At 31.3% G+C, this 61681-nt stretch overlaps 3 protein-coding genes and 1 non-coding gene across 4 annotated transcripts; 2 read left to right on the top strand and 2 right to left on the bottom strand.

The window, feature by feature from the left end:
* The first annotated feature begins 1134 nt into the window (after positions 1-1134).
* LOC127251208 (protein RNA-directed DNA methylation 3) lies at positions 1135-11749 on the top strand. The gene is made up of 19 exons (XM_051274803.1): positions 1135-1486; positions 3676-3890; positions 3984-4139; positions 4338-4496; positions 4587-4670; positions 5124-5191; positions 5275-5616; positions 5693-5744; positions 5840-5998; positions 6101-6244; positions 6420-6516; positions 6619-6762; positions 6838-6892; positions 6994-7043; positions 7159-7225; positions 7839-7875; positions 7959-8010; positions 8774-11361; positions 11491-11749. Exons 1-18 carry the CDS (start codon positions 1282-1284, stop codon positions 11341-11343), a joined length of 4656 nt encoding a protein of 1551 aa, XP_051130760.1. The 5' UTR covers positions 1135-1281; the 3' UTR covers positions 11344-11361; positions 11491-11749.
* Positions 11750-13822: 2073 nt separating this feature from the next.
* LOC127251275 (serine/threonine protein phosphatase 2A 57 kDa regulatory subunit B' beta isoform-like) lies at positions 13823-19678 on the bottom strand. The gene is made up of 3 exons (XM_051274912.1): positions 19408-19678; positions 17894-19192; positions 13823-14445 (listed from the first exon to the last, which is right to left on the bottom strand). The coding sequence occupies exons 2-3, from the start codon at positions 19022-19024 to the stop codon at positions 14119-14121; spliced, it is 1458 nt and encodes a 485-aa protein (XP_051130869.1). The 5' UTR covers positions 19025-19192; positions 19408-19678; the 3' UTR covers positions 13823-14118.
* Positions 19679-26418: 6740 nt separating this feature from the next.
* On the top strand, positions 26419-26507 carry TRNAS-GCU (transfer RNA serine (anticodon GCU)). Its single transcript has one exon. It is a non-coding gene; the product is annotated as a tRNA-Ser (tRNA).
* Positions 26508-40889: 14382 nt separating this feature from the next.
* LOC127251313 (probable pectate lyase 5) lies at positions 40890-47514 on the bottom strand. The gene is made up of 5 exons (XM_051274975.1): positions 47141-47514; positions 44585-45296; positions 44302-44493; positions 43460-43665; positions 40890-41288 (listed from the first exon to the last, which is right to left on the bottom strand). The coding sequence occupies exons 1-5, from the start codon at positions 47251-47253 to the stop codon at positions 41063-41065; spliced, it is 1449 nt and encodes a 482-aa protein (XP_051130932.1). The 5' UTR covers positions 47254-47514; the 3' UTR covers positions 40890-41062.
* Between the last annotated feature and the right edge of the window lie 14167 nt (positions 47515-61681).

Raw genomic sequence — 61681 nt, 5'->3', positions numbered from 1 at the left:
ACTAAATCTCTTCTTCTTAGCCGCTTCCAATTACTCTTAGACAAACTCAAGTTGGTTTTGACTGTCCTATCTTAAGTTTGAAGGGGGTCTTAACTATAGATATATTTTTGTATATTTTTATCTTATATTTTAGTTTAAGTTCAAGCCCATTTGTATATATATTTTGTATACCCTCTATATGCAACCTTCTTTGGATTTCTTATTTTTTAATGGCCTTAAAGGTAACTGTGTCACAACCGCATTGTGATAACCTATCAACATTGCACATAGTTTGTAATCCAATTTTTTATAAAATACGTTACATAAAGTGAATTTCATGCTCTCAAGATTACGAGTTCACCCATAGCCGAACCAAATAGCCAATGCATACAGTGAATTAAGTGTAGCAGGTAAGACTGACAAGACAAGTCATATGTATGGCAGTCAAAATCTGAAGACATCAGAGATTTAAACTCATGACATCACGGTCATAAGTCTACCCTTAGATCACCAGGTTATCCTTTATCGGACCACCATACTTTTATTTATTTTTTGATAATGTGGAAATTTGCAGCAGCAGCTCGTCGAGTGCGTTCTGGATAAACTTTCGATCAAACTTAATAACTTGCAATTAGGTCTGAAAAGACAAATTATATTAAATGAATCATGTATAGCAGATAAAACCTAAAGGCTAGACCGAACTAGTTTATAAATAACTTGGTCCACTTGAAAACTAATCTTAATTGTTTCAATTTTAGCTAGGCTAAAATTAAAACAAATATAGACCAATGGTGTGTTTGTTTGGCGTTTTGAATTTTGAGTTGAGATTTGAATAGTAAAAATTTTGAATTTGAATAGTTGTATGATGTGATATAAATAGGTGTTGATGTGATGTTTTGAATGTAAAATTGATTTTTAGTATAATATAAAAAATAAAAAATAGATGTTTGATTTAATATTTTTGGAAGAAAAAAATTGGATGAATAGTCCAATCCCCCGAACAAACACACCACAAATAAGTTTGGGCCAATCTAGTCCGGGCCAGACCATTTGGGTAAAATTGGCTCGACCGGATCGGACCGACCCGTCCGGGAAACTTGTTTGGCCCATTCAAATGAAAAGGCTCATACTAAAAAATCACCGTCTGCTTTTCTCTCGGTTTTCTCGCTTTCACTTCAAATTCATTTCTCACCAGTTCACTCCTCTCCCTCGTTTGTCTCGAGAATTGAATTCGGTGGGCTTGAGAAAAGACGGGTAGTGTGAGAGAATCAGCACTGAGTTTGGAATTTCGGAGGGTTTACAATGGTTTCTAGGAAGGGTAAAGAGAAGGTCACTGACGACGGGGGGAAAGGGAAGAGGAAATGGAGCGGCGGCGGAGGCGATCCTGATAAGACGGGTGGGAAGCGAAAGAACCGTGGCGGTGGCGGGATTAGGTTTATCGATGACGCGGCGTACACGGCGGAGGATGATGAAGAGTCCAGCGAATATTCCTCGTTTGATTTCGATGGTAATGGGCTGGCTTCATCATTGGGTTTTGTGCCCGGTGCTGCTTTTGCTTGTTTTCGTCGGTTTATGTGTTTTTGTTTGGTTGATTTTAGGAAATGAGTTGAGTACATTTTGTGTGTGTGTTCGTTTTCGTAATGGGTTTATATTTGGATTGAGTTTTTGGGTTAGGGTTTCTAACGTAACATGCGTTTTTTGGGTGTTATGTTTTGGATTTGGGGGCCTTTGGCTGGTGGGTTATTGTTAAATGCTTGTTCTTTTTGGCTCTTTGTGGGAAGTATTGTGGGTTTTAAAAACAAGGTTTGTGCGTGGTGAGATGAAATGTGAGTTGTTTTGTTTGTTTACTTAATGTGCCTCATGTTTGATGCTTCTTGTATTGTCTATTTTAAGGTTTAACATGGCCAGTTAGATGGGCGAACTTTGTGAGATGGATATGCTCAATAGTGATTTTATCCTACTGAATTGTGTGTTTCTGTGTGAGAAATTATATTTCAGCAGTAACCAGAATGTTCGATAGAGGTGATTTCATTGCCCATATCGGTGACATATGGTTATTTTATGTGTCTTGCAGTGTTGGGATTAATTTTGTTTTTGAGCCTACACCTTACATGTGTGAGTGAGATTTTTTTAGATATTTGAAGCTAAATTGTTTTGTTGGCTAGCTCACTAATACTTACTTGTTTGGAAATTTATCTGAGTGTTCATGTTTCTACCAAGATGTTTGTCTTATGTTGGGTTAGATATATATATTTACTTGAAATATGTAGATTGGAATCTGATTTAGCAATGGCTTATGAGAAACTAAACCGATGAAGGTTGATTTGCTTTCTAAATGGAACAAGCAACTGAGTTTCAAGGCATCTGTTCTGACTTTCATGAAGATTTGAAGTTTTCATGTCACTGTGCTAGTGTGGTGTTTTTGGACAATTATTTGAAATTGATGTGGTGGTTGAATTCGTGAAGAGTTAAATTTATTCTTGCATTCCTAATTCCCTCGTGATGTTCTATGGGAAACTACTTTATGGAATAGTTTACATTCAGTAGGTTTGTTTCATTGTTTTTCTTGGAATAGTTTCATTTTTTTTTTTTTCTCGTAATCATCTTCTATGTATTTATTTGGAATACAAAATATTAAAAATCACAAATTCTGCTGTTTAGATGTTAATGTTTCATGAATGTTCTCTAAATGAGTTGTTCAGCATTTGGACTGTTGTCTAATACTCTCATTACCAGAGTATTTGTGTGAAAAGTAATAGTTTAGGAAAGCCTTTAAGCAGAACAAATCACAAATATGGCACTTCATAGAGGAAGGGAAGTGGTGTGAAGATGGAAGTCGGTATTGTAACTTTGATATTTGTTTTTGATCTGTGTGCATTTGTTAACTTAATGCTGAAGTTCTTTTTGTTATACCATTCTTCTCTGCTGTTTGATTAACAATTTCATATGATTGACAAAATGAAGATCTTTTGCCATCCTCTCAATCTAATATATTTTTTTACCTTACTGAATCAACATTTTTCTTTGCACCAATAAACAAATAGAAAACTAATTCTTCAATTAAATACTTTCTGACTGAACTGTCAAACATAACTTACCCCTTCGAGGCACAATTTTTTCTGGTATTATTCTACTCTCAAATTGACTTTGCACCTGGAACATTCCAATGTTCTTTTGTATATCTTTCCACCATCGCCGGCACTAGTATTAAATATAGTGTGTGATCTTGGGAGCAATATAAGCCCGTCTCTTGATATACTGGAGATGTGAATCTTGGTGTTCATTCAATTGCTCTGAATATTCTGACTTTTGAGCTGTATATCTATCTTTACAATTTATATACTCTTGCTTCTAGTTGATTACATTTGATATTGTTTCATACCTTATCTATTCCTTAAAGTTTTGGTTGCTCCCAACTGTGGTGGTTATAAGTCTGTTTATCCTTTGTAGCTACCATATGTTGTCTATTAAAGTTAAAAAGGACATTCCTAGAATAAAAGAGTATGTTGTAGTCCTTAACTGAACTGCATAACTCATATATTATCCTCAAATGTTGATGTGTATTGTGACTTGGTATTTTACTTCCTGCTTTAAGTCGAAGTTTTTGTTATATTTTTCTATGGTTGAATGAGTATTACTCTTTCTTACTTCTCTAACTAAATTCATAAACCTTAATATATATGTACATTTTGGAAGAGGAACCTGAGAATGAGCTTATGGAAGTTCGTGACCCTTCTATACGTATCAAGGCGGAGGAGATGACGGAAGAAGAGCTTGAACAAATGTTGAAAGAACGATACAAACCAGGAGCTGGCTTTGTTCATTATGGAGCAGATGCTTATGACTTCAAGAACACTGTTGACGTGTTGCCCACTGACAAGGATCCCAAAATATGGAGGGTCAAATGCATGGTAAATGATTCTGAGTTTAGGTGTTATGTATTTGATTGGTTTTATATTAAATTCTTCATCAATGCTTCTGTTTCATGGTTAATTTTCTCCTAGGTTGGACGTGAGAGGCATTCAGCCTTCTGTCTTATGCAAAAATTTGTAGACTTGAAGGAAAAAGGAACTAAGCTGCAGATTGTATCTGCATGTGCTGTTGATCACTTGAAGGGCTTTATTTTTATTGAAGCTGATAGACAGCATGACATCTATGAGGTGATTTTCTTGCCCTTGTTCGAGTATCTGATTATTATATTTAGTTAAAGTAATTGTGTTTGAATATAATCCATCTACATTTGAGGCTTCTTGTTAGATGCATGCATGAACAGTTTCATGCGGGTGTATTGATATATATCATATATGTACTTGAACTCTTAGTAATGTTCAGAGCTATCTGAAATTTTGAAAATGCAGGCATGTAAAGGGATTGGGACTGTATATTCCAGTAAAGTGATGGAGGTTCCAACTAATGAAATTTCCCGTTTGCTATCGGTAAGAAACAAAGCAGTTGGAATCTCTAAGGGTATGTGGGCCCGAGTGAAGAGTGGAAGGTATAAACGTGATCTTGCACAGGTGGGAAACTATCTGCTAACATTGATATATTTCATTGGTATTTCTGGGAAACAATTTGTTAACTCTGTGAATTTCACCAATATATGTCAGGTTGTACATGTCAATGAAGTTCGGAAGAAAGTAACTGTGAAATTGATTCCAAGGATTGATTTAAAAGCAATGGCTGAAAAATTTGTAAGAATATTCATTTCTTACTGTTTTCAGGTGTTGTGAGATGTCTGCCATTCCATTTTGAATCAAATGCCTATAGATGTATAAGTGTAAACACGCTCATGCGCCTGCACAAACACACATGCTAATGTAGAGAAACTTTTTACTCTGTTCAATAACTTTCATGAGTTCTTTTTATTCTTTTGTTTTTAATTTTAATTTGATTATTTTTTATTTATGATTATTTTTTTTTTGCTGGGAACCAATTGTGAATAAATCTGGGAAGTGATGAATTGTTGTTGACTTCTCCTATGGCTAAAACTATCATTTCACTTATTGTGTATTTTTTTCTTTTGATTGTTTATGCTCCCCAACAACTATTTGCATTTGTGTATTTTCCTATTTCTTGAGAACATAACTATTGCATGTGAATCTGATAGAAGGTGGCTGATGCCATATATTTTAATGCTTCTATAGGGTGGAGGCGTTGCTGCTAAGAGGACTGCTGTTCCACCACAACGACTGATCAGCTCCAGAGAGCTTGAGTAATTTTCTATACTTCTACTCTGTAGTATTCTCTTTTGTTGTTATGCTGATGCAATGGATTTGATTTATCCTGCACATTCAGGGAGTTCCGTCCTCTTATCCGAGTTAGGCAAGACCGTGATACTAAGGACACGTATGAGGTTTTTAATGAGATGATGCTGAAGGATGGTTATTTGTACAAAAAGATGCCCATTGACTCATTGAATTTTTGGGGTGTAATGCCTACTGAAGATGAGCTCTTGAAGTTTGAGCCTGCAAAGAAGGATGAATCTATTGATGTTCAGTGGCTTTCTGATCTATTTGGTGAAAATAAGAAACAAGAAGTTAAGAAAATTAAGCCGGATAAAGGTGGTGGGAAATGTGAGGGATCGTCTAGTACTAGTCTGGAAAGTAATTTTGAACTGCATGATCTAGTATTTATTGGGTACGTCTAAAATTAATTTTCTTTTTGGATTTAACAACCGCCCTTGTTAACAACTTTACATGCTAAAAATTTTCAGTCGGAAGGATTTTGGTGTTGTCATTGGCTTTGATAAGGATGGTACAATCAAGGTGCTAACTCTCTTGCGTTGACAAGCTACTTTTATTATAAACTCTGGCAGTTATCAATATCTTACGATGTATACCTGATCAATTTTTCATTTTAGGTCTTAAGACAAGGCTCAGAAGGACCATTAGTGGTTAACAGTAAACCAACAGAGTTGAAAAGTGCATCATTTGATAAGAAACTGTTCTCCGTGTCGGATAAGAACTCAAATACCTTGAAAATTAATGACACTGTTCGAATATTGGATGGTCCACTAAAGGTTTTGCAGCATTTTAGATTACAGAACTTCCCAATTGTTAATATTTTATTGGATTTATGAAGCTTAGTGAACATTTTTGTTTTATTATTTTGAACATTTCAGGACAAGCAAGGAATTGTTAAAAAAATTTACAAAGGGGTTCTCTTTTTGTATGATGAAAGTGAGCAGGAGAATGATGGCTATACATGTGTCAAAGCACAAGATTGTGAGAAAGTAAACGTTTCTGGTGATCCCTCAAATACAAAGGTTTGCATGTGTAATAGAGTTGATTTTCTACTTCCTGGTACTTTTACATATACATATCTTGATGAATTTTTAAGTCATTTTTTCTGGTGATTTTGAGAAATTATTTGTAGCAGTACAAGAATAGAATGGTACCCTCGTTTATTTAACAACTTTACATTTTACATTTCTTTTTCAGGGTGGTGACCCAGGTTCCTCAGGTTTTACAGATTCAATGCCATCTCCGAAATCGCCTTTGTCACCTAAGCAAACTTGGCAAGAGGACAATAATAAGAGTAATTGCTTACTGTTACATGGCCTCTTCTTGTTGCTTAATGTGCACACTTAGATGTTTAACATCAAATTGCTTAGTGACATCTGTGATGTCTTCAATACAGATAATGATGACACTGAAGAGTTCTCTGTTGGCCAATTACTGAGAATCCGTGTGGGCCCTTTGAAGGGATATCTATGTCGAGTTTTGGCTGTTCGTCGAGGTGATATCACTGTGAAGCTAGATTCCAAGCAGAGAATTCTTACAGGTATGGTGGTAGAAATTGGATCTGGTGTGATGTTATACAAGTCCTTATCTAAAATTATTTGTTATGCCGTTGCAGTAAAATCTGATCATCTGTCCCAAGTTCTTAAAAAGGATCCTGCACCAGCCCCCGGGTACTCTTGCATTTAATATATTTTTTTTGTTTTGCTGTTTGCTTATGGATTTTCATGGATGCTTTCAATAATCCTGCCTTTTTATTTTTTGTACTTTACAGAGAGGAATCCAAGACGTTTGATTTTCTTGGAGGACAAGATGAAGCAAATGGTAGAATATTTTGAATGTCGTAAATTCGTAATGGTTACCCTTCTATTTACTTGTAATTTTTGTTATTCTTAACCATTTTTATCTTGTCTTTTGATATATAATTACTGTCTCAAAGACTGGATTGGTGGGGCATCAGTGTCAACAGATGATAATAAATGGAATACAGGATCATCTACTGAAAGGTTGAACATTAATGCATATTCGAATCCCTTTTACTTGTTATACATGTATACTTTTTTTTGGTGTGCCTGTAAAATTTCTCAAAAAATTTAGTTTCAAACCTAAGACACTTTAGTTCAGGAGGATGTACAATCTTACCTTCATAGTTTTAGTTAAGTCGCACTTATGATGTCTCAATATCTGAAGTAATTGCAATGAAAGAATAGTACTATTGGTCTTGCTTGGAACTGAGCACAATCTGTGGTATGTGTTGGCGATGCATTGAATTTTGGACCTTTAAATTGACAAAATAAGTTGTTTACAAGTACCTGTTATTGTAGAGAGTGTGTTATGTGCATTTTGTTCTCAATTTTGTCTAAAAAAGGTGGATAAAATTTACTTTCTAAAGTGTTCAGGGAAAGTATGTGAATGTCTTGTCTCCTGAGAATACCCAGTAATAAGTTTATTTAGTTTCTAGGCATAAAGCCTAGATAAGCTATTGCTGAGTGAAATACTTATTTTTTGAGCATTTTGTCAAACAGATTCACTTTGCTTATTTGTGTTCTGGATGACCTATTTTGTCAGTCTATATACTACATTCTGTATCAAGCTAACAGGGACAATATGCATATGCAGGAGTACTTGGTCATCTTTTCCTTCATCAAACCTCTCGGTTAGTTATAGAGCAGTTATGATTTAGGTTTATAAATATTATTTCATTCAAAGAGCATATTGATTAGCTGTTAAAATTTTCAGCTTTCAAAGGAACCTGGTTCTGGTAATCCCATGGATGTTGATGCCAAGAAAGGTAATTTGGTTTAGTGCCTCAATCTATCTATCTAATAATTCTATCTATATCAAGGTATGAATCTATCTAGAATATATTAATCTAACAATTTGTAATAAGATTTGCTTCGAAAATGGTTAAATCTAGTGGTTTTGAAGCACCTCATACGTTATATGGGTCTAAGTTGGGTAAAAACATGGAATTTTTTGTTCCATGTGAACATTGTTGATTTATTTTTCATTTGTCTGTTTGTTTGATGGACATATGCAGTATGCACTACTTAATGCTTTCATGTTGTGTGTTATCTTTTGAGCATGCATGACTGCCTTCTATAGCTTCATTTGGTTAACATTTTTTTATTGTGCCATCGCAGTGTAATATATTTTGTCTGATCCTGATATGTTGACTTGTCTGTTATTGCAAATTCAACATTTATGTGTGGACAGATCAGTAGTAGAAAGTTTGTCTTGATAAGATGGTTTGATAGTATCTGATTGGTATTAGTCTTTTGTTTTTATTTTTTGTGGTGTATAGATTTTACCATTTAAGGCGAATATCTGTATAGCATTTTGAAGTTGCATAGGGTACATAATTGGTTAGAGTGATATTTGATTATTTATTTATTTTGAAGTCAAAGAGTTTTATTCTGAAGTATTGTATTTGAGCTTGTGTGTGTGTATCCTTTGATGGGGACACAAGCCCCTTTGTTTTGGCAAAAGCAGGAGTGCAAATGTTCTTTTCATGTGATACTGCTTTCAGCCAACATTCTTTGACTATAATGCAGATGCTGAAGATTCTCCCTGGAATATTAAAACAACTACGGATCAAAATTCATCATGGGGTGCATCTGCTGCCAACTCAAGGCAACCTGATGAAGCTGGTGGGACACTCAAAGATGATTCTTGGGGCAAAGCTGCAGTGAAGTCCAGTGATGAGGGCACTTGGGGTGCGGCTTCTGAAAAGTGGAACAGCAGTGGTGGTACTTCTGGAAGCCAAGTATCTTGGGGCAAGGCCTCTGCTGACCCTCAGCCGGACAAATCTGATGAGAAACTCAAAGATGATTCCTGGGGTAAAGCTGCAGATAAGTGGAGTGGTGGAGGTGATGCTTCAGGAAGTAAAGCAGCCTGGGGCAAGGGCACAACTGCTGAGGCTCCACGGGACCAGTCTGGCGAGACACTCAAAGATGAGTCTTGGGGGAGAGCTGCGGATAAGTGGAGCAGTGGAGGTGAAGGTGTCGCGGAAAAGGGAGATAATACACACCAAGCCGGCTGGGGTAGCACCAATACTTCTGGAAAGGATGCGATATCAGCATGGAACCAAGGATCTGCTAATAAAGATGGTGATAAAGCTTCTGGATGTGAGGGTGGTGCAAATTCTAACTGGGGGTCCAGCACTAAATCCTCCAGCCTTGGTGGCTCATCTGGTTGGGGCAAACCCTCTAATGATGGTGGTGGCAGCTGGGGCAAACCCTCTGATGGTGGTGGTGATGGTGGTTGGGGCAAATCCTCTAATGATGGGGGTGGTGGTTGGGGCAAATCCTCTAATGATGGTGGCAAATCATCTGATGATGGCGGTGGGGGTGGTGGTTGGGGCAAATCCTCTAATGATGGTGGCAAATCCTCTGATGATGGCGGGGGGGATGGTGGTTGGGGCAAACCCTCTAATGCTGGCGGTGGTGACGGTGGTTGGGGTAAACCCTCTAATGCTGGTGGCAAACCCTCTAATGATGGTGGTGGTGATGGTGGTTGGGGCAAACCCTCTAATGTTGGTGGTGGTGACAGTGGTTGGGGCAAATCCTCTGGGGGCGGTGATGGGGGCAAACCCTCTAATGCTGGTGGTGGTGACAGTGGTTGGGGCAAATCCTCTGGGGGTGGTGATGGGGGCAAACCCTCTAATGATGGTGGTGGTGGCTGGGCAAAGCCCTCTAGTGGTGGTAGTGATGGTGGTTGGGGCAAATCCTCTAATGATGGTGGCAGCGGTGGTGGATGGGGCAAATCTTCTAATGATGGTGGTGGGGGTGGTGGATGGGGCAAATCCTCTAATGATGGTGGCGGCGGTGGTGGATGGGCAAAATCCTCTAATGATGGTGGCGGGGGTGGTGGATGGGGCAAATCCTCTAATGATGGTGGCGGCGGCGGTGGTTGGGGCAAATCCTCTAATGATGGTGGTGGGGGTGGTGGTGGATGGGGAAAATCCTCTGATGGTGGTGGTGGATGGGGAAAATCCTCTGATGGTGGTGGTGGTGGGGGTGGATGGGGCAAATCCTCCGATGATGGTGGTGGTGGTGGCGGTTGGAGCAGCAAAACCAATTGGAGTTCTGGAAGTGGATTTGGAGATGGTAACAATCTAGATAACCCTTCCGATGATGGTGGGAGAAGGGGAGGTTGGAGAGGTGGTCGGGGTGGAAGAGGCGATCGTGGTGGCTTCCGAGGTAGAGGCAGATCTGATCGTGGTGGTTTTGGAGGTAGAGGTGGATCTGACCGTGGTGATTTCAACGGTGGCAGGGGTGGTTTTCGAGGTAGAGGACGATCCGACAGAGGAGGAGGCTTTGGAGATAGAGAGGGATTCCGCGGCAGAGGTGGTTTTAGAGGCAGGGGCCGCGGAGATTGGAATAACAGAGGTGATGATTCAAACGAGGATAAATCCTACAGCTGGAATAAAGGCTCAAACAATGATGGCGAGGGATGGAAAAACTCCGACAATGGCGGCAGTTGGAGCCAAAGAAACAGTTCAAGTTGGGGTCAGTCGAAAGGCGATACAACACCCCAGGGGGGCAGCAGTTGGAGCCAGGGGGGTGAAGACAACAATAAAAGTCAGGGGTGGGGTTCGGGATCAGGTTCAAGCTGGGGTAAAACTAAAGACGAAACATCTCAGAAGGGTAGTTGGAACCAGGGAGGAGGAGGAGGTGAAGACAATAATAAAAGCCAGGGCTGGGGTTCAGGTTCAGGTCCAGGTTCAAGCTGGGGTAAATCTAAAGACGAAACGATGAGCCAGAAGAGCAGTTGGAACGGGGGAAGCAATGACAGCAATAATACGAATTCCAGCTGGGGTCAGGCGAAAGGAGAATCATCCCAGAAGGGTGGTTGGGGCCAGGGAGGCAACAATAACAACAATACCGGTCAAGGATGGGGTCAATCACAAGGTGAAGAAGCCTCCCAGAAGGGCGGATGGGGTCAACCACAAGGTGAAGAAGCCTCCCAGAAGGGCGGATGGGGTCAACCTAAACCCGAAGCAGACAAGAAGGAAGCTAGTGACGGATGGGGAAGCAAGAATTCTGGCAAGGATGAGGGACAGTCTGATGATCCGTGGAGTAAACCGGCAAATAGCTCCTGGGGTTCCAAGGGTGGATGGTAATATTACTTGTAGAGTGAGGTCAGTAATCGAATCCCCATATAATTAATTGATTGTTGAAGCTAATGCATTACTAAAGGAGGATGGATGTCTGTGGTAGTATCTATGTGGCCATGACATTGTTGAATTGATCTGTTTTCTTCGATGCAGGAAGGGTGTTGATATTGCCGTAGCCGTTTATGTTGGTTATATGTTGATGGCTAGCACAAGCAAACAAACAACTCAGTTAGTATCTCTCTCTCTCTATTATGTATGCATATGATGCCTGTTTTCTATTTCTAGATTTGGAACAAGTGTGATGATGAACACAAGTAGAATTGCATTTGCATTTGCATGTCCTCCTTAGTTAGTTCCCTTCCCTGAGTGTTTGTTTGTTTGTTTGTGGTGTTATGTTATGTTTTCTGGGACAGATTTTCTTTTGCTTTGGGTTATATATATATATATATATATATATGTATAACATCTGTTGTTTAAGTTGTCCAGTGAGTTGGGCTTAACCTGACCAGGATTGGGATCGGTTAAAAATTAGTGGTCTTGTGTTTTTAAGTGAGTTTCTTTTGGGCCTAGGCTAATCTTTTAGAACCGGACCAGGCTTGTTTCAGCCTGCCTGTCCGGACCTGTTTGGCCGCAAAGTGTACACTGGGTAAACCTCCGGTCGAACTTAATATTCTGCAAAGTGTGAGGTTTGAACTAATATTTCACAAGTTCAATCTCCCACACCACTAGACCTAGAGCTATCAACAAGCTGAGCTGAGTCGAATTTTAAGTGTTTGTGACGTTCGCGAACAAGGCTCGTGTTTGTTTCTTAAGCTTTCGAGCTTGTTCGTAGTGTTCGGACTCGTTTGTCTTATTTTTTTTTTTATTTATATATAATTTAAAATTATTTTATTTATTTATTTTAAATTGATATTTTATTTATTTATAAATTATAATTTTATATGTATATATAATATTTATAATAAATATATTATTTTAACGAACGTTTGCGTTAACCAAACGAGTATATTTATGTTGTTCGATTTGACTCGATTCGTTAACATTCGCGAACGAGCTTTAATTGAGCCGAACCAAACCGAGCTACGAACGGCTTGGTTTGTGTAACGGCTCTAACTAGACCAAGGGTGTGTTTCACTGTTTCTTCTGATTGATTTGAAAAGAAGAAAGTAAATCTTTTCCAAATAGTATAACACTGAGGGTTTGGTGCAAAAGAACATAAGATAATGGTGTTTGATTGGGGTTTGGATTTTTTGTTTGGATTTAAGTGGTAAAAGTTTTAAATTATAATAGTTGTATTATATGACATAAATAGATATTTATGTGATATTTTGAATGTAAATTAATTTTTAGTATAATATTTGTAGGAATTTTTTTTTATAAATAGTATAAATTTTAAAAAAATTGATAAAAGAACTCATATAAATACACATCGTATATGGATTATAATAATATAACACAAACATATAATATAGAGATAGATATAGTGAGTATCTTTATATTATGTGTTGTCAGTTTCTCCATTGTATTTTATATTATGTTAATATTCTTTTCCTTCTAGGTCGGATGACCTTTTCCGTTATCTTTCAATAAAGTACACTTTTAAAGTTATATTTATCTTTTGTATTATTGTACAAAATATTTGTATAATTTTTTATTCAAATATTTTTCTATTAAACATAGAAGTATTTTTGTAATATATTTTTTTTTTAAATTTGTAATACGTTTTTGATATAATAATTCATATTGAAATATCAATACGCAAAAAATAAATAAGACCCTTAAAGTCAGAGCTGGACGGAGATAATATATAATATGATAAAAAATTTTTTATATAATACAAATAAATAAAAAAAATTATTTATTTATATATAATTAAAACTTTGAGAAATTTTAAATATAAATAATATTATTTGTTTATTTGTCAACATAGTTAAGATAACAAATTTGCTAAAAATAGAAATAGAGAGGGCGAACGTATAATGTATGATTGTTCACTTGTGGCTTTACTCTTTGGTGATGTTCCTCTTGATTGTATTTAACCATTTTCGCAAGTTCTAATGTTCTTGAGCCTTGCACTTTTATTCTAGATGCTTTCCCAAATATGATAAATGCACAATCATTTTTTAGCCAAAAACGATTGGTTATGATCAGTGACAAGAAATGAGTCCAAAAATGATCTCAATCAACAATCCATTCATAATCACAAACTCATTAACAGAAAAGGAAAAAAAAAAAAAAAAAAAAAAATCCACAAATTTCATCAAAATCTGCATTGTAGAAATCACTAGGCTTCAAGAGCTTCAAATTCAAACTTGTTACATACAAAATAATTCAAAGATTTTAAAAAAAGAATCGAAGAGATTATAAAACTTCACACATTCAGTACAAACAAGAATGAATCGAATCAATATTTACAAAGCCAAGAATTATTCTTCAGTTCCATCAAAAGAAAATTCCGACTGGAATTTTTGGAACAGGGTCGGGATGATCTGAACCATGTAAAATATAATCTCACCTTACGAAAGCTACTAATGTCAATTTATCATCACAATAAACATATATCGCGACATCAGAAGAGTAAAAAGAAAAAAAATACAAATGAAAGAAAACACAGTGCGAAACGAACAATATGTAACAGTTCCATTACCAACTTTTTTCTGCTACTCCATATGTTGCTCCGGCTCATTATCCATATATCTTTTAAGCCTCACTCATACCCGAAGTCATGTTACGATTTTCAAATCCACAAAAAGAAAATAAAATAAAAAATTTGATAAATCTTTAAACAAGAACCATGGGGTCTTCGCCAGTTACCTCATTGGCAAATTCCTCAAGTTTCATCCAAGTCAGCTGACGCCGCTCCTCTAATTCGCCGGTCCTTGCTTCTCTCTCCTCATGCTGTCTCTGACACTCTTCGAATAGATCGAGGTCCATCTCTAGAAACATTCTTCGGACATTGGAGCTAAGTCCGATGATTGCCTGGTTCCAGTGGCTACGGATATTCTTCTCTAATGCATCAAATATAAGTGGTAGAATAATGTGCCGATTCTCAGCAATTAAACCTACTATGTGCTCGTTGTTCCACCAGAAAAGAGCCCGTTCAGCTACCTGCCATGTTGAGAGAGGAAATTTCTATAAATTCAGGAAACAGATAATAAAATTAAATCAGATTTTGCAACTAATTTGGAGCCAGGATACCAGCCAACCACTTTCCATTGTTATCGGGATGAGCTTTTCATTTTACAGGAATTACATTCAGAAATTGACCTTAGGGGAACTTATATTGTATTGCAATTTTGACCAATGAATTGAATTTGTGAGCGACGTGCATACAAAAAATATTTCTGATTCTCAAATTATAGCGAAATTTTTTAAAATTAAATAGGGACACTCCATCAACAACGATCTAAGGCTTGTCTGCACAATGGCGATCTCCTATCATATTCACAATAAACTCTTTGTAGCCATGATTATTGTTCTAAATAACGTTATAAAAGTACTTATTCTAAAGTTGGTAAGCTTTAACACAACCAAATCGAAGTTTCTTAAATATTCATATTTTTAGGTTAAACGTCATCTAAAACACAATGTAGATTAAACCTAAATGCATACAAGAGTTGGTCAGGAGTATATGAACGATCATAAATAGACTCAAACACAGCCTTCGGGGTTGTTCTTGAAGGGATTGCTCGAGTTCAGTTTGTTTATATATACAGACAAGTTTAGACATTTGTTATTGGAATCGTGTTTGTTCAATTAAAACTTAGTTTGTTTGTAAACACTAAACAAACACAGTTAGTTCACTAATAAGGTAAGGTAAATAAACATAAATTTATATTCATGAACATAACATTAAATTTTTGTAATATAATTCTCTTAAACAATAAATACATATATATTAAAAAAACTCTTTTTTGTGTGTAAATATATGCTCGTAACATAAGCATATTAGAAATATAATTTAACATCTATGGCAATGATAAACAAATTGATATCTACAGGCTCTTTTCTGGTGGAACAACATTTCAATCCATAAGAGTGAGCATTGTTCGGGCTAGATTCACTTACTTGATCTGATGTGTTATATTCCTATAAAAAAATGCAGTAGGAAGTGGATTGGGTTGGATCACAATTACAAATGGTGCTAGGTTGAGCATCAATGTGGAGGAGGCTTGGGATTTTGTAAATTATATAGTTTAAGTGTTAGAAGGCCACTATTTCCATTTCAATAAAAAGGCGTTTGGTATAGAAATTGGAACTACAGATAAATGAGAATAGAAAACAGAATTGCAGATAAAATGAATTCGATAGAGAACGATAATTAATTCTTTTGTTTGGAAAAAAAGAGAATTCAGTTGACAAATGAAAAAAAAATTGCAGCTACCTGGATGGATCGATCAAAAGTTAATGATTAATTGGGCAAGAGAGAGTTTTAACTAGCGAAAATCCATAAATAAATATTTTTGGTGACTTTTTTTTATTTAAATAATAAATTAGATACAACATTTTGAGAAATTACATTTTACTTTTATTTTTTAAAAAAATTATAAAAATTAAATACTTTGTAACATTGAAATAATATAATTTTAAAATTAAAAATTAAAAATTAAATAATACAATTTTTTTTTAAAAAAAAACAATATGGAATATAAATGAAAATTATTTATTTCTCAAGTTTGATTTCTCTACTCAAACAAACAAAAATATATATATATATTTTTTCATTTCTCTACTCAAACAAACAAAAAAAATATATATATATATTTTCATTTCTCTACTCTCAAGTCTCTCTACCAATCACACCCTAAGTACCATTCATTTTTAGAATTAGAATGTCCTGTATTTTGACTATGTCTTATATTATGAGAATTTTATTACAACTATGGCTTAAGCTTTTAGTCAACCTCTGTTGTGAGGTTCTGTGCTTTCGAGTTTCATGCCAAAGATTTTGCAGCAGGATGTGATTGTTTAAGCCCATGTGTTATGAATGGATAGCTACTATCAATTTACTTAGAATCAAGAGTTCCAGTTGAAAACTGTAACTAAATTCTAGTGTTCAATAACTGTTGGAATTATTGAGAATTTCGTGTCCATAATATGATTGAACACAAGATTAATTAATTTGTTACTATGGTCCTTCCACTCATGATTTCACTATGGGTGTGTTTGTTTGAGGGATTTTGTGGGATTTCTATTATTCCCAAAAAATTTTCCCTCAAAAAAATCAAATCAAACATTTATTTTTTATTTTTTATATTATACTAAAAATCAATTTTACATTCAAAACATCATATCAATTCTTATTATATCACATCATACAGCTATTCAAATTCAAAATTTTTACTATTCAAATCCCAACCCAAAATCCAGAACCCTCGAGCAAACACACCCATATGGAAAAAGCAAATCCTATATGCACAAATGAATTAGAGTTTGTTTGTTGTGTTTTCAATCCTATCTTAGAAGTATTGTCACCGAAAAATTAAAAATAAAAAATCCCCTATAAAACATTGTATTGAACACCTAGTTTCAAATTAAATATTACATTTCTACACATCAAATCAAATACCTACTAATATCACATTAAAAACCTACTTCAATTCAATCTTTTTCTAACAAAAGACATCTCCATCAACAACAAACTAAGGCTTGTCTGCACAATAGCGATCTCATATCATATTTACAATAAACTCTGTGTAGCCATGATTATTGTCCTAAATAACGTTATAAAAGTACTTATTCTAAAGTTGGTAAGCTTTAACACAACCAAATTGAAGTTTCTCAAATATTCATATTTTTTAGGTTAAACGTCATCTAAAGACATCTCCATCAACAACGATCTAAACAAGTCCTACACAAATTGTTAAGACTGTTAAAAGCCTTACACCTTTTGTAAAGCATACAAATAAACGTACAAAACTTGTGGCAAATAAGTACACAACTAGATAGAAAAAGGTGCGTTAAATTTAATTCCTACAGTCAAAGTTATAATATTTTCATTCATGATTTTATCAGTCAACAAGATTGATCACATGCTACCAAATCTATACGTGTTTCCAACAACCAATTAATAACTATTTACTATTTTCTAATACCCCATCATCAACCAGCATAAATTGGAAGCTAGGACTTAATGATTGTAACGTCATTCTTATTCATGAAAAATAAAAGCAGCCTAGAAAAAGGTAGAGTTATTGAAAGGTTGAGTAATCATATTATGCGGAAAAAAGTCTCATATCAGCTTAACATCGACAGGGGCAATAATAATAATACTATTAGTAATATGATCGAGCAAGTTCTAGGGATAAGCAATGTCTCTAATCTGATTTTATTTTAAGAAGCAATAGTTGATCACTATCAACATCATTGTTCCGCACATTCTTGAAATATGATTATTTCAGTATATTACGTCATGCATAATAAGGATTATACTTTAACTGAACTAACTGAAGCAAAAAAAAATGATAACGAACATCAAGAAAAAAAAAAAATCGAAAACGGAGCTCAAAAGCATTAGTCCCAAATGAAATGAAAACACATCGATAAAGTTTCAAACCTGAAAATGGAAACTATTGAGGCTTCTTCCAATTTGCCGAAATAGAGGAACCATGCAACGCTGGAACTCTGCAGATTGTGTGACCTCCAAAACCTCTTCCAATTCCCCAAGGAAGAGAACTTCCTTCCCACAATTCGTTACAGGCCAATACTTTAATATCCCTCGAATGACCGTATCAGCTAATCTGCAATCTTTCTCAACAAACTGGGTTATGCAATACGATAACTGCATATGGTATGACGCAATGGATTTAGGCTTATGCAGTGGAATGAGCGCTCGCACAAGAAACAATTTGTGCTCTTCTTTCATCGGCATTACAAATCCATTTATTATGCTTCCAAGAATCTCCAATAACTCACCAACGCCGTTGTACCTTTCTGTCTCGAATATGAATCTAAAAAAGATGTTGTTTATTGCATTCCTTATAAAGGGTCGATGAACCATAAATCTCCCATATATCCGGTGAAGTATTGTCTTTAGATACTCACGCTCCCTCATGTCCTCAGAATCGAATAAATTAAGCAACTTCAGGACAAATGAATGATCAAGATATCTCTTGGCAATCTTAGTGTCGGTGTCAGTTGAAACCACGTATTTTAGGAGCAAATCATATACGAGCTGGAGGTGCGGCCATGAAGGATCCATGTACATCTCGTCCTCCTCGGGATCACCCGCCTCCAATCCCGTATTCTCATGAGATGCAGGCGGCAAGCACCGGAAAATGTTCGCGGATATCATCTTTATCAACTCCTCCTGCATAATCTCGTTCATTTTACTCGACCCCGACTGAACCAAATCCACAAGCTCAGCAAGGGTTTGTCTCTTGATCTCTTTCTCACGTATGGATTTCATTGTGTCGGCAAAGTCAAAGATGACGCAACAGATTTGCACTTTGCGAATGAACATATTATGCCGGTCTGACATCGGGACATCCCTTAACAGCGGCAGGACCTCGACTGTCCCTTTGTTTTGTGGAATGTTTGCGAAAGACATCGGTTGCGGCGCCGAAGCAGATAGTCGGGATGCGTGATTAACAGTCACTGCAGATGTAGACGACATGGGTATTGGAGGCTCGATTGCTTCCGATTTCATGGATCTTCGATGCCCTCTTTTCATGAACTTATTCAACATTTCTATTTGCAAGAAAGTCAATTCTTGAAACACACACACACAAAACTGCTCTCTACACTCTACTGCCCAGCTTATCCCCAACTGTTAATCACATCTGATTCAGTTCCTCCATTAACTATTCAAAGGAATTACACAACCTAAAACCAGTTGGCAGATCAATTTTCACCGCTGAAACGCAGAAAAAGTAACAAAATTAAGCACAATCAATAAGCAAGCAACAATGGAGATCCATCCGAGTCCAAAATAACCTAACAATTAAGTTCACAAAAAAAAAAAAAAAAAGGATAAATACGCCTTGAAACTAACAAAACCTTATTCAGAAACGCACAAAAAGTAAATCCACAAATCAGGCATTCATTCGAAGCAAGAAAAGAAAAGGATACCTTTAAATTTAACATCGACTCTCGAAATTCGAAAGCAGTTATAGAATGATATCCGATCGCGAAATTGGTCGGCGCTCCGGCGAAGTCCTGGCAGCAGAAGTGCTGAATCGCGGGGCAGTGAGTCAAACTGAAGTTGCGATGAATGGAAAATAGGGAGCGGTTATGGCAAGGAAATGGGAGTTTGAAGGAAGTGGGAATGGCGAATGAATGAATAATAGTCCACAGCACAGCCGACCAGAAAAAGTGTGGACGAGGAAGAGAGAGAAGAAGAGTTAGGGCATCTTATTCAAATTTATTATTTTGCTTTTATCTATTTATTAATTTATTTATATTTATTTTAGTAAATGGTTTTTCCAAAGAATGGAAGTAGACATTTTTGGACTTGTGGACTTGTTAATTCAATATTTCTAGGTTTTATTTAACTCCGGGTTTTCAGATTTTTATAGTTTCAAAAATAAAATAAAATAAATAATTAAGTATTTAATTACATATTACCAAAATTTTGTTTTAGAAAAACAAAAAAAAATTTAATTCCTGTGATGATTGAAATTAATAACACTTAAGTGATTAATCCTAATTAATAAACTGAGTCCAACTTTAATGTATTTAGTCTATTTGGGCTCGGGCTCATAAATTTTTAGAGCCCTTTGTCAAGTGTAGGCCTAATAAGCTTAAGAGGAGTTTGACTCAATTGTGATTAACTCTAAACTTAGTTTATAAATACGTTTATGGCTTAGGAGTTTGGGTCCAATTGTTATTAACCCTAAACAGTGTTTAAATATTCATCTTGTACTTGTAAAATCTGTTTCGCCTTATATTGAAGTAATAAGAAAAAATTCTTGGTTGCCCCCGTGGACGTAGGTTGATAATTCGTATCGGCTGAACAACGTAAATATTTGTGTTATGTTTTCTTATTTGTGTATGTGTGAGAGTTAATCCTAACAAGTGATATTATAGTGAGGTTGCTTGCACGAGTCACACTTGTTCAAGAACAGCAGCGTCAGAACTCGTCAAACCTGTCAGATCCGTCAATGTGTTAGACCTGTCAGCGCGTCAAATCCATCAGCACGTCAGATCCCACAGCAGCGTCGTCCAATCTACTCAGCAGCCCTGATCGCTAACAGCACGCTATAGATCCGATCTGACGCATCTCGCAAATTGCAGAATTCATATTTGCATGATTAAATCATGTCTGGGGACGAAAAGTCCAAGATTGATAAGTTCGACGGAAAAGATTTCGGTTGGTGGAAGGTGCAAGTCGAGGATTTGCTTTGCCAGAAGGATCTGGATTTGCCTTTGACAGGAAGACGACCTGAGAAGATAAGCTACGATGAATGGACAATCCTTAACAAGAAAGCCCTGTCAGTTATCAGATCTACGCTAGCCAAAAACGTTGGACTCAACATTCTGAAGGAGACTACCGCATATGGGTTGATGAAGACGTTGACAAACATGTACGCGAAGCCATCTGCTTCCAACAAGGTATTTCTGATAAGACAGTTGGTGAATACGAGAATGAAAGAATATGTGTCTGTTACTTCGCATATAGACAAATTCAATACTATAATATCCCAGTTGTTGTCGGTGAATATTAAGTTTGACGATGAAGTTCAGGCTTTGCTCTTGTTATCCTCATTACTAGAAAGTTGGTCAGGAACAGTCACAATTGTTAGTAGTTCATCAGGAAATTCTAAACTCACTTTTGAAGGCATTCATGACTTAATCATTGGAGAGGATATACGAAAACGAAACTCTGGTGAAACTTCAAACGCCATGTTGAGCACGGAAAAAATGGGAAGAAAGAAAAAAAATGGGAATGGCAGAGAACGATCAAATTCCAGAATGAGGGGTCAGTTAAAGCCAAAGAAGGTCATTCAATGCTGGAATTGCAAAGAGTATGGGCACTTTAGAAATCAGTTCTCAAAACTGTCATAGCAAAATGAGGTGAATGCCACTACAGACAGCTCAGACGATGCACTCATTTGTTGTGTTGAGAATTCAACTGAGTCGTGGATTATAGATTCTGATGCATCATTCCATGCTACTTTTAGCACGAAGACAATGAAGAATCTATGGACATGTAACTTTGTTAAAGTTTGTTTGGCTAATAACGACTCCTTTGGCATCACAAAGATTGGTGAGATAGATCTGAATACTCCTTCGGACACTATTTGGACGTTGAAGGACGTTAGGGTAATCCCTAGTCTTAAGAAAATGCTCATCTCCATTGGGCAGCTGAATGATCAAAGATATAACGTCACGTTTGGAGGAGGGCAACGAAAAGTCGTCAAAGGCAATCTCGTAATTGCTAGAGGCAAGAAGAGAGTCACTCTATACATGGTCGATGTCTCTGAAAATGAAGCGAATGCAGTAACCAGTAAGCAAAGTCCGTCTATTTTATGGCACCAACGACTTGGCCACATGAGCATAAAAGGAATGAAAATGCTTGTCACAAGAGGAAAGCTTCCGGATCTAAAGATAGTGGATTCCGAGTTTTGTGAGCCTTATGTGCTTGGCAAGAAAAAAAAAGTTTCTTTTACAAAGACGGGGCATACATTGAAAGTTCAAAAGTTGGAACTGGTTCACTCTGATGTCTATGGACCAACATCATTCTCTTCCTTTGGCGGATCAAACTACCATATAATGTTCATCTATGATTCAACATGAAAGGTATGGGTCTATTTCCTTAAAAACAAGTCTGAAGTTTTCAATACTTTTAGGGGTTGTTTGATTCAATGACTTTTTTTTTATGAGATTGAGATTTTATAGTAGGATATATTGTATTTAGGATTTGGAATCATATCATGTGTTTGGTGAGTAATATTATTCGGGACTTATATTTCTCAAATTCAGTTTGTTTTACAAATTAATTGAAGGATTTGGATTTTTTATATTTAAAATAACATAATTGTCCCCCAAAAAGTTGTATTTGTTTTGATAAAATAAACCCATATATCAATTTTCTAAATAGCATATGCAATTTAATTATAAAATAACAAAAAAAAAACCAATCAAATCAAATAATTAATATTCACAAAAATAAATCTTCCTGCATAATTAGCATTGAAAGCATCAAATAATATTAAAAAAAATCAAATAAAATAATTAATATTCACAAAAACAAATCATTCTGCATAATTAGCATTGAGAGCATCAAATAACATTCAAATAAACAAATCAAATCAAATAATTAACATTAAAAAATGGGCAGCTGCAAAATTATGAATTGAGAGCATCTTATTTCATAGTGTTTAAAATTTGTTAGATGACCACTTCATCTAAAACACTTCAATTTAATACAACTAAACTAAGCAAATGCAACAAGCCGACGTAAAAAACAATAACATCACAATACCATCATTCAAATGCCACAATAATGTAATATTTCAAGACATTCGAGTCTATATAGATTCCCAAATCAACTGAACAAGTATTAAAACATAGTTCATTATAATTCATAAACTAGTTAACCAACACAATAGTCTTATGGCAACCCAATCAAAACAATAACCCAAAAAAGATTCATATTCAAATGATACCTAACATTCATTGCTCCAAAATATACTTGACATAAGCCTCTTTGTCAGCCTCATCCATATCCCAAAACAATTTGACCTTCTCAATATCAGCTTGTATTTTTTACATGCTTTGAATTTTTCAACTGTAATCAAATTTTGCATCTTTGAGATTTCTGATGTGATCATAGAACGCTTATTATCAAAGTCTTCCTCTCATTCAACTCCCTTACTAAGTGTATCAAACATTTTTTCAATTCCACCGTCAAGAAGCATAATTGTATCTTGAAATACTTCGATCATACGATCAACTAGGCTTTTTCTTTTCTTACTTTGACTTGGTTTTACAACTTCAAAAGAATCTCCATCAGACTCTTGTGTTTCTTCTTCCTTTTCAGCCTCCTTTTCCATCTCAACAAAATCTCGAACATCATTTCCTTGAGCCCTGTCTTTTCCAAATACAATGCACAACTCTTCATAATAAGGAATCACTTTGCTTTGCCATTTTTTTAGCTCTTTTATTCACATGTTTCATACCACATGATTATATAGTAATTCTCCATAGCTAACAATAATTATTTAACTTTTTTACCTTAAGATATGCATACCAAACCTCAAGTTCAACAACCAGACAATGGGTAACTGGATCGTAGCCAAATCCACTAATATTCGATCCATTGAGCATGTCATATACAATTTGCCAATCTCTATCATTACTTTTAGTTTTGATTCAATATGAGGTTTACCCAACAAACCTGAATTTGGTAGTTCTTGCTTTGTACTTGTTCCAAATATGCTAGATATCCCGTTTTAAAGCCATTGTCAGCTTTATATTGACCACCATTGACCATGTTCACCAAAGCCTCCACAAGTTTTATTTCCTCAATATTTTTCGATAGCTTCGTCCTTCACTCGTCATACCTACAATATACATGAGTATATTTAAAATAATCCTACTAGCAACATATATAGCAAACTGTAACAATTATTAAGTAATTCAAAGAAATACATAAAAACAATAGCATGCAGTATTATCCGAAATAAGATAAAAATAAACACTTACTTGAATAGCAAAACTTGTAATGTTAAGAAACATGTATGGACTGCAATCTTACTAAAGTAGTACTTGAAGTAGTATTATTGCAACGAATATAAGTCCAGAAATATGAACTTAAATAGTTTTTTTAAAAAAAAAAAAAAAAACAAAACAAAAACAAACAATATAGGAAGACAATAATTCAAAATTAGTGGGAAGCTCTTCAAGTTTGAAACATAGACTCAACTAAATTATCTCTAAATGCAGTCCACTCGTTTGAAGCATCAATAAAAATTATATTATCCTCCTCTTCATCCCCATCATGTCATGTTCCTTCATCCAATGTGAACATAACTTCCAATTGATCAATGATTATTTCTTGTCTTATAAAATTATGGAAAAGACAACATGCCATAATGATCCTATTTTTTAACTGAATGGGATAAAATGATCTGTCACTTAAAATCTTCCATCTTTCTTTCAAAATCCCAAAACATCGTTCTATAATATTTCTTGCAAATGAATGCTTCAAATTAAAAAACTCCTTTGTTGTTGTAGGTTGGTATCCATCATGTCAATCATTCAAATGATATCTTTGATCCCTATAAGGAGCTAGAAAACCCTTCCCATTTGTATAGCCAACACCAACCAAATAATAATAATATTAATTAATTAATTAATTATTATTACACTGACTAAACTTGTATTATGAAAATTATATTTAATACATACTTTGGTTTGGAACTTTCAATCCGTGAGGTCTAATAAGAGCATCCCGAAGTACTCTACTATTAGCTTCTGATCCTTCTCATCCAGATAATACATAAATAAACAACATATCTTGAGAACACACCCCTAACACATTTGCTGCGATGTCATTCTTTCGTATTCTATATCTAGATTTGTCTTCAAGAGGTACTAAGCACTTTATATATGTCACATCTAACACCCCAAGACAATTCTAATACAAAAAAGTGTTATTAATTATTTTTACAAAAATTAAATTATGGTTAAAAAAATGTATAAAGAAGTACATATCTACCTTAAACCATTTCCATCTCGAATCATTTGAGTTTTCAGGAACCGGTTCCGGTTTTTTAAGCAAATGTGAATGTAATTGTAATACCGCATTGCAAACACGAGTAAAATACCTACTAATGGTTTCACCAGAACGATAGAAACAACTAATTATTGTTCGATTCTTTACATTATGTGCAATAATATGAAGAAAGATAGCTACTTGTTCTCCAATACTGACAGTTTGAAAAACACCTCCGGTTCATTCTAATTTCTGATATGGCTAGCGTATCACTCTCATAAACAAGCCTATGCAATATCGGGTACCGATCAATCTTCGGAGAAAGGTTTGAAATTCTAGGTTTATATTTTTTCCTTCAGATGATTAATATCCAACTCAATAAAATGAAGAATACTACAACCATGGAAACTGCATAACAAGATTCCATGTAATCTTCCATTCTTCTTTCTTTACGATTGCGTGTGCTTAAACTTAATCGAGGCATATCTTGCAATAAAAATAAAATATATACAATGAGATACCATAAAAATATACCAATAAAACTAGAAAAGAAAAGAATATTTTTTAACACAAACAAACAATAAAATAAAATAAAAATACAATACATGGAATAATACAAAATTGAAATTAAAAAAAAATTGGAATAAAAAAATTTGGAATAAAAAAAAATCATTCATACCTATTGCAGCGTCGATTAATCGAAAAAGAAAATACTAGATAAGAAAAAATATAGAAGAAGTATTATTAGCGATTTACTGAAAAAAAAATTAAAAATTAAAATTAAAAAAGAAGTACGGCGCATAACGTAAAAAAAAAGAAAAAAAGAGAAAAAAAAACGATAATAAGTTTATACTTGTACTCGGAATCCGGTGAAAGTAAGATGGCGGTGGGATGAAAGATGGAAAAGAAACAGCGAACAAGAAGAAAAAGGAGACGAAAATGCAATTGCGACAAGAAACAAGAAGAACGGTCCCCAGGAGCAATTCCAGAAATGCGAAAGAAAGGAAAAAAGTATACCTGTAATTGGAATCCGGTGAAGTGAAATCGCAGTGGGAGAAAAATGATGATAAGAAGCGAGAAGAAGAAGAAGACGCATTTGCACAAAAAGTCAGAAGAAACTTCTGCCAGAAGAAGAAACACGTCGTCAAATGAGAAAAAAAATAGGGTTTTTTTTAAGGGTATAAAGGTAAAATCAAAATACAACAAGAATGTGATTTAAAAGTAATAGGGGTACTGTTCATAGAAAAGAAGTCGTCGCCCAAGGAAGGAGTGGGAGATTGGATAGAGTCTCGCTCATAGAAGAAGAGTACGCGCGCTATCGCGCTACGGCTTAGGCGGCCGTTGATCGGATCAGATAGCCTTTCTACATCAAATCTACATCAAAGGCAACCAACCGCACATCAAATTCCGATCAAGAACTTGGAGGGATGGCTGAGTGGTTTAAGGCATTGGTTTGCTAAATCGACATACAATAAAGATTGTATCATGGGTTCGAATCCCATTTCCTCCGGCATCCGAAGTAAAGTAAGGCGGGCGTGAGAGAAAGAACCTCTTGGTGGAGTCCCCCGGAGGACAGAATAGCACTACTTAGTGACTAGGAGCGGAGAGCCCGTTGCGCCTTGTTTTTCTTTGACCGACCTATCTTCTTTCTAGTTGCAAGCTCCCCTATTATTAAAAAATCCCTCATTTGCAGGATTTTAAACAATTTTAAAAATTCCAGTATTTTAAATTCCATTATTTATTTTGTAACCAAACAAGGATTTGGTAGGATTTTAAAATCCAAATCCCACGGAATCCTGCCAAATCCTTGAACCAAACAACCCCTTAAGAAATGGAAGTCTGCTATTGAATTAGAAACAAACTTGAAGGTGAAGTGCTTGAAATCCGATAATGGAGGTGAATACATCAGCACAGAGTTCTTCGAATATTGTGCTGAACACGGGATCTGGATGATCAAGACTGTCCTAGGCACTTCTCAGCAGAACGGAGTGGCAGAAATGATGAACAAAACACTGAATGAGATGGCCAGAAGCATGAGACTGAATGTTGGACTTCCAAAGGTGTTCTGGGCCGATGCAGTTAACACTGCTGCCTATCTTATCAACCGAGGACCATAAGTGTCATTGGGTTTCAAGATGCCCGAAGAAGAGTGTAAAGGGGAAGCAGTAAAGTATGAACAGTTAAGGGGCTATTTGGTTCATGAACTTTTTTTGTGGAATTAGGAGGATTTATATGTGATGGGATTTATTATATTTAGAATTTGGAATCCCAGATTATGTTTGGCTGGTAAAATGTGGTGGGATTTATATTTCGTGGATTTGGATTTTTTACTAAATGACATAATTGCCCTCTTATGAATTTTATTTATTTTGACAAATTAAACATCTAATTTATTATTAATATAAATTGAAAAGATATCAATAATTTTATAGGATGACAATAGATTCGCATAAACTCGAGACCCGACCGAGCCCGACCTATTTATTTGAAGTTGAGTCCAATTATTTAAGTATTAAGCTTGGATCCGGATCATGATCAGGGTAATATAATAATAATATATCAACCATACATATCAAAAAATAATTTCGAATAATAGAATTATATTAAAAATATTTTTTGAGTTTAACGTATTCATTATTTTATTATAATATTTTTCTAATAAAATACATTAATTTTAATATACATTGGATCCGGTAATATGTAATTTTAAATTAAAATTTAAGAATTGTAAAAAAAAAAAAGATTTTTCGGATCCATCAAGTCTTACCGGGTATAGTCTCGGTCGGATCTAGTGTAATCGGATCCAATTTGAATCTCGCATTTAACAATATATATTTGGGATGAATATCAGTTCCGACTGAACCCGACTTATGGTCGTCCCTGTAATTTTATAATTCAAATAAAATTTATAATAAATAATAATTTAAACAATGAATTTATTAATTTATTTAAAAAATATTATTAAAAAAAATAATATAAATTTAATTAACTATATAATTTAAATAATAATTAATGTTAAAATTATTTAATTTTTTATATAAATATAATACTATTATATTTTTTATAAGAGGATATAAATGTAAAAATTAAAATTTCAAGAATGGGATTTAAAAGTAACAGGTGTATCCCATTACAAAAAAAATCCCTTATTTGTAGGATTTTAGACCCCTTTTTCAAATTCCATCATTTTAAATTCCACCTTTTTATTAACCAAACATGGATTTGATAGGATTTTAAAATCCAAATCCCATGGAATCTCATCAAATCCTTGAACCAAACAGCCTCTAAGAGTGTTCAGATGCAGTGGTTATGATCCGACAAGAGATGGTGATATGTTAGATGCCAAAGCCAGAAAATACACCTTCGTTGGGTACGGAGGAGACAAGATGGACCATCGGCTATGGGACTTTGAAAGTAAAAAGGTTGTCAGAAGCAAGCATGCCACGTTCAACGAGGCTGAACCTTTCAAAGACAGAAGCACAGAAAGTCCGAAGGTTGCGAAAGAACATGTTGAGTTTGATAATGATGTTATCAGAACCAAAAATTCATTGGGTCCTCAAGACAGTGGGAGCCAGGAGAATGAATATAGTACTGACGAGTTTGAAGGCAATCAAGGGGACTTTGTTGACCGTGAAAGTTCAGAAGATGAAGGACTCCCTCTTCACCGGTGCAGCACAACCAACCGAGTCACAATGGGTCAAGGATTTTGAGTGGACTGCGTGTAAAAGTTAGAAATATAATTAAATTGATTTATATTTGTTAAAGTATGTTTGAGGGGAATAAATTTACTAAAAATAGAAATGTGTCATCTTTTATGAAATACCAAAAAAGAAAAAGAAATCATTTGTGGGCGGGACGGAAAGGGTATTTTAGAATTATTTAGGCATATTATAGTTTTTTTTTACAGTTTTTGACAATGGGTCAGTGGGTTTAATAGGTTTACTGTTTTAACGAGTGAGTTAGTGGGTTTACAGTTTTATTGATTTTTATCGATTTTTTATGATAAATGATATTTAGGGCCTGTTTGTTTCAAAGATTTAATAGGATTTTGTAGATTTAGATTTAAAAGTTTATGAAATTCATATTTAGTTTTAAAAAAAAATAATGAAATTTAAAATGATGGAATTTTAAAAAAGAGTTCAAAACCCTACAAATGGGAGACTTTTTAGTAATAAAATTTAAAATTCCATGCAATGGAATTTTAATATAATTATTTTTATTAAAAAGTTTAAAAATTAAGAAAATAGATTTGGTCACGCACCAAAATCAAATATTATTACATTAATTAGCTATTAGAAGAGAAAATTAAAATAGAATTTTTGTATTAATAATAATTTTGATCATGATATGTTCCTATTTGACTAGGGATATAATCATTTTATTGGATAAAATTGCCAATTATATGTTTATTTTTGTAGTGAATTTATTATAATGAATTAGAAAGTATAAAGAAAACCAAATAACTCAAGATTAATCAAACGAGAGATTCAATTTGGAGACGAAGATGATTGATGATGATTGCGATTACTTTCAATGTGTTAGGAAGGCCGAGACTCCGTATCAAAATCAATTGGTATTAAATAGAAGGGTAAACTATTTTTTTAATCCCGTAACTGGACCCCGTTATCATTTTAGTCCCGTAAGTGGAGCCTGTCGCAAATTAGTCCCATAAGTGAAGAATTTTCGTTGTTTTAGTCGGCACCGGAGACGCCCGCGTGGCTCGCCGGAGGTGACGTGTCCGCCAGGTATCCTGCCAGGTCTGCGATAGCGGACACGTGCATTTTTTATTTTTTTATTTTATTTTTTAAAATTTTTTTAAAACTTATTTTTAATTTATTTTTTAATTTTATTTGTATTTTTTTTATTTGGTCCAATTAAAAAAAAATTAAAAAATTAAAAAAATGAAAAAAATAAATAAATCCACGTGTCCGCCAGGTGTCGCTGACCTGACGGGACACCTGACAGACACGTCACCTCCGGCGAGCCACGCGGGCATCTCCAGCGCCGGAGGACTAATTAAAACAATGAAAATTTTTCACTTATGGAACTAATTTGCGACAGACTCCACTTACGGGACTAAAATGATAAGCGGTCCAGTTACGGGACTAAAAAAACAGTTTACAGAATAGTCATTTACTCTTATAAATTAGAAAGTTTTTAAATATTTTCCAATGCGGGATACCCTAAACACAATAGCTACGGACGGCAATTCCATTTTCGACAAACAACCGCCGCAGGCATCTCGTCGTTCCATGCCAGCATCGCCACCGGCAGCAGTAGTAACAGATCTGGCGGCTCTTGTTCCGGCAGCAACACGGCGGCAACATTTCCTCAGACGACTCCGGTCATCTTCTCCGGCAACATGCCCCAACAGCGATGGACGAGCAGTCCTCTTCACTTATTTTATGTTTGCTAATTATGTTTCCGTAACTTTTTGTTGTTCCTTTTTAATTATATTTAATTTTTAGCAACAAATTGTCACAAATTGGGAATAGTTTTGTTTTCACCAAAATGAATTTTATAGGATAGCGATATTATAATATTACAAAGGATGTTAAAATTTCAGTTATTTCAACTATTTTTATTCATATTTTTGGTTTTGATGGATACAATGTTCTTTATTTTATTTTAGATTTTTTTCAATTATAAAAGTTTTATATTCTCTAAAAAGGATTTGTTCGTATGTTATTGAGTGGAAATATACAAAATATATTGCAGTAATAATTGATGTTGTGTGTAAGAGACAATCACTATTTATTGAAATTATAAAGAATACTTATTCAATAATATCAATAAGCTATGGATTGTTACAATAATAAGAATTTCATTAGACAACAAATAAAAGACAAGACCGATCTTTGACATTCAAATTAACAATATTCTATATTTTATAAAGACAATAACACCCTTAAAGCAAACTAATAAGTCAGTCTCTCGACACAAATCTCTCCAACAACGAGTCAACCCTCCTGTTACATCGGGTATCCCAATCTCCACTAAGTATTGTATAACATAATTTCTGATCTATCCAATTAAATATCCATTAAATTAGTAAATTTAAATAATACATATATATATAGGGAGAGAAACATACTCATATTCATCTTCATTTAATGGGAGTGCTTGTCTTGCTACCGTAGAAGTGAGAAATTTCCACGAAGAGAAATCACCAATAACATCGACATAAAAAATTATTTTTGGAATAAAGGAGCATCCATATTTATCGGTACAAATATTGACTGAATTCTTCCCCAAAGCCTCAATAAATATATGTAAATTAAATTAAATGTATCATATAATTATTAATATCATCATCCTTAACTAAATTAAACTAATTCATTTATTAATACAATTGAAAATCAAATGAGTATTAAATGGTCATTTATACAAACACATTCACTCTACAAATAATATTCAACAACTTATACACATTTGTATTAAGCATATAAAAAACTATAATTGACAAATAAACACAAAAAGATATAGTATTTCTACTTTTTTTAATATAGTAATTAATTTGAACTAAAACAATTAATAAATGATTAAAAATATGTAACAGAAACCTTATATTCTTGGAAGTAAAAGTACTCCAGCAAGTGCATAATAACAGTATGACCGTAAGGATTTTTTGTGAGATGGACAATAATTTGGCTGAAAACAAATGTCACCGTCAATACTTGTTTCCAGTTTTTCAGATTACGCAGCAATGTTGGCACAACTTGTACTCCGCAATAAACATATATATAAAAAAGTTATTGAACGAAACTAAAGAATTGAATTAAGAATGAAATTGAATTGAATATATATATATATAATGAGTTACCCACCCCAATGAATCTAAGCAGACATATACGAGTTTGGAGTCGAAACTTAGCAATTTAACAAGCAACTCCAACATTTGTTCTTCAGTGCAAACCTCAAAAAATTTGCGCATAACAAAATTGGCGACTTGATGTACTATTAAGTTGTGGATATCATGCTTGAGCGCATCAATGATGACTCCAATGAATTTATGATCTCCCGCCTCCAACTTCTTCTATAGGATTCGTCACCGTAAGAACTCATGGCCTCCACATTCATACGTGATCTTAGATGCTCCCTCCATAGCTGCAGATGAATTAAGGACCACGGCGAGTCAAAAGAGGATGAGTTCTTGCGAAGATAATAATTGTCAGGATGGTTTGTGGAACTGCATCCAGCTGCTGATGTTGATGATGAATTCAGATATTTTGTAGGAAGCGCGTCAAAATTGAAACTGTTATGGCCTCGAAAATTCCAGTTTCGAACAGGGTACCTGAAATCGTAGCCACTGGAAGACATAAAATCACCAGCGCCTTTCATCATCGAGAGGGAATTAGATATACGAAGGCCGTCGGTAGGCTTGAGGCGAGATCCAATTCCTCCATGGACTAATTACTTTGAAGATCGATCGATTGATGGGAGCTGAGCTGATGGACATTAAAGCTGATCAGGTATTTACTTCTGCATGCGGTTTTTTTTTTTTTTTTTTTTTTCAAATAAGGGATGTCTCACCGCTTGATCTACAAGGGTTGACGCATGCGGCTTAAAGATTAATAGGAATGAATAAATAGATACTCTAACCTCTCATATATATATATATATATATATATATGAAAAGAACTCCCACATCATATCTGTCTATTCAAAATTCTATTTAACGACAAAATAGTATCTTTTGTACAAAAAAAATTATAATACCCTCAGTCATTAATAATCATAATTGTTGAAATAAAAAACAGAAATAAAATTATTTTTGGATGCCAATCCAACAAAATACCATAAATTTGGAATATAATTTTAGATATATATTAGATTATATCAATTTTTTATTAGAAATTTTACCAAAATTATCATTCTTATTATTATTTTAACAGATTAAATAATTATAAAATAATATAAAATATATATTAATAAAATTATTATATTAAATTATTAAATTTTATCTAAAATGCTGCTGAAATTAGCTATTAATTCAAAAATAAAATATAATTTTTGTATAAATAATCATTATAAATAATTTAATACACTCCACTTAATAAAGATTGATCATGGCATCTTGTTCCACCATGGACACCAACAGCCATGGGCCGTTTCAAACGACACGTGTCGACGATGTGGTAGTAGTTTTATTTCATCAAAAGAATATTTTTATAATTTAATAATTTTTTATAATTAAAAAATATATTGTAATATCCTTATTTAAAATTTGAAATTGCATAATTATTTTTTAAAAAAAATAGATATACTATTTAAAATTTTAAATATAATCAATACCGAAATAATTAAAATTAATCAAATAAAAAATAATTATTTATATTTAAAAAATATAAACATAAAAAATAATACTCCCCCTGTTCCGTAACAATTAGCAATATGGATAACAATGATGTTTAATTAGTTAATAACAATAATGAATTATTGTATTAGTTTATTATTTTTAAATAATTCATAATATTTGTAATTTTAAAATAAGTTTAATATATATTCTATTAAAAAAGTTTAGAATATGTATTTAAATATTTTAAAATTTATATGGCAATAATATAATTTATAGAATATAAATATCATTTTTTAAATAATAAAATTTTATTTATATTAATTAAACATGTTTTGATTTTGTAAATTTTATACCATAGAAATGCGTCAATTATTATAGAATAAATAAAAATAAAAAATATGTCAATTAAAAGGGGACGAAATTGGTATTATATTATTATATTTTTAATAAACTGAATTTTTTAATTTAGTTTATTTTCAAATTTATGTATTATGATCATTAAAAAAAATATGTAGACCTGCTGCCTGCAGTAGTAGTAAGCTTGATCAGTAGACATCGGCCCTCTCTCGACTCAGTCGCTCTCCAAACAGCAATGTAATAGATGCAACAACACGGTGGTGACGTATTCTCGGATGTCTTCTTCGGCAGCCTCTTCAGAAAATATCAATTTTGTAACAAAGTTTTTTTGTTCTTAAATCCACCATTTTTGTTACTAAGAACACTAGAGGCGGAATTAGAGATGAAATTACGTTAGCTACGTGAACTTTAGGGATATAATTTCGTTACAAATATACTATTTTTTTTTTTGTAGTACCAACAACTACGAACAGAGGCGGATGTATGTGGGGGCAAAGGGGGCTCCAGCCCCCCTCCCCCCACCTCTTTTTAATTTTTAACTTTTTATTTTTATTTTATAATATATAATATAAAAAATAATAAACAAATTTAAAAATTGATAAAAAAATTGATAAAGTATTTATGTGAAAATTTAATTTTGAATAATAAAAATTTTATATCATAATAATTTTTTGATGCTATAAAAATAGATATAAACAAAAAAGTAAGAAATAATAATTAAAAAAAAAAAGAAATTCTTCAAAAAATTCTCAACTAAATGCATAAGAGATGATATTTTTAAAAGCTATTCTTTTTAATAATTTTTTTTTTTACTATTTATCAATTTCATATAATACAAATTATCTTGTAATATGTAGTTGTTACTGGATATTTCAAAATATGATAACTTCATTGATAAAATTATTTGATAACAAATAGATTTTAATCGCTTCGAAATTTGAAAAATTAGCCCCCCCTCCCTCTCATCCCGGTCTGGTTCCGCCTCTGACTAGGGATGAGCATGTGGATTCGATCATTAATGGCCTGGACTCTTTGATTTCTTCCAATTGCATTCTATGCCTCAACCGCCATCGGAAACAACTAAAGAACTCACGAAGAAATTCTCACAGAAAACACTTTGGGTGTGTTTGTTTGGGGGATTGGATTAGATTTCTACTATTCATTCCATTTTTTCCCCCAAAAACATCAAATCAAACACCTATTTTTTATTTTTTATGTTATACTAAAAATCAATTTTGCATTTAAAACATCACATCATACAACTATTCAAATTCAAAATTCTTACTATTCAAAATCCAAACCCCCAAACAAACACACCCTAACTGAAGACTGACAAAGAACTCTCTATTCTTCGGTAGGAGATTCATCTAAAAAACTCTCTCACTAAATTATTATGTTTAATCTAAAATAATATTGAATTATATTATTATTATTATAATAATTAGCTATTAATAAAAAAAAATAAAATAGAATTTTTGTATAAATAATAATTTTAAATAATTTAATGCACTGGAATTGATGGTAACAATACTCTTATTGTCATTCTTTATATCGAGACTTGATTTTCATATATATGTTTGAAAGCAAAGAAATGATCAAAGAATTCGAACATGACATAGTATCATAGTTACTCATTTTTCGGATCTTCCTTTTTTATTTCAAATAATTATTGAACGATTAATTAAAGTTATTATTGTTATTAAGAGGTAGCTAGCAACATGGAAATTGTTTGAACAACTAAGCACAATCTTACTACAATCGAACCTTAAATTTTCGATATATATATATATTGGGAATTGTGTATTTGATCGATCTTAATTACGAGGAATTATAAAGTTCTAGTCATAATCTATAATTATATTTAAATAATTATAAAACATTTAATTTCTATTTTGCAATCAAGTTGGATGAACATCCATTGTGGCCTCTTTTCAATTGAAAATTTCATGTATTTTCTATCTATCATATTATTATCATCTCAAATTTTTAAAAACAATTTATTTATTTAGAGAAAATAATAGATAAATAAATCGTTAGAATATGTGTGAAAAGATAATAGTTAAATAAAGATGTTCATTTTTTGTCTAATTATATTATGTCTTCATGATCATCATGAATGCAAACTAGATCGGTCGATAAATTTTCAATGGTGAATAACATGCATTACAAGGAAAAATCATTTTTGTAACAAAACTTTTTTGTCTCTAAATCTACTTTTTCCGTTACTAATGACATTAAAGACGGAATTAGGAATGGAATTACGTTAGCTACATGAACTTTAGGGACGGAATTCCGTTACAAATATATTATTTTTTTGTAGTGATGGTGTGAAGTTCAAGCTCGAGTTAGATTTCATTTGTTAATCCCTTTGATATTTTGTACGGGTGTCAGGGTTTCGCCTACACTTCTATATATATATATATATATATCACTACAAAAAAAAAATAGTATATTTGTAACGGAATTTCGTTTCTAAAGTTCACGTAGCTAACGTAATTCCATCCTTAATTCCGTCTCTAATATCATTAGTAACGGAAAAAATTGATTTAAGAACGAAAAAATCTCGTTACAAAATTGATATTTTTTTGTAGTGTATATATATTTATTTATTTATTTAATTTATTCTCTTCTGTAACTCCTATTCTGATATTACTAATGCAAATATCTACTAGGCTATGTAGACCATTCTGATAGAACTTGGTCACCATATTCATTATTTTTGTATGCATTTTTTTATTTTTTGATTTCGTGAACTGAGTGTTGGTGGATAATTAATAACAAGTGTTTTTGTGCTTGACGTTGCTAATTTTTTCTAATTTTTGTACATAAATAATTTATTGAGGGAAATATATGTATGCATAACCGAATTATTATTACTATTATTATTATTATTATTATTATTATTATTATTATTATTGCTTGCACTAAAACATTTGATAAAATTTTATTTTTCCCGAGCAAAATCACATTATTTATTATTATTGCTTGATAAAGATGTTCTGATTAACTTATGTTTGTTTTTTTTTAAATTACAAAATAATTTTCTTGGTAATAGTATATATTATACCTCTCCAACCCATTCATTCATTTTTGCAGTAGCTACAGTAAAAATGCAGTTGATCTAAAGTAATTTTACTCCAACCATAAACTTCAATTTTTCACTCTAAAAAGTATATTCCATATATATTCCTCTTTTATATTATTTTACATAACTTTTTATATTTATAAATTACACCCCAACTTTAATTTATTTTTACAATATAACCCAAATACATATAATTACACATTATTTTTAAAAAACTAAATAATTATATATCACTTTTCGAAAGGTAAAATTATATATCACTTTTTAGAAAATAAAATTATACATTATTTTTTAAAAATAAAATTATATCACTTTTTTAAAAAAAAATTATATATAATTTTTCAAAAAAATAAAATTACACAATATATCGAAAAAAAATAATAAAAATATACAAATACCACAAAACACAACATAAACTCCACTCCAAAAATGGAGTGAAGCGTGCCCCAAAAATGGGGGGGGGGGGGGGGAGGGATTTGGGGGTGGGTTGGAGCCCCAATAGGTTGGAGTTGCCCTTAGAAATACAAATTTATACTACCTATTAGAGTTGACTCATTTTTATTGTATGATAATGTAATTTAATTAATTAATAATAGTGAATTAAAATATTGTTTTATTATTTTTTATGTGAATAAAATTATTGTAATTTTAAAATAAAAAATAATATATATAATTAAAATAAATTTAAAATATGTGTTTAAATATTTGAACTATTATATCTTAATAAATATATGTAATATGAATATCAATTTGTAAAGAATAAAATTTTAAATAATACAAACAAATAAAAAAAAATTATTTATATATTTATAATTAAAATAATAAATTTTATAAAAAATGAGGACTTTTAAATATAAATATTTATATTGATTTATTGATAAGAGAGATAAAAATAAAGACGTTTTGAAAATCTACATAATTTGATATTATATATTATAAAGTTAATTAAATTGATTTATATTTGTTAAATATGTTTAAATTTAATGATTTTTACCAAAAATAGAAACATGTCAATTGAAGTGAAATAAAAAAAAAAAAAAAAAAAAAAAGACAATTAAAAAGGAACTGAATAATATAAAAAAAGATATAATGATATTAGTGCAGTTGCCGCCAAATATATCTATTAGTAATTGAAAATATAAACAGTAATACTTATTTGATGTCAAGGCCAAATATATCATTAGTAATTGGAAATATAAGCAGTAACACTTATTTTATATCAATCAATTACGAATTGTCGCAATAATAAGAATTTTATTAGACAACATATAGAGACAAGAACGCTAATTCTACGTCATTAAAAAAAAAAAAAAAGCCCAATTCTATTTTCAAGTTAGCAATACACTGCATTGAATAGATACAATAACACAATTACAGTCGATTAATGACTTAGGAAACCTCTTAACAGTAAATCAATGTTATTAATCATCTAATTAATTTTCGACATATCCACACAAGAAGTTTTACAAATACTTCCTGCGATCACGTTCAAATTTCTTGATCTCTTGTAGCACTTTCAACCCATGGATATGACTTTTTTGCATCGTGTAATGACTCTTCACGCATCTTATAAGTAATTTATTTGTTCTACCCTGCATGCATATTATTATAAAATTATGTCATCGTTTATGAAAAAATTAATTAAAAAATAAAACTGAACAAATATTAAATAGTGATGGTGCATACGTGTGATACTTGAAGCGCAGTTCGAGCCACATAGTTGACATACACATTTTTTGCAAAAGATAAGAATTGTAGAAGTTCGCTTATCTCTTTGATTATAACTTCAGTTAAAGACTAAGTTGTGCACTGCAAGCATCTCTCCACCATACCGCTGCTGAACTTATTTTCTGAAAGGAATACAAATCTCCCGAACATAGATAAAAATAATAAATTGCATATTTTTTTTAATTATAAATAAATACTTATTTTTTTTATCTATCTATATTATAGAAAAATTTATTCTCTATAAAATTATATCAATACTATATATATTGTATTAAAATTCAATCATTATATTAATTAATTAACTGTACAATTTAAATGTTTTTAATCTTGTAGTATATATTGAATCATAAATCAAATATTAATTCAACCGCTAACCGAAAGCACTATAAATTATTTTTTTACCGAGAATCATGAAATTGTATACAAATGAAGGAAAAAAAGAAAAAGGTAAAGTTTCATAATACATCATACAAAATTATGATTGGTAAGTAAAAATGATCGAACTTAAATAGAAAAAAGATATCTCTAGATTGCCAAAATCAAGTGATTATACAAAATATTCTATCTAATTATAAATTTTCTAGAAAACTTCAGAAAAATTTCAAAACTTTAAAAGCAAAGAACTTATGAAGAAATATAGAGAGAGAGACTTTGATTATTTTCATTATTATTTTTGGAATGTAAAAACGAAAACGAGTGGAACTTCCAAAAAGAATATTTTTATTTTTTATATATAACCAATCAAATAATTTTGTTTGATTTGATATTCGTATTTGAAACTTTTTTTATTTGAATTTAAATAAAGATATTTAAATTCGATATGAATATGAATTAAATACAAATATAAAATTTTAATATTCAAATAGATATTCATAAATATTTCATTCGGTAATAATATATATATATATGTACATTGTATAAAATATTGTAGACTTATAAATGTCTTTCCCAAAATAAATAGATCAAACTAACTTTATTTATAATATTACTTTTATAATTTTATATAAATAAAAATATATAATATAATTAAAACTACAACTATACTATAATCGTGAATTTATTTTATAAAGTTGTCTTAATATTGTTGAAAGTTTTAATTATAAAATTTCGAATCAAATAGTTTTGAATCGAATCAGATAAGACATAAAACTAAATCAAATCTTTTATCAAATATTTGAATAATATTGTTAAAATTGCATTTTAAAAAAATCAAATTGAAAAATTTAAAAATAATGTCGAATCAAATAAAATATCATTGTAAGATAACGAATCGATTGAATAGCTGAGTATTTTCACGAATCAAATCAAATATTGCGGTATTCACTTCAATTCGATGTATATACAATTCTGTTATAGTGCTATTTGAGTATTTACTAGCATGATGCCAATTATCCAATAAAAAAGACTATAAATATGGTATAAAAATATAATAAATAATACATATTCGATAAACTATTAGTACATAATGTTAATTTTATTTTATATGAATGTAGTAAATTTATATCTAATGTACTATCGTATATATACTATTGTGCTATCAGCACGATACTGATAACTACCACTATATATATTTGAATCGTTGTTCACAACCTAAGATTCTATTTTATCATCAATCCAGCCGATTATAAAACGTCTCGAAGCACTGGTAGTAATCCTTTTTTATGGAGAATTTTTTTTTTTAAAAAAAATATCTTATACATATGTCTAATTATAACTATTGTCTTTTTATTGTCGCCCTAGTAAAAGATATCTTGCACGTGAGTTTTACAACTCGCCAAATCCACGGCCGGTGGCCACTAAATGACATGTGGTAACAATATTGGATAATATAAATATATACAGAATAATTTTAGCGTAATTATGACATTTACATTACAAAATATATTTTGTTAGTGTTCATAAAGTGACTAAAAAAATAAATTTACGCACGATCAATATACTGAAATAGTAAAATTGTAATACCGTGCAAAATTAAATTTTATAAAATAATAGTTAAAAAACAAATAATAATTTAATATATTTAAAATATATTTTTATAAATTTTTTCTATTTTTGTTATAAACGGCGTTAAAAACAACAGTAATAGTTAGGTCATCTCCAACCCAGCGTCTTGGGTTGCCAGATTTGGCGTCTTGGAGAAACCGATACCAAATCATGCATCATTTTTTGGCGTTGCTACAGTACAACGCCAATTTTGGTGTTTAATTTTAAATTTTTAAATTTTAAATTTTATTTTTTATTTTTCTAAATTAAAAAAATATATATATATTTTAAATTATAAAAGTAAAAAATTGTTTAAAATAATAAAAAAATTGAATATTTGAAAAATAATAGTGAAAAATAAAATTATGATTAAAATAAAATTAATATAACAACTGCATATTTAATGTTAAAACTGAATAAATAAAATTGATTGGTTGAAAATAACAATAACGAACTATTCCGGTGAAATGTCTCCATAATATTCCATTAAATACATTTCCTGTGACTCAGAACAAATTCATTCAATTTTTTTTTTTTCAAAAATTGAAGACCATCTACGAAAAATTTAAAATAATAATAATAAAAAAAAAAATTAGCGGCAAGCAGTCAGAATTCATTGCAAACCACCATAGTTGTTACTGAAGTACAAAATTAGAATAATTATTAAACCCAGAACCACCGCGCCGGCCGGCGCCTCCGCCGACCTTACGGCGGCGCTGCCGCTCCCAAATATCATTCCAAAGTAGTCGCCGCCACCACCACTGCCGCCGCCGCCGCCGCCATGAGAGCCGCCGCCGTATGAGGCCCCTCCGCCGTAAGACAGGCTAATGCTATTGTCCCTGCAATCGGAAGGGTAATAATGTCATTTACAGGAAGAATATAAAATAAAAGGAAATGGGGTCCACACGGCCATTGGGAAAAGAGCAAAAAGGCTGTAATATTCTTGGTTGGTGGGCCCACATTTATTAGCGTAGCTGTATGCCACTGAAACAATTATTCCTATATACCTGGTGTTGTGCACCTTCCTTATTTTCAACCAATTAGAAATTTTATAAGACATTAAATAATACTCATGCGTTCGGCTACAAAATATACATATTTTTATTTTGAGACGTCCAATTACAAAGTAATCATTTTATTAAATACCCTACTTTTTTCACAAATACCCTTACTTTACATCACATCGTTACTATTATATCAAAAAGTAAGGACAAAAATATCATTACACTACTTTTACCTACCCAATATAATTAAAATACTATTATTTCTTAAACTCTGCGCCAAAAATAAATGTATACTTATTGTGTGGACGGAGAGAATACTTTTATCTAATTCAAAATAATACTCCTTTCGTCCGGGTATATTTACCACTTTAACATACACAAGAATTTAAAAGGAATATAATTAATAAATAACTAAAAATATATTAGTAAAATAATTATCGTATGATAAAAATAATAATAGATTAAGATAACTTACTAGTATAATTAAAATTAAAAAAAAATTATAAATTAAATTTTTTAAAATAAAATTAAAGTGTATAATTCTTTTTCAAAAACAAAAAATGAAAAAATAAATTAGACGAACGAAAATAGAAAAATGGACATGAGAAGTTGAACGAAAGGAATAATTTTATTTTTATTTTAAATGTTCATCACTTTTAAAATAATAATAATATTATTTTTATAAATAATCGTATTACTGCATTATTATTATATCAATGTTATTAGTTTTTACACTACTACACAAAAAAATAATAATAATAATCTTTTATTATTAATTTCATACTTTAATATAATACTAATATTTATATAAAATGTAAATATTAAGGTATCATAATATTTTGATAAAAATATAAAGATAAATTGATAAATAGATAATGACATATCTATAATAACAAAAATATTATTCTTTCTGTTCTAAGTTAAAGTGCCATTTTTTTGTTATTTAAAAATATTTTTTTTATATTATTAAAAGTAATTATTAACTATTACTAAAATACTTTTCAATTTTTACTTAAATTACAAACAATATACAATTAATTTACATAAAATTAAAAAGCAAAAATATCACAATATCTTATATTTTTCTACTAATTAATAAAATATTATTTTTTAATTTATTATAAAAAAATCTAGAATAATATTTTCAAATAGACCGGGAAGAATGTATTTAAATAAAATACTTTATACACCAAATCCATATTTGCTTTTTGTTTGAACATATAAAATGTTCATTCTACAATCAACTAATATCGTAATATATTCATTAAAATTCATACTCCCACTATATGGTCATTTGATCGGACACGAGTTTTAATAAAAATAAGTTATAATTATTACTTTTTTCTTTTATAGTAAAAAAAAGTACAAAATGTAATAATTTTTTACTTAAAAAAAACGAAAATATTTTTCAATGACAACCCAAAAAGAAAAATGAACATAGATTTGAATGACGAGAGAGAATATTAAGCTCAAATAAACATAGATTTTGTGGACAAAGTACTAATTCGGAAATATGTAACACAACAATTATTCCAATTTTTACTTGTAACTTCTAAACAATTTTTATTTATTTGTGATTTTTATACTATTACTATTATTTATTTTTAATTTACATTTTTTTCTAAAAAATTACATTTCATATATATTTTCATTTAAACATTAAAATCAATCCCAATAAAATAATTATTACTAAAAGGAATTGCCCACAACCAAAAACATGCAAAAAAGATGACAAAGCATTTCCTTGGTAAGATTCTTATGACAAAAGTTCGGGCCTACACTTTACTACACACATGCATGTAAAATATCTCCAAAAAATTTTGAGAAAACAAGAAAGTTAGGCAATGTTTTATGAAAAAAAATAAGTATTTAATATGATATTTTTTTAAAAAAAAAAATTACTGTCGATGAACTGTGTCAAAACTTGTAAAAGTATGTTGTAATAAGATTTTGCGATTAAGATGAAAATTTTCAATCAAAATTCAAATGCGAAATAAATTGGGTACCTCGGGCCACCGATAACTCCGGCATTCATCGTTAGTTGGTCAATGAGAGTCGCCGACTTGGCCTGAAGGCTAGAGGCCTTGGAGTATTGCATATTGACCCCTTCGCCCGACGGCACAAAAAATGCGCCGTTGGCCATTATGTCGCCTTCCGTTCTCCAATTCCAATTCGACCACTCCCCTTCATTTGTGTCCTCTCGCCTCGTTATCTATTGGATACTCACGCCATCAAACAATATTGTACGCATTAGTGAAGAGTCGATAAAGCGAGATTTAGTCGTTAAAATTTGAGCTGAATAAGTATTAATGTAATATTTTGAATGAAAACTGAGTCTTTACAGGCATTGTCTTGAATTTAAAAAAGAAAAAGAAAAGACCTCGATTAGATAGAAATTTTATAAGTTTTGTCGTTTTTAAAAATTTTATAAACAATAAATAATTAGATATTTGATACTCTCTCTATACCATAAAAAGAATTCAATTTTCTATTTTTGTTCGTTCCAAAATAAAAAATATTATTTCATAATATAGTAATTGTATTACATACCTAACATAATAAATACCCTTATAACTTGCAATATATTGTACAAATGCTATTACTTTTATATTACACCACATTAATAGGAGCATTTATGTGCAAAAAGTAAATAGTGCTCTTGTTGTGGGACGAAGGTAGTATTATGTTTTATGAGAAAAATATATATTTGATGTGATATTTTTTTAAAAAACTACTTCTAGTAAGTAATGTCAAATATTCAAAAGATATCTGTGTAAACAGAGTCTAAATATTATACGTGATTTTACAAAAAAAAAAAATGATGAATAATACGGGAAATTACGAGTACCTCCTTTGCACTAGGATCGATCGGCGCCGTGTAACGATTGCCCTCGCTATTGATAGTCGGACTAGCACTACCCCCGATCGCATACATTTTCCATTCGAAAAAATCGTTGTTCACGACATGAATATAACCCCTCCGACACCTCGGCATTCGTTGCACGAGCCCCTCCCCGAATCGATTGAAAGCTATCGTCACCTACATTCGATTATAACAATGAGAAAGTTTCAAAACCTAGTAAATGTTCGAAATATGCCTTTCTAAAAATAGAAAAGATCGAAAAGCAAACCTGCATTCCTGAGTCCGGCAAGTACTTATCGTCATGTCCCAATAGCATAACCTCGTTGTGGTGCGAAAAATAGTTGTTCGAGATAGTAATAGCCGTCGAGCCCATAATGGCATCGATCAATCCGTCCGTGCAATGCGACAAAGTGCAATGATCGATCCATATATTCCTCGAGCCAAAAATCGAAATCCCGTCGCCGTCCGACTTCCCCCGCCACCCGACGTGCGTAGGGCTCGCCCGGATGTTGGTATTCCCCGACGGCAAGCAATCGTAGACACGGATATTGTGAATGATGACGTTGCTAACGTATTGCAAAGTGATGCAACCGTTCCCGGTGATTTGGACGTCGGCGCCGCGGCCGTCGATGGTCTTGTAGTTATTGACGATTAGCTCGTGCTTGAGCTTGATGACCATGTTCGACGCGAAGACAATCCACAACGGCTCGTCTTGGATGACGGCATGGCGAAGGGTCCCGGGGGTCGGGTTCACCGTGTCGTGATCGGACGAATCGGTCACGGCGTAAAATCGCCCCCCTTTGCCCCCCATCACATCTTTACCGAACCCGATTGCGCATTCGGCCAGACGCTGGCGATTGGCGGCCCAATTGGCGTCGCATCGCCAGCAATCGTCGATGGGGTTTCCGGTGAGGCATTGAGATTGTGCATCGACTACCGGAGTCGGGAGGAGCCTCCTCGACACCGATGCATTCACTCTCCTATTAAGAATAAATCGAACAACAATCGTATTACATTTTGCAGAATTTCAGAGTTGCATGTTATCGACGATACAATTAGCCTAAATGTGTACAGATTCAAATAATAATAACTTAATATAATAGATATAACTGAACAATAAAGAAAAATCTAGAGTTAATTTGCACAATATTTTTCTAAGCAATTTTTAATACTCCCTCCGTCCCATAACAAAGTATCCATTTTTTCATTTTAGTCTGTCTCATAACAAAGTATCCATTTTCTTTTTTAGTAACTGTATTATCTACTTAACATTACAAATACCCTTACAACTTACAATATATTACACAAATGTCAATACCTTTATATCACATACTAATAAAGTTATTTTAAACATTTCTACTTTATTCCTACTATATCCCAATATAATACTAATATTTCTAAAACTACGTGCAAAAAGTAAATGGATATTTAGTTCCGGGACGGAGGGAGTATATATATATATATTTTATTATTATCTCACAAAAATCAATATTCAACATAAACTACTACCTCCATCCGACGACACTAAGGGTCATCTTTATTTATTGTTGCGTATTTGATCTTTGAATATTAATTATTATATCAAAATATAATAAAAAAAATAACAAAAATATAAACACAATAACACAAATAAATACTCTCTACGTCCCATAAAAAAATACTATTTTCTATTTTTGTCCTCTCCCGGCATCATTTTCTAATTTAGTAATTGTACTGCCTACTTAACATAATAAATACTCTTATAATTTATAATATATTACAAATGTCAACTTTTATAACACATGATACTAATAGGAGCATTTTCGTCTTTTTTACTACAAACTAATACTCCATCCGTCCAAACAATAAGTATACATTTACTTTTGGTGCGAAGTTTAAGAAATAATAGTATTTTAATTATAATAGGTAGGTAAAAATAGTATAATGACATTTTTACCCTTATTTTTCTTTTTGTATAAAAGTAGTGATGTGATATTAAATAAGAGTATTTGTGAAAAAAAAATGGAATATTTAATGAAATTGTTACTTTGTAATTAGACATTCCAAAATAAAATATATATATACTTTGTAGCTGGACGGAGGGAATATAATACTAATATTAAAAAATATATTAAAAAAAAAAACATCAAATCAAAACATTAGATGGATTAACTAAATGTCTAAAATATCTCAAAATAATTGCTCTACTTTTTTATTTGAAACGTTCAACAACTATTGTGCTATTTTCTTTCTTATACACAAATTTTACATTTGTACCGTTCATTCATTTATTATTTTTAATTTCTACCGTACAATTAAGGACAAATTTGTCAATTTATAACAAAAAGACAATTACCTAAACAATCGTACAAATATGTTTTAGGACAATAGATGTGATAACTACTTGATAAAATGAAGACAAGTTGTTTGGATCAATTAGTGGATTATTAAACACAACAATTACATAAAACAACTGCAAAATAGTCCGAAATCGACATAAATAATTAAATACTAGTAGATTAGAGAGAAATGTGGATTCGAAGGAACAAATGATGAAAAGCAAGATTAGAAAAGGCACATAAATGTGGACAAGCTGGGAAACGAAAGAAAGCACTTTCCTACACACATGGGATGTCTATGCAGAGACAGGCAATTCTACTTATTAGAAAATTAACTCATACCCCCAAACAAAAAAAAAAAAAACTAAAAATCAAATTAATCTGGGAAAGAGCAGCAGATCTCGAAATGCAATTCAACGAAAGAAAACCCACTTTAGTTTTCAGAGAAATCGAACAACTTTTAGTGTGACTTTTGGATAGATTAATGAGAAGAACAATAACAGTACCTGTTGAGTTCTTGGGCTACAGATTGAGGGGATGGGTGAGTGAGATTGGAGAAAATTGCAGAAGAGGCTTCGGGGAAGAAGAAGAAAATGCAGAAGAAGAGCAACAACAACATAGCTAGCTGCAAATAAATGTATTCAGAAAATGTTGTTTGGATAGCAGATTTAAAGAACAACTGTGGAATGTAAATGTAGATGTAGAGAAGAACATATTAATGGGGTTGAGAGATCTGAGAGAGAGGAGACACCATGGATGGGAATGGGGATAGGAAGAGGATTTCCCAATGTGAAAGGGGATGGGACTGCAGAATGTGAGAGAAAGAAGAGAGAGAGAGAGAGAGAGAGAGAGAGAGAGAGGCTCTGTTTGTTTTGTTTTTGTGTGCCAGTTTTGGGGGAAGAAAGAAGAGAGAGATAGAGAGAGAGAGAGGAGGAGTAGTCCCATGACATGGGTGACTGTGCAGTGGCCGCCCCCTACCCCTCACTCAGGTTCCCTTGTTTGTTTCTTTCTGTGTCTAAAAGAATGTCTAAAATTAGTTTAATTGTATCTCACACCAAAATTTAAGAATAAAAATAGAGGGTAGTATTTATTTTTTTTATAGGTTTAGGAAAATTTTGATCTGAATATTTTATGAAAAAAATATATATATTTTTAATAAATGCAGAATTCAAATGATAGAATCATGAAATTTAAAATTAAAAGAAATATATCTAAATATTTTATTAATATCTAATTTATTCATTCGTAATATGTAGCTCATTTGGATTTGACATAGAATTAAAAAATAAATAATTATTTTATTATAAAAATATAATTGAAAGTATTTTTAGAAATTTAGGGGTGTATTCATTTGAGACTTTATAGAATTTTATTGATTTTAAAAAATTTATATGGATTTAAAAAATCAACAGAATTTATGCGGAATTTGATGAATTTTATTTATTGATTTAAATGGATTTTTATATATTCGATTGGATTGTTTATGAATTTCATAGGATTGTGGAATAATTATTTTATTGATATATATAAATTTATATAAGACATATTTGTAAATAAAAAATAATAATAAAAAAATAAAAATACAAAAAATTGTAATAGTAAAAAAAATAGTACATTAAATTATTTATTATTTTCATCTTCATTCTTGTCATCTTATTTTCTTCAACGTTATACCCCGCTTCATTTCTCACATAGTATTAGTCATACTCATTCTTCATGGATTAGCTTCTGTTCTTTGTTGTAGTTCATTTTGAGAAAGAAATTCTAAAATTCATTTTCCACGTCAAGATGCGGAGAATCTTGATATCAAACACAACGTAATATCGCTAAAAATTGACGTCGGTTAGCGAATCCACAATCCATAAAAAAATATTTACCTAAAAATTAATATTAGAAAATAGTTAGTTTGTCACTATTTTTAAAAAATATATAAATATAATAAAAAAATATGCTACCATACTTGAAGTCCATTTCTTCTTAACAGTGCATCATATAAAAATTTTGAGTCATGCGATTGACCCTTCACACATATTAAGCACATATATAAACTGCAAATCAAAGCTGTAAACAGCCAAAACATTGTGTGATTGAACACCATGGTGGTTTCGATAATTGTTTACTTCACGACCTATTGCCGTTGCCCTTATGTGAATTCCACCGATAGCTCCGATGCAATCCTGAAATAAATGAACACTTATTAAAAAAAACTACTATTACCTCTGTACCATAAGAAGAATATCATGAGTTTTTTGCACGTTGATTTTTAAATATTAATTATTATATCAATACGTAATCCAAATCAAAAGAAATTGACAAAAATAACTCTATTAGTCTCTTATAATTCAAATACAATGACATTTGTGGAGTAAATTATACAAATATAAAATATTTTCAATGTTAAAGTATAATGACGCAAAAGACAAATATAGTCCTTTCTATAGGACGAAAGTAGTATATTAAATTTAGATTATATATAATATTATTAAAAAGATTCATACCTTAAAGAATGAGCCAAATCTTGTACTTTCTTGAATTTTACAAGGCACCCCTATAGATGGTTTAACCATCATTTATGGTGCTATAGTGTTCAACGTCTTTAAGGTTTTGTTGAAGTTTCGACTAGTAGCAAAATGCGAACGACCAAATCTCTGTTAAATATTACCATATCGATCGTTGTGTCATGTAATGCTCAAGAATGTTGCCACAATTTCTTCTACAGATATTATCTGGTATCTTTTACTCTTCTCTCTGATGATAGTGCAGAACTTTAAAAATGCATCTGGATACATTCTATACAACTGTCGAAAACTTTGTGGATCTCTTTTAATCATATCACGTAAAAAAAAGTATTCATTTTTTTGTAATTGGTCGTCCCTTTAAATGAGCTCCAATATATTGAGGTGTTATAGTAATTTTTCTTAATAAAATAATCACCACCTTAATTGCCAACATTAGGAGGCTTACATTTTCGTAAAGCTCCATCTCCAAATCTGTTTCAATTTCTTCTTCCAATATTTCACGAATTTTCATGTTTCATATAAAAATAGTAAATAAAATTAATTAAACCACATAGTACAAATTAAACAAATATATCGATTGAACGCAAATTTAGAGATTCTTACACTCAAATGCATACAATTTAAAGAAATATATTTACTTAAATAATAACAAAAATACGAAATTTATTAATTTCAAATATCTGCACAAAAGAAAAGTTTTAAAAAGAATCTCAATATAATAATAATAATAATAATAATAATAATAAATCTTAACAAAATCCCAACAAAACATAGCATATTATCTAGTATATTATTTAAAGAACCATTACTCTCTAATCTTGTAAGGTATTCAATTAGCTCTTTCTTTAATAGTCATCTTAAAAAATCCAGTTTTTTTTTTTTTACTTGGTGTCAATCAAGTCAAAGGCCTTCAGACGAATGTCTTCGTCCAAATTTGGAATTTTTTTGATAGCATCCCATGTTATATATGTTCTTTCTCATTTTCTTTTCTCGCATAGTATTTCTTTTCTCTAAGAGATTATGAACTTCTTTAAAAGTGTTTGTTAGTTTTTAATTTCTCCCATGAGCTCTTTCTGAAGAATATTTTTAATATAACTAGAATTTGCTTAATACTGAGCTCTACTTCTTTTGGATTGACCTCTTCTTTGATTTAAAATTTCAGGCACTTCAGGTAACTCTAAACATGATGTAGAGCCGTATGACGGATCATTTTCAGATAGTTTTACAAACATCTCATTTTTCAGTATTATAATTCAAATTTTCTATACGTACATTTCTATTTCCATCATCTTCTAATGTCCTTACATCAGTAGCACTACCCAATTCAATAGAGTTTTTTCCAACAACAACAACATTTCCTACCGCAATAGCCAAGTCCTCATAATCATGACATTCCCCATAATGCAAACATGCATCTTTTGAGTGTGTCTAGCATAAACAATATATATTACTATATCATCAAAATAAATTAATACTATAATATTATTATAATATGATGCTTAAAAAATTTACCTTTAAGTACGCATCTCATACTTCACATGAAATTGTAAATTTTTTAGGAGTTTTGTTGTACCCAAAATCAAAGCTAAACTTCATAAGATTTGAATAAGATATCCAACGGTTTTTAAACCATTTGAGGCGGCTTTGGTAATTTCTATACATTTTATTACACCGAAGTCTTTCATTAAGAATATGAAGTATTCTTTCTTCCAATGTTGCTTTGGAAAAAACACCATTATTATCAAGTCATCCCTGAGTCGCAGCATCAACCCTTAGTTCTAACAATAAATCGCTTTTTTTCTTAGTCCACTGTTCGTATGATGTTTTTCTTTTTGAGTATTGTTGTGAATCCCTCATAATAATATTATATATTAACGATACTATGGACAAAAAATTGTGTTATTTTTAATAAACACAAAATTTGTACAAATTATATTTGATTTGAATTTAAAGCGGGTCCTATTCTCTAAATGGGTCATTTGATTCTCCTTCCGGGTCGATTTATTTTCCAATTTGGTTTTCGATGGCTTCTTTGATCCGAAGAGGTTTGGTCTTCAGTTTGACTTTGCCAGCTTTTGGAGGGTTTTGGTCTCCGTGCGGGCGATTTGATCGTCAGTTTTGGATTTGATGTCTTTTTTTAGACGATCCGAGGCTTTGATCTTTGATTTGGCATTGCCGCCTTTTGGAGGACTTTGGTCTCCGCGTTGGCGATTTGATCATCGTCTTTGGATTTGTTGTCTTCTTTGGACGATCCGCGACTTTGACATTTGTTTTGATTTTGCCGCTTTTGGAGGGCTTTGGTCTCCGCGTTGACGATTTGATCATCGTCTTTGGATTTGTTGTCTTCTTTGGACGATCCGCGACTTTGACATTTGCTTTGGCTTTGCCGCTTTTGGAGGACTTTGGTCTCCGCGTGGGCGATTCGATCGTCGGCTTTGGATTTGATGTCTTCTTTAGACGATCCGCAACTTTGATCTTTAGTTTGCCTTTTTCCGCCTTTTGGAGAGCTTTGGTCTCCGTGTGGGCGATTTGATCCTCAGCTTTGGATTTGCCGTCTTCTTTAGACGATCCGCAACTTTGATCTTTGATTTGTCTTTGCCGCTTTTGGAGGGCTTTGGTCTCCGTGTGGACGATTTGATCCTCAGTTTTGAATTTGATGTCTTCTTTAGACGATCCGCAACTTCGATCTTTAGTTTGCCTTTTCCGCCTTTTGGAGAGCTTCGGTCTCCGTGTGGGCGATTTGATCCTCAGCTTTGGATTTGATGTCTTCTTTGGACGATCCGCAGCTTTGATCTTTGATTTGTCTTTGCCGTTTTTGGAGGGCTTTGGTCTCCGTGCGGGTGATTTGATCCTAAGCTTTGGATTTGATGTCCTCTTTAAACGATCCGCAGCTTTGATCTTTGAGAAGGTGGATTTGGTGCTCCATAACGCTTTTGGCGGCGTGTCTATTTGACTTTTAGATCGAAGAGGGCCTGGTTTGCTTTAGTGAAGAACGCGATGAACACCTCGAAGCTTTGAGAGGAACTTTGTAAACCTTCCCTTGGCTTTGAAGAATTCCTCAACGGCTTTGAGAGCTTTGATCCTTGAAGAGGTGGATTTGGTGCTCCATAACACTTTTGGCGGCGTGTCCCTTTGAATTTTGAATCGAAGAGGGCCTGGTTTGCGCCTTTTATGAAGAACGCGACGAACACCTCGAAGCTTTGAGAGAAACTTTGAAGACCTTCCCTTGGCTTTGACGGATTCCTCGATGGCTTTGAGAGCTTTGATCCTTCCTCCGGCTCGGACATACGACGAAGAACGTTAACTTCATCGATTCGCCAACCAATATTGAATCATTTGTCCACATCGGTGACTTTTCGACGAAGAACGCTTCGAAGGACACGAAGAACAATGAAGAACATTGCAGAGAGTATAGAGAGACTTACCCTTGCGCGAGTCTTCAAATGAACTGACCATGGCTCCTATTTATAGGAGAGGGTGGACTTAGCTTCCTTTTCGGATGGTGCCATGTGGATGGAAAGATTTTATAATCTTTCATTTTCCATCAGATGTTGTTTTCCATTCTTGACGGATTTGATTGCGCACCTTCCTTTCTCGCCAAAATCTTTATATCATTGTCTTTTTTTAAAGATATTAATTTATATACTTCCTTTATTGACAAGATCCTTATATCATTGCCTTTTTTGGAAGATATTAATTTATATACTTCCTTTATTGACAAGATTAATTTATATTGCTGTCAAATTTATTATGGCTCTATTTATGCACGTAATATTTGTACGATATCTTCCATTTTAAGCATATTTTTGCATTAATGATTGATATTTATTGTACAAAAATTAACATATGTGCATAATTAAATACCGTATATGTATTTTATTAGAATTTTATTTTCTTCCAAATACATAATATTTAATTGATTTTAGACATTTAATTTTTAATGTCTACGGATACAAAATAGCTTATTAAGATATATACATAAATAATTAAATACTTTAATTTTTTTCATAAAACATATATCGAAACACATTGCATATAAATAATTAAATAATTAAATAAAAAATAGATATCTTCTTCTTAGAGTTTTTAGAGGATAAATAATTTATATGTATAAACTCAGAATTATTTGCATTAATTTTCCTATTATCTTAAATAGAGCACATAAAAAAAAATATAGTAAATAGTGTAACAATATTGAATTCAATACGGCATAAGATATTTTACAAACATAAAATATATAATTAACAAATTATAAAATATCAAAACATATTAACATGTGCCGTCACTATAAGAAAAAATCATTTTTGTAACAAAATTTTTTTGTCTTTAAATCTACTTCTTTCGTTACTAATGACATTAGAGATGGAATTATGAATGAAATTACGTTAGCTACGTAGACTTTAGGGACTGAATTCCGTTACAAATATATTATCTTTTTGTAGTGCGTAAAAACAAATGAAATCGATCAACAACATGAAACCAAAATCAATTTTTTTATGGTTTGATTTTGGTTTTAATATTTATTGAACTATCAATAAATTTGCCCTTCAATTTCAAACCTACATCGATTTTTCTATTTCAAATACGGAACTGAAATTGATTTTTACACAGTTCAATTTCAGTTCTTATGTTCTCGAAATCGTAAACTGTCGATTCGAATTGAAACCTGCCATTTAATATTTATTTATTTATTTAAAAAATAAAAATACCTAAATCTAACCGGAACAATAGAGGAGCGTGGAGAACTGGAAAAAATTGATGCATAAATCCACGCCAAAAGAAATGAGTGCGATTAACACAAAAAATGAGAAAAAAAAAAAAAAGTGCACAAAAGCAATAACATGAGCAGCGGCTGATTAGGTTAGAATAATGAAGGGCGGCGGGGTTGATTAGGTTAGGGTGTGTTTGTTTGGAGGATTTGATTTAAATTCAACTATTCATCCAATTTTTTTTCCTCAAAAATATTAAATCAAACACCTATTTTTTATTTTTTATATTATACTAAAAATCAATTTTACATTCAAAATTTATCTACTAGGATGTGTTTGTTTGGAGGTTTGAATTTTGGGTTGGGATTTGAATAGTAAAAATTTTGAATTTGAATAGTTGTATGATGTGATATAAATATGTGTTGATGTGCTATTTTGAATGTAAAATTAATTTTTAGTATAATATAAAAAATAAAAAATAGGTGTTTGATTTGATGTTTTTTTGGGGAAAAAATTGGATGAATAATGGAAATCTAATCCAATACGTATGCAATATTATAGTCATATAAGATAAAGTACATATAAATATATATTCCTTCCGTTCCATCTAATTTGTCTAATTTAATTTAGACACGAGATTTTAAATATTATGTAATTAGTAAGTAATTAAAAAGTGTAGTAGTAAAAATAATTATAGATTAAGATTAAGATGATTAAATAGTTTAATTAAATACAAAATTATATATTATGAATTTTAAGTGTATAATTATATTTTTTTAAAAATAATAATAAATTATGTAGAACGAAAGAAAATATAAAGATTGGACAAATTAAGTGAGACGGAGTGAGTATTATATATTATAAATATGTATAATAATTATAGAATAATAATATTTTTAATTTTATAATTTTTATTATATTACCATTTATTATATTAATTTGTTAGAATTTTAATGTAATCTTGTTATATGTGAATATTTATTATTAATTTAACAAATTTAATATGAATAACAATGAGAGATAATGGATATAGAGAAGAATGATATCTCATGCAAGTCATTTGGGTTCAAATCCTCTTCACATCTTTTTTAGTTAAATTTATTTACTAAGAATTAAAAAATTGAAAAATTCAATTATATATATATATATATATATTCAAAAAATTTGCTATAATTTGCTATCATATTTTATTTTTTAAAAAAATTATTATTACTTTTCACTAATATATTTTGAATTATTATTATTTTATTAAAATATTACAATACTATTAATAAATATTATCATAATATTTATCACTTCTAATAATAATAATAATAATAATAATAATATATTTGTAAGAATCCATCAAAATTTCTACTGTAGAAATTTTATACTATATAATTTTTTTCATAATTTTCTATTAAAAGACTTTTAAATATCTAAATTGAATACCTTCGGATTTTAGAAGACTTTTAAAAGACTGAATTGAATACCTTCAGATTTTAAAATACTTTTAAAATTTTGAATTGAATACACGTATAATTTAAAAGTCCAATAAAATCCTACAAAATCAAGAATAATACAATCCCTTTACTTAATAATTAAAGAGAATATAATAAAATTAATAGTATTTGTTGTAAATACATGTTAATGAAGAATAATAATTAAATATTAATTTTTTTACTTTGTCAAATATAAATAATTGGACAAATTTAGCGGACGGACGATAAAAAGAAAAAATTAGAATAAATTTAGGTCATAAAGAAAGTATAAAATTAGTTCATTAAGGGTTTGTTCTTTTGTCAAGGCTTTGTTCTCCAAAAAACAAAAATAAAATAAAATATCAACACATTTTTTTTAAAAAATAATTTAGGAATGGTATGATTAATAAATAATTAAAAATATATTAATAAAAATAATATAATATAATAATAATTATGATAAATTAATATTAGATAACTAATTAGTATAATTAAAAAATTTTTAAAAATTATAAATTATAAAATTTAAAATTTAATTAAAGTGTATAATTCTTTTTCAAAGATGAAATGAAAAGTATGACATGATATAGGAGGGGGAAGGAGTAATATACTACATACACTCTTTATTTTTATATTATTTATACAATTTTCAATACATCACATTAAAAATAACAAAACACAAAACAAACACACCCCAAATTTTGTTCAAATTTTATTATGTGAACTCTGTATTTTTTCGAAAAAAATATATTTTTTTCTTTCGCAAAATATCTCATCAAATATTATTTTGATATCAAACACAAATCAATTTTTTTAAACTTAACCAAAAGAATCCACCCGTATATTCTCATACGGAATTTTTTTAAAAAATAAATATTTTATTAAAAATAATAAAATTTAAAAGATAACTGAAAGTACTTTTATAAATTTATTTAGAAAAAAAATTGTTTTTTTCGTCTCAATTTAAAATACTATTTTTACTATTTTTGTCTGTCTTACTCCAAAGTATTATTTTACTATTTTCGAAAAAAATGATCATATACTAATACCAAAATACCCTTAACTTTTAATTAAATTACAAATATATCATTACATATATAATTATTTTATACATGAAGTCAAATGACAAAAATGTCAAAAACTCTTACATATTTTCACTAATCAATAAAATACTATTATTTTTTAATCTATTACGAAATTCCACAATATCGCATTGAATTGAGACGGAAAGAATAATATATTACATATATACATAAAGTGTCAAATATCAAAATCATCTTACACATTTATACCGATAATAAAATAATACTCCTCTGTCCTGGTTGAGTTGGCTCGTTTTCATTAATGGCACGGTATTTTATATTTTTTATGTGATTGTTTGGAGGTATGAATATTGTGTTTAAGTTTTGAATATTAAAAAAAAATTAAATTTAAAAAGTTATATAATGTGGTATAAATATGTATTGATGTGGTGTTTAGAATATAAAATTAATATTTAATATAATATAGAAAATAAAAATAAGTTTTCTATTTGATATTCTTTGAGAAAATTGATAAATAGTATTTTATAAAATCTTTGTAACAAGCACATCCAAAGAGTACATTCGTATGGACCGAGGAAATATTATTTTAGGGTTGTCTCGTTTTGTTTTAATTTAAAATTAAAATTTTAATTTAAATGATATTTTTAATATAATATATTATTAAAAAATAATAATTATTCATTTGTTATATATGTTTATGTCATTTAATTATGCATAATTCATTTATAATAAATAATTTTATTTATTCATAATTTTATTATCTATATTTTGCTACTGTTTTTTTTTATTTACTATTAATATTTTTTTATTAACTTTTTAATAAATTTTTTATAATACTACATATCTCATTTTTATATTAAAATACTATTACCTCTGTCATTGAAATCTGTTGTCATTTTTTTTGTATTTTACAAAGAGAATTTGAACAGATTTAGACGACGAAGAGAGTATTATTTATTAGTATCAGTGCCCGATCAACGTAGCATAAAGAGTCCGGACGAATGAAGTTTTTTTAATAGAAATCATGCAAGCTCAATAGTATTAATTTTAGGAATTGTCGGTACAATATACATAAAAATATTGGCAGTATATTATAAAGAATTTTTTTATATGTTAATAAAACAATCGTTAACGTACCGAAAATTTGGGATACCAAAAATCAGTATGATAGATATATATACCGGTATCGTATCAAAAAGTCGGTATATCAAATTATCAATATGGTATCGGTATATATCGAATATCAAAATAGCAGTATATTATATTTTCAGTATATACCAAAAATGTCAAATATATACTGTTATCGTACCAAAAAAGTGCGGTATGATATCATACGGTACCAAAATGTCAAAAAATATTGAATTGTTGAAATACACTCGAAAATATTAAAAATTTTGTACTAATGATATAATGTATAAATTTAACGAACAACTAGTTACGTAATTTTGGCCAAGAGTATCGTTATTTCTTAAGTTTTTATCCACTATTTTTTCTATCTATTTACATAATTATTGTTGATGACTTATTTTATCTTTTACCGTTATTCTACTTTAATCCAAAATTAAACTATTAGCAATATAGAATTTTAATTCTATTCTTATAAAAGTAGCAAATTATTTTTATAAATTTTTGTACCAAAAAATTTTTGAGTATAATTTTATAAAATGGGGATAGTAAAACAAAAGAAGTGTAATAGTAATACTACTCCTTTAATGTGAGATAATTATGCATATTCCTTTTTTTATATTCGTTAAATTAATATATAATTTATTTATAGAAAATAATTTAATTATCACTTATTTAATAAATAATAATCAATTTTACTATTTTTTTTAATTACCCACTGTTTTTTTTATTAAGTTTTTAATACTTCTATTTTATTTTTTTTTATCTCACTTTTGTATTAAAATACTATTTTATTCGTCTAATCATAAAGTACACATATTTCTATTTTGGATTGTCTAATTATAAAGTAACTATTTCATTAAATACTCAACAATTTTTCACAAATATTCTTATTTTATTATTACATCATTATTTTTATACCAAAACAATAAAGATAAAATTATTTTTATATTACTTTTAACTACCTAATACAATTAAAATATTATTATTTCTTAACATCCGCGTGAAAAGTAAATATATATTTATAAGCTGAACGGAATGAGTATTATTTTCTTAATTTTTGTACAACCAAATAAGCATAAAAATCAGATAGGGAGGGAATATAATAATAAAAAAGTTTAAATTATGGATGAGGGTGTATATCTTTTTTTTTTTTTTTTTTTTTTTTGGTAAATAAGAGGTAACACTTTTTTTTTTAAAAAAATAATATAGTATTATATACTTTTATTATTTTTATATTATCTATGCAATTTTTTATACCTCACATAAAAAAAAATATATATTTTTAAACTACTTTACAAAATAAACTCACCCTATTCTTTCACTTTTTTTCTAAATTATTTATTTTAGTATATCGTATTTTTTTTTATCTAAAATATTTTATCAATTTTAAATTAAAATAAATCAAATTTTATGGCATGTTTGGTGTGACTACAAATTAAAATCAATATTATTTTACTTGCATAATTTCAAATAAATATGAATTATGTTTTCTCATAATATATCATATTAATGTTTGGTTGGTTTCCCGACTCGGTTGACACTATACTTCCAATTTTTTTTCCCAAAATATTACATTATTTGAGATTCATTCAAAATTTATTCAAAATTATTTATTTTTATATCTCTCTTCAATAAATAAATATCTTTATATTGATTAAAAACTACATTTATTTGCAAATTAATTTATGTTGATCATAAATAAAAAATTATATCTTCTTAGTTATTTGTATTTTATAAAATAAATATCTTTATATTGATTAAAAACTACATTTATTTGCAAATTAATTTATGTTGATCATAAATAAAAAATTATATCTTCTTAGTTATTTGTATTTTATAAAATTTATACTTTATAAAATGATATCTATATTATATATTTTATTAAAATATAATTATCAAAATAAATAAACACATCTTTTAAATTTTTTAATTATATATATTCCATCATAAATCAAATAATAATTAAATAACTGACTTTCAACCCAACTTTCAACTCAATAGTCCAATTTGTAACCAAACACACCCTAAAATATTATTTAAATTTCAAATAAAAAATTTAAATTCAAATCAAAATCATATAGAATTTACTTTTTATTTTAATTTTCTTTATTATCAAACCTTAAATTCATATCTACATCATAAGGAAAAAAGCCAAACAAATACTCCCTCAGTACTAAGTAATTTGGGCGTGTTACTGTAGGCACGAAAATTTAAGTAAAGTATGATTAGTAAGTAATTAAAAAGTGTATTAGTAAAAATAATTATTGTATAGTAAAAATAATAATAAATTAAGATAAAAATAACTAAATACTTTAATTTAGATTAAAAAAATTATAAAATACAAAGTTTAAAATATAATTAAAGTATATGTTGATATATATATAGTATATATATATTTTATATATTGATATATATATTCTACCTAATATATCTCTTGTATAAATATAATATTGTACCCTAATTGTGTTCAATGAAAATAGAGTTTATTCCATAAATCGTAACATGGTATCAGAGCCATGCTTTTTCCCGACTAAATCGAAACAACCCACGAATTCCAGATAGCATATTTCCGATCACTTCCGACCGTCACCGCCACCACCATCGTCTTCGCCGTCACGAGACCGGCCGGACGCCGGAACAGTTCGGCGAACGGCGGCGCGTGAGAGTCACACGCGCCCGACGTGTTTTTCCGGCCGGACGCCTCGCCGGCGCGTGGGGGCGCGTGCGGCGGCCGTTGGCGGCGATCTTTGCACCGTCGTGTTCGGAATTTGATTTCCTCCGCGATGGTATCTTCACTTCCTCGGTTTGAGCAGTTTTTTGTATCCGGTTGACTTTTTGTGTTTCGGGTTTTGATTCGGTTTCTTTCGTTTCGGCTTTCGGCTTGAGGTTTGAGATTCTGTTTTCTCTTGAGTTTCTATGGAAAAGATGGATGTACATATTCCGATCAATGTTGTTTTGTCTGGAGATAATTACAGTTTGTGGGCACAATCGATGAAAAGTTTTTTGATAGGTCGGAAATTGTGGCGAATTGTTACGGGAGATATAGTTGCCCCCATTGCTCCAGTCTCTATAGGAGAAGTTACGCCTACCGCCACAGTTGTTGAATCTTATATTGAAAAATTGGAAGATTGGGATAGTAAAAACCATCAAATTCTCACTTGGTTGCGCAATACTTCCACTCCGGCGATCCATGTTCAGCTTGCCCAATTTGACACTGCCAAGGCAGCGTGGGATTTCTTGGCAGTCCGCTTCCGTGCTACTGGTTTGGCACATTATTATCAGTTATGGAGCACTCTCCACGATCTAAAACAGGAACCAGGACAATCTATCAACGACTTCCTTGCCCAAGTGCAACCCCTTTGGCATCGGTTGGATCAAGCAGAGATCAGTCCTGATCATCTTCGCCTCATTCAGGTCTTAATGGCTTTGCGTCCAGAGTATGAGGCAGTTCGTGCCTCTTTGTTACATCGACATCCACTTCCTACCTTGGATGCAGCTATTCAGGAGATTCTGTTTGAGGAAACTCGTCTCCACCTAGCTAAGGCTCCTCAGCTTGACTCTGCTCTTGCGGTCACTGCCCGAACTCCTACTCAGAGTCGTTCTCATCGTTGCAAAAGATGTCAGTCCTCTGATCATGACTTCGGTCATTGCCCAAAGGTGGAGTGTCACTACTGTCATGTTTTAGGCCATACTATACAGTATTGCCCCACTAGACCACCTCGCTCTGGAAGTAGTAACTACAAGCCTCGGAATTCTCGTGGACCTCAGTCTGGTACCTCCTCTGTCACAGCCTCTGCTGCGCCTGCGCCTGCGCCTCCTACGATTCAAGACCTGGAAGCTCTTCTTAAACAGGTTCTATCTTCCAATACCGCCATGTCTACCACATCAGGTAACTCTCCTTGGTATTTTGATTCTGCTTGCAGTAATCATATGACCTCTGATATACGCCTTATGACCTCCACATCCACCGCACCATCCTTACCCCCTATCCTTACTGCCGATGGTACCCATATGCGCATCACCCATACCGGACATACATCCACCTCATCCTTATCCCTCCCTGACACATATTGTATCCCTCAATTAACCTTAAATCTGATTTCCGTTGGTCAATTAGTTGATCAAGGTCTCACCGTGTTATTTTCTTCTACTGGTGTGCAGGTTCAGGACGCGCAAACCGGGCGGACT

The sequence above is a fragment of the Andrographis paniculata genome, unplaced genomic scaffold (genome assembly GCF_009805555.1).
Source record: "Andrographis paniculata isolate CXL003 unplaced genomic scaffold, ASM980555v1 Contig43END, whole genome shotgun sequence".
NCBI classification, from domain to species: domain Eukaryota; kingdom Viridiplantae; phylum Streptophyta; class Magnoliopsida; order Lamiales; family Acanthaceae; genus Andrographis; species Andrographis paniculata.
This window is presented reverse-complemented; position numbering and strand designations above follow the sequence as displayed.

Bases quoted from the DNA above. Each gene is read 5' to 3' on its own strand.
- LOC127251313 (XM_051274975.1), bottom strand. From the start codon at position 47,253: ATGTTGTTGTTGCTCTTCTTCTGCATTTTCTTCTTCTTCCCCGAAGCC. The intron at 43,666-44,301 runs GTACTCGTAATT...AGTATCCAATAG, and splicing joins TCGATCCTAGTGCAAAGGAG to ATAACGAGGCGAGAGGACAC. The intron at 41,289-43,459 runs GTACCCAATTTA...TTCCGATTGCAG, and splicing joins GGAGTTATCGGTGGCCCGAG to GGACAATAGCATTAGCCTGT.
- LOC127251275 (XM_051274912.1), bottom strand. From the start codon at position 19,024: ATGTTGAATAAGTTCATGAAAAGAGGGCATCGAAGATCCATGAAATCG. The intron at 14,446-17,893 runs GTTTGAAACTTT...TCAACATGGCAG, and splicing joins TCAATAGTTTCCATTTTCAG to GTAGCTGAACGGGCTCTTTT.
- LOC127251208 (XM_051274803.1), top strand. From the start codon at position 1,282: ATGGTTTCTAGGAAGGGTAAAGAGAAGGTCACTGACGACGGGGGGAAA. The intron at 6,245-6,419 runs GTTTGCATGTGT...TTTCTTTTTCAG, and splicing joins GTGATCCCTCAAATACAAAG to GGTGGTGACCCAGGTTCCTC. The intron at 8,011-8,773 runs GTAATTTGGTTT...ACTATAATGCAG, and splicing joins GGATGTTGATGCCAAGAAAG to ATGCTGAAGATTCTCCCTGG.